General features: G+C 34.7%; 2 protein-coding genes across 6 annotated transcripts; one reads left to right on the top strand and one right to left on the bottom strand.

The window, feature by feature from the left end:
• Positions 1–3,177: 3,177 nt before the first annotated feature.
• LOC145674657 (uncharacterized protein F54H12.2-like) lies at positions 3,178–5,777 on the bottom strand. The gene is made up of 2 exons (XM_081744878.1): positions 4,050–5,777; positions 3,178–3,380 (listed from the first exon to the last, which is right to left on the bottom strand). The coding sequence occupies exon 1, from the start codon at positions 5,360–5,362 to the stop codon at positions 4,052–4,054; it is 1,311 nt and encodes a 436-aa protein (XP_081601004.1). The 5' UTR covers positions 5,363–5,777; the 3' UTR covers positions 3,178–3,380; positions 4,050–4,051.
• A 16,343-nt stretch (positions 5,778–22,120) lies between these two features.
• LOC145674655 (uncharacterized) lies at positions 22,121–63,660 on the top strand. 5 transcript variants are annotated; one of them, XM_081744873.1, is made up of 6 exons: positions 22,121–22,346; positions 33,911–34,045; positions 41,238–41,338; positions 53,701–53,815; positions 54,336–54,418; positions 63,045–63,652. In XM_081744873.1, exons 1-6 carry the CDS (start codon positions 22,224–22,226, stop codon positions 63,184–63,186), a joined length of 699 nt encoding a protein of 232 aa, XP_081600999.1. In that variant the 5' UTR covers positions 22,121–22,223; the 3' UTR covers positions 63,187–63,652. The 5 variants fall into 5 exon arrangements, with proteins under 5 accessions (XP_081600999.1, XP_081601000.1, XP_081601002.1 ...); XM_081744876.1 differs by lacking the exon at positions 22,121–22,346 and adding an exon at positions 22,529–22,655 and having other exon boundaries at positions 63,045–63,655; XM_081744877.1 differs by lacking the exon at positions 22,121–22,346 and adding an exon at positions 22,746–22,835 and having other exon boundaries at positions 63,045–63,655.
• Positions 63,661–72,089: the final 8,429 nt, after the last annotated feature.

Genomic DNA, 72,089 nt, shown 5'->3' with positions numbered 1-72,089 from the left:
GAAAAACCTAGTATTAACCACATTTAAACACTATAAAAATGTATTTTTAAAATATTTCATATATCACAGCCCACATTCATAAGCACTATGAATATTTTTTTTGAATCCCTTGAAATCAATGTGCATATACGTATAATGATTTTACAATATTTTCCAGATGTTGCTTTGATGCTGCTGCTTTACTTTTGACGCACATCTTGCAAGATTTACCGGTAAAATCGAATACTCTAAGACATATTTATAAACAACAAATTTCTGCAAGCTATAATTAAATACGAAGTAATACACTTGTATTTTATGTTTACAAGTGTAGATTACTAGTGTAAAATCATTACAAGTGCTCTACGACGGATAAAATAAGTGAGTGCATATGAAAGATGACTGTATTAGAAACTATTTTCCACAGGCGGTGTATTTCTGCACAGTGTACAGAACCTGTATTTTATGTTTACAAGTGGAGCGCTACTAGTATGAAACCATGATAAGTGCTATTTAAATTCGTATCATTGCCAAACCGCAATCGTTATCAGTACCCTCACTTATGCGTATATCCACCTTCGCTGCTTTTCATGCTCCCTTCGGACGCACACCCTCCCTAACGCTTGGGCCACCCTGCTTCTCCCTGCCCTAACTCGGTTAGGGCAATCGTGCTTCTTAGTGGCCACCTAACATAGGTTGTTTTGTGTCTTTTCCCTCGCAGTTTTTAAGTACACAGTAGATGTCCCCTCCTATAGATGGCCGAGTCAGCAAAAAATTATCTTGTTTTCCTAGAAATCGATATCATTTCCTGGAATTGGTAGGCAAGTTTCGACAAGCCTTTAGTTGCTATGTTCATAGCCTTTTACGGGTAGTACAGAAGCGCGTGGGAAAATTTTGGTTTATTTGAACCCCCGTTACCCCCTACTCCTCTTTAGTTGCTATGTACATACCCTTTTATGGTTACCACAGAAGCCCGTGGGAAAATGTTGGTTTGCTGTTGCTATGCTCATAGTCTTGGACGCCTACCAGATGTAAAAAACAAGATAAAACATGCCTTTTTCGTGTTCTTGTCGTTTATTGGTTAATAATTTGAATCCCCAAACCCCTCACCCCTCCTGCGAAGAGCGTAAGCGGAACGTATGTGCTTGTGTCGATCATTCTGTTAGCAGCTGTTGCAAAGGAAGAAACGTCAAAAATTTTAAAGATGTCATCGTCAATGAGTTTATTAGATAAACTTAATAAGCCATCAATGGTACCCTTTACAAAAATGCGAGATTTGGACATTGGAGTACCATTTCGTATTGTAAACTGTGAGATAATTACAACGGTATATGGTAGGAAGGCCTGTGTGACATTTGAAGGAGGTGAAAAAGTGATTTTACCTGGACGTTGTACTGAAAAATTGGAAGCAGATAATGGTGCATTATTAACGTATTTACAAAGTGGGAATGTCTGTTTAATATATAAAGGAATGAAGATTAATGTATCTGGACGTAACATGCACGATCTTGAATTTACTGAACTGGTTTACTCATCGTAAGTGTATGGTGCCATGTACAAACAAGATGAAACATGAATTTTCCTCTTCGCCCCTCCTCTTCATGCATGCGCAGTCATCTGTATGCATAGTGTCGTTATTCTGTGCTGACCAGCGACTGAAGTAACATGTCTTTGAGTGCTTGTGCATCAACTATGGATACCAAGAAAGAGTACTTGTTAAATGTTGAATATGGACTTAATTCAATGAAAACCAAATTAATTTGCATTGGACTGGATAGTGATACATTTGAACCAGTGATTCGTGTTGGCAAAGGACTTGTGTTTGGAGTGGAGTTAAATTTGGCAGAGTGGGAGAAACTTGTACATTTAACCCCATTTGTTACGGACTATTTAAATTCTCAAGTGGAAATTACATTTATAAAATCTCTTGGTCGAAAAAACGAACTGGTGGTACGAAAACTAATGGGTGAAAAATTAGTGATGTTAGAGAAGAAAGGAACACTTCATGCTCCTCGAAACACTGTGTACTTATCTTCAAGTGATTGGCTTTATTTCTTGGAAATATTACCGTGTATTGAACATGCTGTGAAAAACAGTAAAGTTTGTAGTGTTGTGCTACGTGAATATTTTGACTTGTGTACAGATACTATTCGTAATCATGTACAATTACAGTGTCTTACATGCAGAGGACTTGCCGGAATCCATACCTGTGTAGATGAACAGAGTATTATTAATGGTATGAACATTAGTTTTCCAAGTGTCTCTCTTGATAAGAACAGTGATGTGAACATTGATGGTGAACGATTAAAATTGGAAATGAAAGTATTTTGCAAACAAAAACTCATAGATTCAATTATGGCTGATTTATTTGATAGTGTATCGACACAGCCATGGTGGGGGGAAACCGAAACTCAACCTTCGGAGGGTATCAATGAAGTGAACGACTCTTCATAAAGAAGGAGAAATTGATTTGTTTTTTTCATGTATGCTAAAGAACGTAATATTAAATGTAATAAAAATATATATAGTGGAAAGTGAAATGTTTTATTTGTGTGTGTGTGTTTTGTGTTCGTTTCATACACCTCAATATGTTAGGATTTTAAAGTTTTTTTATAAGAAAAAAATCCTAACATATTTTTTTTCATCGTATATTATAAGTGATACGTATAATAATAATAATAATAATAATAATCATAATGAAATCAAATTCTTGAAATGAATGTTAAAATAGAAATTAGTATTTGAAATTATTATTATTATACAACTTTGTCTTAAGTATGATAGGACTTTTTTTTTAATTTTAAAAAAAGGAATTAAAATAATTAATATTAAAATTTTAAAAAACAAAAGTCCTATCATAATAATAATAATAATAATAATAATAATATTGAATTCACATACTTGATTTAATTTACGAAAGAATAACTGATTAAGTATTTGAATTCATTATTATTATTATTATGTAGTTATATGATTACATCATTGAATTAAAAATCAGTTTTAGAATCTTTTTTTAAATCACTATGAAATTCTTTAATTCAATGACTTAAAAATATGTTTTATGATATGTGTATTTAATTACATAACTGATCATAAAACATATTTATTTATTAGGAAACGGAGAAAATAAGAAATAAAACATTTGTTTTCAAAGAGAAAAAATAATACAAAGTGTTTATTGCTGATGAAACTATTTACACAATTAAAACGACGGTAAGTATAGTACATTTTAAAAGAACGTTAGATTTTGTTTCCATTGTTCCTATGATGATAACTTTACAACTGCCATATACTGTTCACTGATGATACTACTGCTGTTGATGTTGATGATGAAACGTAGATACAAGTCAATCTGAACATTGAAGATGATGTCCATACACACGATGACGATCTTTTACTCTCTGAAATGAAAAAAATTGAAAAACAAACTTAAAATTTATTTTATCTATAATCATGAACAAATAATAATACATACAAACACATTATAATAAAGAAGAAGAAGAAATGGCTACCTGCAATAATATGAAAAGAAAGTAATCAAAACAAACGAAGAAGAAGAATGAAGACATGATTACCTGTAAAAGTAAATACAGCAAACGACGATCATTTTTTTCTGGAGTTGATGAGAAAGTGTAATGAAATTCATTTAAGGACTTTCCTTTAGCTTTGAAGCATAGGAAAAGATATGAATAATGCCCACATAAGGATGATTTTACACTTTGAATTTGTTTATTATTAAATGTATAAGAAGTGGAATTTCTACGTAGAAATTGAATATGATGCATTACATATGGAGGAAATCCAAATGTATCGAAGTAGTGGGCACGGCCATCAGTATGAATATATACGGAAATCCAGTGTGTGCCAAGTTTGTTCGAGGGATCTGTATTTATGATGATAGCTGCAGGTAGTGGAACATGTGCTGGTAATTCATTGGCTGCATATACGCCAACGAAATGATTGTGAAATAAAGAATTTGTTTGCAAAGCATTCAATAAATCTAGTGTAGAGGACATCATGTATAAAAATGCAGACATGTACATATATGATATGATATTTAAATAACGTACCTTTAAAAATCCATGATGATGTTCCTCTGATGATCCACTTCTAAGAGAGATTGGAATTCTCCATACACAATGCAGGAGATAGGTGCTGGTAGAGGCTTCGTAAAATGAACTTCCAGACGAACACACCCATGACGTATAAGATTCCAATGCTGCACAGCGCTGGCTTCTCCATCTTGAGTAATGTCGAAAACAAAGATAGTGTATCCTTGAGGAAAGTCAAGGCGAGGAATATTGTTGCCATGATTGGAAAAGTGAATGCCTGATCCACAGAATAAGGTATGATATGAGGAAACATAGAGGTTGTTTTCGAAAATTGGTTGTAATGGTTTTGAAGGTACAGGTTTTCCATCAATGTATAGAGAGAAGAAATTGATGTCAAAATGTTTGAAATGAAATGGATTTGAAGTTATTGTTCCTGTATAGGCATCATTTTGTGTAAACGCCACAATCACTCGAGTTGGTAATACTCCCATAAATAAATTATCTATTGTTTTTGATTGAAGATCCTTTGGAATGACGAACGACTTCATTTGTACTCTTGTGAGAGGATATTTGGCTGTTGTTGATTGTAGAAGCTTGTTATGTGCTAGTTTTATTGTAGGACTAACATTAATCTTTTTAATATGTAAAGCAGCGTCTAAAATGTTCACTTTAGCCTCAACAGACGCATCACTAGCGATGAGACAAAAGTTTGGCTTTGCAGGAATTAACTTGAGACGTAATTCTACTCCTTGGATTAAAAATTTATCTTGATTAAAAATATCACAATGAAGATGTCCAAGCATGTCGAATTTTGCACTTTTTTTTGTTAATTCATAACGTTGTTGAAATCCTTTATTACCACTAGATGTTGCATCCATATGTCCAGCAGTATCTTGAAACCAGAATGCACATTGAAGATGAGTATTTTTAGCAGAATCATCATAATTTAACAGTTTTTCAATGTATGATCGATATGGGTGATTATGAGATGGAAATGAAATCAGTTTGTTATTTAAATACACTTCCACTTCACTGAACATAGAATTTAAAAAGTCATTAATAGGAGCCACAGCTTTATCACTTTCACCAAATGCTGATCCATCAGGCTTAACGATTTGAGCTTCGATGTAAAGAAGAGTATGTGGTAGATCTATGTATTCATCACTTGTTCCTGGGATGACAAACTCTATAGGAGCATTATCAGCTAGTGAACTGATTGGTTTGTATGTAACGACATGATTATCCAATATACTGGTTTGCGTTGGTTTTGTAGAAAAAATATCTAGTTCACTTTTTACACACTCGCAGGATTGATGATGTAAGAAAGCCATAATGGTGATGATTTAATCAAAGATATCGTGTGATAACTTCCTCTTCTTATAAGACTGATTTTTCTTTGTTTTCTGTGTACGTTTCCTCTTGCCCTTCTTCTTCTTCTTGCGCTTGATGATGTGTAATGGTGAAGGGTTAAAGATGGAATGATGTGTAATTCTTCTTTTCCTTCGTTGATATCCAGATCCTAGCATAGATTTCAGTTTATTTTTTGCTTTGTCTTGCAAGACGGATCTCGCTTCACCCATTCGTTGATGAAAGGATTCGTTAATAGGTTGATTGTCGATGATGACATCAGTAATAACGTTTGCTCCAGATTTTAATAATTCCTTTCCTACTGTTTTAGCTCCTTGTTTTACTAGTGGCATGACAGAACGAAATAATCCTCCAAGGAAACTTCCAATACCATGTCCAACTTGATAAGGGGAGCCAACATAAACGTTTCCAGTTCCAGAAAGAGCTTGTTTTTGATAATATTGTAAATATGGATTATTCATATTTGTCGATGTTGACGCACTGGTCGAAAATGTAGTTTAACGCATACAGTTCCGAAAGTGAATGCCAGTGGAGAGCCTGTACTATCTCTTATATCTATTTTGATGTGTTCAAAATGCATCTTCTCTATAGGCACATAATGTGGAGGATTAAAAATTTCTATAACACTACTTCCAAATGTATGATTCACAGGATTCATATTTATGATACGTAATAATGGTGCTACTGTATCTCCAACAAATACAGATTGAATTATATCACAATACACATACATTGTAGATGGAAGTCCTAAACGTAAATTTGGAATGCTTTGGCCTTGTTGCATATCCTTTAAATCAACGCTTGGATCAAACCCCAACATCGCACTAACACTTGGTGATAATGCAACGTCTACATCTATGTCTTTATGAAGACGTCGTATAAAACAGGTATTACTCTCACGAGTATAAGAAATATGTAAATTTGTGAATCTGTTGTACGTATTTATTATCTTTATCAATTCTGATATGTCAGTGTAATAACGTACAGGAATAGTTATAAATTTCCATTCATCACTTTTTGCAGGTTTGTAAAAAATTTTATTATTTTCGTCATTAATATTTAATATTGAATGAGGATAATGAATTTCAACAATAGCCACTTCCCACTTTTCATGGAATTCCATTCTTTGATGAAGTTTCGTAGTGTATGATGTTAAGGTGTTGTCAGGAAAATATTCCATAGAACTATTACTGGGAAGCGTAACGTAAAAATCTCCATCAGGTTCCATTGTACTTCTCGATCTTCTTTACGGATGATGCAGGTATCCAGGAATCGAAAGAAGAAGGATATCCTTTCCAATGAACAAGATATTCTTTTCTGCTGCCTTTTCTTCTTGTACGTATGATTTTATCTATGTAAAATGTCTTTGATAACGTCACAGGTTGTAATTCCTCTCTGTAAAATAATCCATCCAGTGGTTCCTTGTTTAAATCTTCAATTTCATAAACAGGTGGATCTCTTGGTATTATCTTCTTCACTTTAAATATTTCCCAAGTCCAATTTTGCATATATCCTTTATCAAATGTACGTTTAGTTTTACTAATTCGTACTGTATCACCAATCTTAAGATGTTTTGAGAAATTTGGATTCTTCTTCTTCTTCTTCTTCTTTATTTTATTATCATATTGATTATGCCATACTTGTAATAGGTTATTTTGAGAAACATTTGCAGGTGACATCTTTATGCTTGAATGATAACCTTCATTGTATGATTTCACAAGAAGAGGTAATACATTTAAATAATTATACGTTTGATACTTTGTAAAATACTTCCACATTTTTTCTTTTAAAGTTCTGTTAAAACGTTCTACAATACTAGCTTTTATATCAGGATTTTTAGTTGTAATATGTTTTATTTTGCTGTGCACTAAGTACTTCTGTATTGTTTTATTAGTAAACTCACTTCCTTTATCTGTTCGAAATGTAATTGGTTTTCTGTCTTTGAACACAATTTGCAATGCTTTTAAGACATCATTTGTACTTTTAGATTTTAATGGCACAGCCCATGCATATCGACTGAACACATCTATCACTGTCAGAATATAACGATATCCATCATTAAATTTATGAAGAGATTGAAGATCATTAATATCACTTTCCCACTCATCATCAATGTTATTCACTACATAGAAATCTCTTTTAAAACGACGACGTACAGGTTTGTGTAACGTATATGTTGTTTGTTGCAGTAACCATCTTCTTATACAATGTATAGGAATTTTCTTCTTTGTAGCTATCCACAATTTTTTAACAGTTGAAAACGAGGCAGGATGTGAAGGGTTGTAGTAAATCTTGCTTAACTGTTTGTTTACGGTTTCCACCTTGACCATACTGGACGTTTACAGGCACGTTTCCTTTTCCTTATAGGAGATATTACTTTTTCCTTTTCTTCTTCTTCTTCTTCTGCTTCTTCTTCGTCGTCTTCTGCAAACGATTTCAGAGGTATTTTTTCCCTTGACGATGATGCTGTTGGTGATGCTTTAGTTCGTCGTAAAATATATGACAAACGTTTTGGATTTCCAATAAGTTCTTGAGGTGTGTTATTAGAAGATAAATAATTACAAAATTTCTCCCATCCCGGTGGATTTGTGTGTTTCCGGGGTCGCGACACATCAGAAATTAAATCTACAATGTGAGATCCTTCTAGTTTATCACCTCTGATGTAAACAGTTCCTTTATTATCCCACGTGATATTATCATCATGTTTCATTCTATGTAGTAGTAATTCAGCTCTTTTACGAAACATTTTGGGTATAGATAATAATATTTCTTCTTCTACTTCAGGCTTCTCTGATTTAGTTGACGTAATTGAAAGTGTCACAGGTTCTTCTTGTTTTCGTATTAAGTGTAAATATTTTTGAAGAATATTGTTATACTGATTCCACTTTTCTTCATCACTAAGCGATGATAACTGTAAAATCTCTTGCATTTCTTGATCCAAATTAGATTCACGTTTCTCCAGGGCTGATGATGATGATGATGTTGGTGCTTGTATACGATTCAGAACTTCAGGTGGAACTAAAATCATCTTCTTTGCGTGTTCCATTGTACTAACGGAATAGTAAACTTGATAATGCACCAGTTAAAATAGGAGCTAATAATGCCGGTAGGAATCCACCCTGCTGCTGTACTAATAAATGCTTCTTCTTCTTTTGGATGGAGTTTCCTTTCTTCACAAGATATCGAAGCGTCCTCTTGTATCGCTTTAATCTTGCTTTCTGTGTCTTTGTAAGAGGTACATTCCCTTTTAACACATTATAACAACATTCACAAATACTTCGAATCACTGAAGAGTCTGCATTGGCCAGTATAGCTTTACGTAATTTAGGATTTGCTTTGCTCAGCGTACGAAGAAGATCTCCGTGTTTTACTCTTGGAGACATATTGTCAGAATGAAGAAACACAGTTTAAAACAAACATTATAAACACATCTTCTTCTTCTATTTCGATGGAACATAAACGTAATGATAAATATCATCAGGAAAAATATTTGTTTGAAAACGAAGTTCATCTGGCGTATCCTGTTTTAAATCAATAAAGAAATATCCATATGGTAACTTTGTTGCGTCGTTGAAACTTTCTTGAAGAAATTTTGGATTCTCAGGAGTTAATTGATAACTCAAATGTTTAATTTGTGATTTATCTCTTGGATTTTTAAATAATACGAGATAAGAACAATTCAAACTCATATCTCTGCTTCCTTTTCCCTGATGAAATATGTTTTGTGTAATAAATAGTACACTAAGATTTCTATGATGAGAACCCTTTGTAAAGAAATCAACTATATTGCGGTTCACTTCACACATTTGATCATCAATAATAATAAGGTGTGGTCCAGTTTCAGGTAAAAAGTCTTTTGTTCGAGGTAATCCTTCAATAAATTGTACTTTTGTCGAAATTTCTCTGTATGCATTTTGCCATTCTGCATAGTACCAATAAATATGACGAAACGATGTATTAACCACACGTGGTAAATTGGACAGGAATCGTATTACAAAGGAAGTTTTTCCACATCCACTTGGTCCGGCAACAATACATGAAAAGGGATGTTTCCACGTCGTGTCCATGTTAAAGAATATGATCATTCTTTCTTCATACGTATATTTATAAAGGGCCTTATTACATTTCTCTTCTTCTTTTGTTGGAAGTAGTGTAGCCATATGGAAGAGTATCATATGAATTTGGTATTCTACGTCGTTTAATATAATTTATCTTATAAATTTTTGTTTCGGGCATGCTGACGATAGTATGGTCTTTCCTGCGGCAAATTTTTTTCTCATTGGTAATTTTTACTTCCGTGGGACGAGATTCTTCCTCTTCTTCTGCATCCTCTTCATTATCTACTATCATTTTCTTCATTACATCAAAATTTAGGTGTTTTGAAGATTCATAGTTTAATGAAAAGCCTCGTATCTTGCATACTTGAAACTCCTTCTTCGTGCTGGGATCAAAAATACGTAAGCTGTAATTCTTCGGGCCCGCCGATACATATTCTGAAATATAGGCTTCTTTACCATATTCGAGGACTTCATTTGTTAAATCGCCTAAAAAGTCACCAGTTGGAATTGTACTTTCACCAGGTTTTTGCGTATAAATGACGGAATCAGTATCAAAATATAATACTCTTTCTTGTAGTTGATCTAAATATTTGTACAATTCTAATCTTGCTTGTGCTGTTGTGTATGCTGCTATGACAACATTTACTGTTGGTAGTGAAACAGGAACGTCATCGTTGTATTGCCAATATACATATAACATGTCATCATTTACTGGAAATATTTGATGAACATCTATATCATGAGATGTTAATTTTTCATATAATTCCTTGGGTTCATTAATAATGCTGACATGACCCATGTTCTCACGTTGACCAAATTTTCCCCAAAATGAATTTAGCATTAATTTAGCTAAACTTCTAAGTGCTGGATTATGTTTAATTTTGTTCTCATCTAGACGTATTCCTTCCTTTTCATAAAATTGCTGAATGTACTTCTTCTTTAATTCATCTGTTTCACACCATGCTGGCCATCCACTTGCTTCTGTTTTTGCTTTCAGGAAGGTGTTTATGTATTCTGCAAATAAGCCACCACTTTTTGTTTTTTCATCATATTGAACAACGTCATATGCCCATATTTCATGAATATCTATTATTTTGTATCCTTTTTCTAATGCCTTTCTTACTTCATCTGCTACCCATGTTCCATGTAGCACTCGGTCTTCATCGTTGTGATTACAAGGTGCTTGATTTAATTCATCACAACATGTACGGCAGAGTGGAAACATCAATCTATCATTTGATTTATAAGGGAGTACAGGATGAAACAGTTGTTTTGGAGGCAAAATACTGAGCTTAACTAATCCTTCTACTTCTTCAATGGTGGGAATATTTGAATCTCCAGGCAGATAGATAGTAGGGTGACGAATTGGAAACTTTTTAGTCTTAGAGATAAACGGGTACAAGGAAATAACATCTTTGTAATTTATGGTCTCTCCTTCAGATTCTTGTGCTTTATGATACAAACGTATGGCATTCACACGTCCTCCATAAAAAGCGTCACGAGGTTTTAATGGTGTTTTCTTTGTATACGGATGATTACTAACATACTTCTTCATCTCTTCATTTCCTGCCAATTGTTTTTTAAATTCACAACCCCATATTTCATGCACTTCACAGCCAAAATCTTTTAATTTTTGGATTTTCTTCTTTGTTGCTTCATATCGAAATTCCATGGTATCTGTAGCATTGTTATAGATGGGTTTATCTCTGTCGTTAGGGTAGCAGTAGATACAACCATGTGTGAAATCGCCTTCATACTCCCAGACGTGTATTTTTCCTGTGTTGGGATCTGTCCATACACCATCTACTTTCATTGATGCTATTCGTTTTTCCTTACTACGCGCAGCATTGGTAATTTGGATGTTTCTGGTTTTTTCTTCCCAAGCTATCCATTGTACTGCTTCAACTGATTGTACATCTCTCCATCGATATCCGTTCTTTGGTATGATACCAATTGTATTTTCCTTTAAGAAATTTCTACGATATACCAAATTACATGCACTGGCAATTGTAATACATTCAAGTAAGGGATTGACATTAGTTTCAGATTCAAATGTATTCATAAATGAAATACAGGCTTGACGTAATACCTCGACATCCTGTACACAATACTTGATGAGTTCTTCTTTCATTTTAAAGGTGTCGTTTTGATGTTCGGTATACCATTGGAGAAACTTGCGTCTTTCGTCTACTTTCATAGTATCTGCTCCATAATATTTAATGTCTGGAAGCGGCCCTTCATAGGTTTGGTTCTCACGTCGATTAAAGAAGTGTGGGAAATATCCTTTGCACGATTGAAGCCCAAATGCACCACTTAATTTACTTAAGGGCATAGGAAGAAAGCTTAGTGAATCGATGAAGGTTACGTTTCCTATTTTAAGAGAGAGAATTTTTGCTCCATTCATGATTACTTCTGGAGTCCAATTCATCTTCTCAACCATGGTCTTAATGATGAAATGTGCGTCATATCCCTTTGAGTTATGGGCAACACAGATTACTGATTTAATGTTTGGTCGACGTTGTTGAAGATGTTTTAGAAAATCTTCTATTACATTTTCTTCGTCAAAAATATTTTCTCGCTTTCCACAAATGACACAATCATTCTTGATGTTGTTATCTTCATAACATTGGTAACATACATGTTGACTAACCAAGACATTAGGTATATGTTCATATATGTTTGCGTCCTCGTCTTCTATTTTCGTGTCTTGTGTGCATTCAATATCATAAAACAAAATCATAGATTTCTTCTCCATGATGATTTTTTCATTGGCTTTTTTCGATTTTCTTCTTTCATTCACTTTCATGTAACATTCATGATTGGGTGGTACTATATCATAGCAAATGTTGCAGTAAGTTTCTCCACATACGTGAGAACGTTTTTCTTTCACTACATAAATTTTCAAACACTGGGCACAACATTTCACACTTGAACATAAAGGCTTTCCATTTTGATACGGCGCTGACTTGTGATAGTCATAGCATGACTGACCATAAAATTCTCGATTACAATCATTGCATGTAATATGGGGTTCTTTAAAATCACATGGTGGCTTCTGATGACAACGAAAACATACAGCTGTACAATGTTTCAAATGTTCATGCTTTTTTTTATATTTCTTATGACAGCTTTCGCAATAAAATTTACAGCTAAAACATGATGTCAAGCTTTCAATGACGTTGAAGTGGTTATCTATAAACAGTAAATTTAAAGCAGTTCTCTCGTTATCACTTGGTGGTGCTTCAAACATAACATCACTTCCTGAAAAGCCCCTATACACTGTAATTTTATAATCCTTTAAATATTCCTGAAATTTACGAATTTCAGGAATTCCACCACCATGACTAAGATCTACATCGGCAGCTTCACACAGTTCTTCTGCTTCTTTTTCTATGATATATTTACTTTGATTTTTTACATATCTATTGTATTCAGTTTGATTTCTTCCCTTGTATTTTTTCAGTCCTATGGCAACGACGATTGCATGTGCTAAACATCTTGTGTCTTTATTCTTAATTGTGATAATACCACGTTTTGCCTTTACATATTCTTCAGTATTCATAACATGTTGTTTCAAAGGACCTTGTCCTCTTGGCATACGTACATGATGAAAATTCACGATGCAATCTTCATTTATAAGAAAAGCCGCATTACTTTGCAGTACTTTCTCATAGCTTGTCCATAGAACTTCTGCTGAGAGATTTCTTGCTTCTCTGAATGACAACCAAAAAGGGCGGTGTCCTTCTCTCTCATTTGTAATTGTTATTCCTACGTAATCATGCTGGTCCACATTACGTAGTAAATAATCTATTAGTGCCCGTAGACTTGCTTCAATTGCCGTAAAAGGGTTTTCATCTGCACGCACGGGGGCTAGACGGAATCGTAGCATTCTACCCTCCATATTGTATCTTCTGTATTGTCTTCTTCGTTCTTCTATTATATGAAATCTATTGTGTCCATCATTACGGTTGTTATTTCCGAATCCTACTTGTATATTTGAATTTCGTTGTGCTTGAAATACCGCTAGCAATTCGTCCATTCCTTTTTCTATGTCGTCTAAATCGACTTCCATTTCTTCGTGTTCTGCACTAGTCTCTGCTAATATTTCCATAATTGAGGGATATATTACTTCTTCTTCTTCTTCTTTTCTGGGATCGGGAAACAAATTGTTAATCCAATTTTCTAGTTCATTCGTGTAAAACTTATCATCTTCTTCTTCTATCTTCATCTCTTCCTTATTGTAATCCTCTCCTATTATTTGGGAAAACGTGAGATTTAGCAGCTCTTCTTCATTTCTCCTTTCTTCGACGTCTTCTTCTGTTCCTTCTTGCAACCACTTTATAATTTCTTTAATACGGCCTGATGCTTCTTCTGTTATCGTTCTATTGCTAGCACTGTTCAATATTTGTAATAGTTCTTCTTCATCATATTCTTCTTCTTTTTCTACTGGAATTTGAATTTCAATAGTTTCTCTTTCTTCTTCTTCTTCTTCTGTTGCTGCTTCTTCTATTTTCATTTGTTCTTCTCCGGCTTCTTCTTCTTGCATTTTTTCATGATGATCTATTTCCATTTCTTCTTTTGCGTCTTCTTCTTCTTCTTCTTCTTCTTGCATTTCTTCTTCTTCTTCTTCTTCTATCCCGATTATGGCATTTATTTCACTTAAAAGAACTTGCGTTTCGTTATTTACGCCCACTACCTCTTCTTCTTCTTCTTCTTCAATGTCATTAATGAAGACCGTAATCTCCTTCAGTAAATCTTGCGTACTCTCTTTTGCCATTTTTCTTCCTCAGATGTATATATACGTAATGCAATATATGTAAATGGTATATGAATATGATATATAATAGGATATATAAATCTTATTTAAATGGAATATATATATGTATATAAATATTTTGAAAGGGTATATAAGCGTTAAAAGAATATACGAGTAAGTAAAATGTGATATATATAAGTAATTAAAAAGGAATAATAATAATAATATCAACGGGAATAGGGAAAAGGATTACACTTATCTTTATTTGTATGCAACCTAAAATAAAAAAGAAATGAATTTGTTACTTATAAATCAATATATATTAGATATATAAATATATACTATATAAGACAGAACTTTATGATGGCAATGAAATAATCTCTCATCATACCTTTTAAATATTTTTAACTTTTCTTCCTATTCCACGGAATGAGGAGTGAAACAAATGTATGCTCACAATCTCTTTCAAATGTATTAACTAATGAAGATATGTAGATTACACGTCCTTTTATACTTATTCTGTTTTAGAATTTTATCGTTAATTTTAGTGAACGCGAAATCCATATTTCCTCCTCCTCCTCCTCTCTACACTTCTTTCTTTTATACTGTCATTAATTTTAGCGACCACAAATTCAATGCTATCTTCTTTACAACTTAACGAAAAGATGCTATTGACTTTCCCCGGAAAACCGTTTCTACTTGTGTCTTACTTATCTTATTCATATGCTCCCCTTTTTACGTGTAAGAATACCACCCCCTGGGAGCCCACAACTTTTTACCCCTTAGATGTTATGTTACTGATTTCAAAGTGACTTTATTGAATACAACACCTTCGAAAACTATAGAATCGATACTAATGTTGTTTATTTTACGTGTATGAATATCACCCCCGGGAGCTCAACACTTTTTACCCCCTTAGATGTCACGTTACTGATTTCAAAGTGTCTTTATTGAATACAACACCTTCGAAAACTATGGAATCGTTACTAATACTGATTATTTTAAATTATTTTACGTGTATGAATATCACCCCCGTGAGCTCACCACTTTTTTTACCCCTTAGATGTCATGTTACTATTTTCAAAGTGTCTTTATTGAATACAACACCTTCGAAAACTATGGAATCGGTACTAATATTGTTTATTTTAAAATATTTTATGTGTATGAATATTACCCCCTAGGGAGACCCCGTGAGCTCACCACTTTTTTTACCCCTTAGATGTCATGTTACTATTTTCAAAGTGTCTTTATTGAATACAACACCTTCGAAAACTATGGAATCGGTACTAATATTGTTTATTTTAAAATATTTTATGTGTATGAATATTACCCCCGTGAGCTCACCACTTTTTTTACCCCTTAGATGTCATGTTACTATTTTCAAAGTGTCTTTATTGAATACAACACCTTCGAAAACTATGGAATCGGTACTAATATTGTTTATTTTAAAATATTTTATGTGTATGAATATTACCCCCTAGGGAGACCCCGTGAGCTCACCACTTTTTTACCCCTTAGATGTCATGTTACTATTTTCAAAGTGTCTTTATTGAATACAGCACCTTCGAAAACTATGGAATCGGTACTAATATTGTTTATTTTAAAATATTTTACGTGTATGAATATTACCCCACAGGGAGCCCCTCGACAACTGAACTTTATGTTAGATAATATTATTACATGAGTACTGTACTTTGATCTAAGGGGACTCGGTGAATCAATGGTAAAGCGTTCACTTGTGATGCGATAGGGGACCTTGGTGATTTAGTGTTCACGTCTCATATAGCCTCGCTGCTGAAAGGGACGCTATGACAATATAGATGAAAGTATTTTTACAAGTACTAGGGGACTCTGTGAATCTATGGTAAAGCGTTCACTTGTGATGCGATAGGGGACCTTGGTGATTTAGTGTCCACGTCTCATATAGCCTCGCTGCTGAAAGGGACGCTATGACAATATAGATGACAGTATTTTACAAGTACTTATTGTCTTTTCGAGTGCAAAATAATACGCGTTCAATACTACACAGAGGCTTGTAGTGTTTGAGTCCCGTCGCCCAAAGCTTGGACCTCTCCCAACAAAAAATTTCTTAATGCACGCCTGTGTACATAGTTAGTATACGAATTCTATGACGGGATTCTGAGCATTTTAGAAGAAATTGATGATAATAATAGGGAATATTTTAACTACTTTCGTCCTTTTAAAGTAATATCACATACAGCTTAGACTATAATATGGAGAAAACTGTATAAAGTTCAACTTCCTAGATCAACTTAAAGAAATGGAGAAATGTTCTCTTATTTGAGAATAGACAATTGTTTTAACTTGAAGATTTGTGCCCCATGTTGAAATCGTGGGGGGTGCTGTGGATCAGTGGTAAAGCGTTCACCTTCTGTGATTGGGGTCCCTGGTTCGATCCTAACTCTCGCCGTGTGAACTTTGTGGTGCATATAGCCTCGCTGCTGAACGGAACGTTAAACTCAAAAATCAATCAACATCATGTGTACATAGGTAACATCATCCGAGATGAATAAGCAACACTAGTTTTGTCAAGTTTTAGATCTCAAACACTCTTTTAATATTACCTAAAACACATACACACATACATATCTTCGCTTCGTGTTGTCTGAAACCATGACCTAAGATAATGTTGACGCGACAGCTGGAGAACAACATTGAAATACAAAACATGTTCTGTTATCTTATTTTTCTGCTCTTTGCAAGTAGACATTGCAGATATAGAAACTCTCTCTCAGTTCGTTGACTTATGTATGTGTATTTAACGTTAGATTTCACTCTTATTAACATTAGAAAATTATGAAATTAACTTCAGTGCCTCAGTGGTAGAGTGTTTACCTCTGGTGCATGAGGTCCCGTGTTCAAATCACGTCTTTTTTTTTCTATATACTTGTCATTAATTTTAGCGACCACAAATTCCCTGCTTCCTTTACAACTTAACGAAAAGATGCTATTCACTGTCCCCCGAAAACCGTCCTTATCATTTCATTTTTACGTTCCAGAGGGCACGATGGCTCAGTGGTAGAGCGTTCACCTCAAGTGCTTGGGTCCCTGATTCGATCCCAGTTCGTGCCCTATGAACATTGTGGTGGACAAACATCATATGCGTGGATTTCCCTTCGGAGTTCATCAGTTTCCTTCCACTTTCTTCATTACATCATTTCATTCATTTTTTCATTATCACCTCACCTTCATTAGCCTAGTAGACGTAACCGTAGGACGTAAAACTCGATGGACAAACACCGTGTACGTGAATTTAATGCATCATTTCATTCATTCATTTCTCATTACCATCGTCCCGGCTGGAGCTCATGTGATTCGGATTCCACGTTAATCAGTAGGTCCACGTCTCATATAGCCTCGCTGCTGAAAGGGACGCTAAACTAAAATCAACTCAGCTCATCAACTCAGCTCATCAACTCATCATCACCGCCTGCATTAGCATAGCCGACATAACTGTAAGACGTAAAACTTAGTGGTTCAGATTCCACGTTAATCAGTAGGTCCACGTCTCATATAGCCTCGCTGCTGAAAGGGACGCTGAACTAAAATCAACTCAACTCATCACCATCGCCTCCATTAGCATAGCCGACATAGAAAGACAGACAGACCTTGATGGCTTTATTGTTGGACGTAAATCTCTTCATTGTTTAAAAGATTTCATTTACAAACAGAAAGACAGACGTATACATCATATTATCAAAATTAAAATACCAAGTCTACAGACACTTCTTGCGACAATTGCAATGCGAACCAGAAAACATTCAAGAATTCCATCTTATCATTTTTCTTAGAAGCATCATAGAAGTTCGCTTATGTGTTTTTAACTAGGGCAGTCTTGTTATCTCGTTGTAGTACGTATCATCAAAACATTTGACAATGGCATCTTATCTGTTGTTCTTGAAACTAAACCATTTTAAGATGAAGTTCAATGTACTAACAAAACAGAGGAAGAAAGAGACTAACAAAACAGACATTCACATATGTGTCTGTGTGTTTTTTTTTTAAATGTTAGAACATGAACGGAACTTTGAATAAATACACTTGTTCTTTCAACTGCCTTTATAACTAAATGAAGAAAGAACATATATATTTTACTTACCTATTTTAATAAGAACGAGCGGTATCACAAAACACACATACACTTCAGTTTTAGGTTGAAAACACAATCAATTAATAGGATTTAATCCTAAGAACTTAAAGCACAAAACACTCACTACAGTTTAAGCTGAAAACACAATCAATTGGTAGGTTTCAATCGTGGTAACTGAAAGGACTCTGATGAAGATCCGGTAGACGTTCAAGAGTCTTTGCGGGAGGGGGGCGGGGCTTGGGAATTCAAATTAGCTAACCAATACAAGGCGACTAGATAAGGCGTGTTTTTTCATGAACCTATAGCTGATGGTAACCCTAAAAGGCATGTTTCATCTTGTTTCTAGCAACATGATGTTCTCAAAGGCTATGAACATAACAACTAAACAGGAAGTGATATCGATTTACTTAGCACAGCAGATATCATCCTGTGAATATTCATATAACACACTTCACACCCTACGTTTTAAACAATATGATATGCTATGAGAAGTTTCCATTATTAGAATTTGCTCAATCAATGGAATCCATTCGCAGGAGGTGTGGGGGAAAGGAGTGTATAGGTATATGTTTCGTTATGAGACTTATATCTGGTTTCATGTCTCACGTCTTTAAAAAAATTGTGAAATACAATATTTACCTTAGCAACTAAGCCAATTTCGTGAGAGGCTTTGATCATTTGACTATCACGTCTTCTACAGACACTTTGTGGGAATAGGGCCAAGGGGCTAATCAACATGATTTTGCATGAGTATGTGTTTCGTTATGAGACTCATATAGTGTGTCTCATCTCACGCTTTTAAAAAAATCATGACATATAATCTTTACCTTAGCAACTAAGACCAATTTCATACAATCTCCTGAGAAGCTTCGATCATTTGAATATCATGCTTTCAGTTCATATTCTCCAGACATCTCGTGGGAATAGGACCAAGGGGCTAAATCGCTTATGCTCTTTGAAGACAAAAATCAATCAATCAATCAATTGGGAAGCTTCGATCATGATAACTTCTGTGCTAGCCGTAAAAGGCTATAAACATAGCAACTAAAGGCTTGTCGAAACTTGCCTCCCAATTCCATGGGCTATGAACATAGCAACTAAAGAGGAGTAGGGGGTAACGGGGGTTCAAATAAACCAAAATTTTCCCACGCGCTTCTGTACTACCCGTAAAAGGCTATGAACATAGCAACTAAAGGCTTGTCGAAACTTGCCTACCAATTCCAGGAAATGATATCGATTTCTAGGAAAACAAGATAATTTTTTGCTGACTCGGCCATCTATAGGAGGGGACATCTACTTACACATCCGGACACAGATTGTACAAGAATTGTATTTTTTCAACATTTCCTTATGATGACCCCCTTGAATTTTACGGAACTATACCATGTGAGATATTTTCATGTCGTCTAGAGCAAATCTTTTAGGAAACAGAATGAAGGAAATTAGTGAAAGAAATTTAATTTTTCGAGTGGTGCGCCAAAAGTAAACTTACACGATCGCTTTTAGTGATTTTGGACTGAAAATCACGATTCAGAAGTCTCATTCTGTATCGACCTTAGCATTTATTATAGATAGCGTCGCAAAAATACAACAACCATTACGTTTGATATGCTAATTATCGTAATTCGAAGCGGAAATTTTGATTGCGGAGAGGCAAAACGCTTCGAAATTATTCTTCAGCACCGGTTAAATTGGACCAGTATTACTCAGTACGTACATAAAAATACATTTCACACTGTTTCCAAAGCTAAAATTAAAAATCCACCAGATTGCAGATAGATCACCAAAATTCTATCCAGCCTCATATAAAATTTGGAGTTCCTATTGAATTCCTTCACTATTCCCTATTATTGCTCCAATATATTTAATTTATCCCGATATTGTGCTGGGATCTTTTCATATTTTTGCATGTTTGTCTAAAATGACGCAATATATTTTTTAGGGTCTAATGTTGTATCGATTTTTTTTTCTGTGAAACGCAAAGTTTTCGAAACTTTAGAACCATATAAAATTTGTGATACGACTTTCGCAACGCAAAAATTGCGATTTCCTATATTGCAGCCCCCGAAACTTTTTCTTCACAGACCGAATTCTACATTTAATTTGTCAATAACATGGAATAAAGTCTCTCCTTTTGGGGTTAATTATTCGGAATATCTAGAATGTTTTCTTTCCATCAAACTTCAATTAAGGCTTTTACATTATGTCATACCATTGGTGTGCCAAGATAAGTTGTTATGTAACAAATAAAAGATGAGATAGCTGTATAAGTACATGAATGAAATTCATCCTCCCCTCCCGGGAAAAATATTCATTTTACACACTAGGAATCCCAATAAAAATTTCAAATTATAATTGTGCATTTCCGAGCATTCCAATTAAGCTGCTGATTAAGAATAGAATATCATTTCCTTTCACGCTTGACATGGCTCCCTAAAAGGTTCCGGACTGTTATTACTCTGACGCTTGCCCAAAATAATTGGGGACAGATTTATAGTGAATCTGAAAACTGATGTTTCCTCGAAATGATTAAATTTTATCCTGTTACCTGCCATCCTATTATATGCAATTATTCCATCACGATATTAACTCGTAGTACCTTAGAAACTGTTTCTTACGGTAGTAGTCGTATTCATAGGTGCAGATTAAATTAACGATGACTTTTTTTTACGTATATAAATACATACCCAAACGTATACCATAGGAACGACTGTGAATAAAACACCAAACATCATGTGCTAGGTGGCCTTGTAAGAAAAACGTTACCGAAACGAGTCAGGGCAGAAGTTCAGCATTGGGGCTCGCGCTGCAGCACGGGGCTCGTCAGCAACGAAAGGTAAGCGCATAAATGGGAATAGTGAGAAAAAAACTTGATATCGCGTAAAATCATGTAGATTAGAGGACTTGTAATTATTTTACACTTGTAGCTGTATGCTTGTAAACATAAAATACAGATTTCCTGCGTTGTCCAGAAATACTCTTCGGTGGAAGTTAGTATGTTACATAGTTCTCTTTGATACGCACTCATTCATTTTAACCCTACCATACCTCCTGTACTGATTTCACACTTGTTACACTACACTTGTAAACATGATATACTAGTTCATATATTCTGAAAAATTCCTCTGGTAGTGGAATTTACTATCCTACACAATTCTACCTAAGATGCACTCATTGATTTTAATCTTAAAATTAACACTTTTATGATGGATAGTGGCGTATTTAAGGGGGCCTTCCGGGATTAAGCCTCCAAAATTGTATATACTATATTAAAATAAATGAAATATCTTGCAGAATTTTCACATTTCCAAAACTATATATAGCAAAGACCCCAAAACAAAATCGTAAATACGCCACTGATAATAGACTGTTCTTAATCAGTACCTTAATGTGGTATGTTTTTGGAAAACTCATTGTTTTCTTAATCAGTAGAATTTAAAAACAAATAATTATCTCAAATCAAAACAAATAATTATCTCGAATCAATTTTACGTACGGTTGTAAGCACATTCAATTTTGTATATTGGTATGTGGCCAATTTGATTTGAATAAAAGATTTTATTCTAGCAATGATGGGGAAATGTGACTTTCAAAATCTCTTATTGTAAATAAAATAAGATATTTAGTTTAACTTAAATAACAAATAAGTAAGAATCCTGATTAAAGTAAAATGATTTTAAAAAGTTGACCCATTAACTGAGTCGCAAAATTATATTATATAGTCACTATTGTATATGTGGAAAATCAAACTCAAATAAATTTTGGGTGAACTGTTACCACTGGCCGAAATATCACGAATGAGAACGAAACCGAACGATCAGTTGGAAGACGATACTAACGTATGAGAAAGGATATTTGAATCTGCTCGTAAAATTTGAGTATAATAAACATAAAATAAAATGGCTTCAAGTAAATCATGCCGTTTGTGTTTAAGTGAGACACAAAAATATGTGGATCTATTTAGCTCAGTAGCAACAACATCTATGTTGAGTCTCAAAATTAGAAAATGCTTAGGAGTCGCTGTAAGCAAAAAATTAGTACTAGCAATTATTATATTTTTTTGTTATAAGGTTGTCCAAATTTAATTTCTAAAAAATAATATAAGTAATTAAATATCGTGACGGTTAGCAAAGCATATTAATATTCTTGTCTTAAATTTGTGATTTACCTATTTGATTATTGAACGTAAAGTAGGCCTATTTAAACGTAACTTCAGCCGATATATGAATACTGTGCTCTACTCAAGACTGTACTGTATAAATGTACATCGTGAAATTGCTAAAGATGTAATTTATGAACAAGAGAAAGATCTAAGATAAATAACAGAAAAGGTAAAAAAAAAAAAAAAAAAAAAGCCATGACTGTAGAATGGTCTTATTAAGAGAAAAACGAAGTTAAATTTTGGACTATATGAGTTCGATTATTCCTGCAGTATTATGTAAACAGGCAATAACCTAGGACGTGTATGCTTCAGTAGTGGAGGGAAATACAGAGATGTAGAGCGAAAATGGGTAAACTTTACAATACGTGCTCTAGCTGAGCATTGATAGGTAGGGCCATTTTAAAAGGGTACAGTAAAATAGGATAATATAAACTACAGTGCGGTAGGGATATGCTGGAAAAGGTAGGGGCGGATTAGCTTAGGGTTAGCGAAGTTTCGTCCCATTTTTTAAAATTAATAGAGTGTAATTTCTAGTTTATGAGTAATAATACCCACTGGAGGGAACATTGTAAAGTTTGCCCCGGAAAATAAGGGATATTACATCTTAACCAAATGTGGTGAAAAGGTACCAAATTGTTGGTGCTATCACATTTTATGGGGGAATAAATTTGTAAAATTCACGGAAGAAACATGTTACTTGATTTTGCTATAGGATTGTACGTCATATGTTTGAATTTGTGGAGCGAGAATGTTTTTAATTGAAATTCGTACTTTTTCGCTATATTTTCTGTATTCTTCTTTTGTTCAGGTTAGGTTAGGTTAGTACTTACCTTTACGGTTTGTAGAGATCGGTTTTCTTCCTATATTTTATGTACTTCTTGTCTGTTCAGGTTAGGTTAGGTTACCTTAGTACTTACTTCACTTAGTAATTATATTTTCTTAAGATTAACTTATTTCCCCTGTAGATATTACTTTTTTTTTACCTGATTTTGGTTCCCAAAATCCAAAATTAACCCTATTGTACAAGTAATCAAAATATATCATGATCTCACTTGTAACGTATAACAACGTAGATATACGAATGGAAAGTGTGCCCTTTAGCACGTAATACTCCATTAAAAAAAATACACACGTGATAAAGTTAAAATGCTATGTAAAGGCAATGTACAAAGTCATCATAGAAATGTCGGGAAGCTGTGCCACACACAAGGCATGTGTTTTATGCCATATAAGATGTTTTTCAACTATCTTCGTTTATGTGTATACTCACTATGTTTGACGTACCTGCTCCCTGTGGATGCATCCCCTCTCTTTGTTCCTGCTCTGACTCGATTAGATAGCATTCGTTCTTTTCAGTGGATACCTAGGACATGTTGGCTTCTGGTTTCAAGTTAATTTATTTTATGCGCTCTGTACTCAGCCCTCCTAAACTCAATCTACAAACATTAAGGCAACTCCTCCCTTAATAATTACTCGGTAAGGCAGTACGAGTGCATTTCCTGCTAAGATAAGTTCATATTTCATGATTATAAGTATCTTGTGTGACAACAACAGGATAGAAATATTTTCGTATGCATTTTGTAATTTTTGATGTTTCAGATATATGTATTTGATAGGGTTGCGTCCCTAATCCCTTGTCTAGAAATTTATTTACAGGATATTATTTATAGTGCTGGTTTGAAATATAAGAAGGTAAGGAGTGATTGTTTTGGCAAATTTTGAATTGTGTAGTTTGAATCACTTAACAGTTGGATGGAATTTTGCAAAATAATACAATACATATTACTATGTATCTAGTGAAGAGGAAAGAAAATATTAAAATAAATATATGTTTAACAGTTAAGAGTGAAAGGCAGAACTGAAATAATAGTAATTCTATATAAGGTGTATTAAAATAAAGTGTCTATATAAGGTGTATTAAGTAATACAACGCCGGAAACAGGTTCATGTGAGTCTAATCCGGGGCCATCATCTGCGAAAAATTGGCCACATACGTTGCTGTGTATAATGTAAATGAATATTCGGACTTAGGCTCTAGATACTGGTTATCAGGAGATGAAAATTGGAATTTCAAGCATTCCAAAGAAAATTTCATACAAAAATTCCCAGAAGATTTGACTCCTACCTGAAGATAACATAAATTAAATCGCAATTGTGTATGTCTTAAAAGAGGCCACGTCCTTGAATAAGTAATGTTCCATTAAAGACCTTTACAGTTTAATCTCCCCGCTTACCCTTCTGAGAAAATAATGGAAGAAAGCCTGTTTGGATGGCCACACGATCAGCGTAGATCCAGCCGTAGTAGCGCAGTGGCCTTTGTAGGTGATTGGCTGCTGAGTCAAGTGTCGTCCCGCTTTATCGCGCACTTGCACTATAAAACTTAGATCTAGGAACCTAGTAAGTTAGGCAGGGCATAATTCGTACAAGAAACAAAGTACACTCGCCTCGTGCAAGCTATTCACTAAACGTTAATTACATTTTTCTTTAGGTAGTTTGAGTCGAATTTTACCCAGAAAATATTGAGATAATCGTCATAATGGTTATGGCATTTGAAATAAACCGTCAGCTAGAAATCAAATATTGGTTATAAAATACCATTCTCAAAGACGTTTTAACAGAAAGTCACTATATGAATTGTAGTTTCCACTTGGTACTCCTATTCTTAATCTGAATATATTTAAGAAATTCACTTAACAATAAAGATTTACAGTTGTCATTGAATGTAATAGTACGCATAGGAAGCTCATTCGGAGATGAGACAATCACATTACACAGACAACACTAAGGAGTGAGCTCCTCCGTGGCTAAGCGGTTAGCGTACGCGCCTTTGCCGCAGGAGACTCGGGTTCGATTTCCGGCGGGAGCTCATGTGGTTCGGATTCCACGTTAATCAGTAGGTCCACGTCTTATATAGCCTCGCTGCTGAACAGGGCGTAAAACTCAAAATAAATAAATAAAATAAAACACTAAGGAGCTTCTTCGTGGCTCTATGGTTAGTGTAAGCGACTTCGGTGCTAAAAACCCAGTTTCTATTCCCGGTGCGTTCGAATCTCACTTTAAGCTTCACATCCGCGTCTCAAATAGTTTCAGTGCTGAAAGGGAATGAACTTCAATCCATCCAATTAACAATAGCTGTATACGGCGGGTCAACGTATAAACCAAGACTCTCGGTCCGTTCTAACCAAGCAGAAGAAAACACATCGTTGCGTTGAAACAGTGTTTCCATCATCAGCTTTTCTTACCAGTTTGTTCGATATCATTATAAAGTAGTTTTTCAATGATTGATGAATTGAAAAAAAAAGTGTCCATAGAACTAATAGAAAATGAAGTATCAAATATTGAACCAAAATTATGGCGCTGTAGTATGAAATTAGAAGAAATGACATTTATGTCATATGTATAAGTAATTGACGGGAGAGTTTTTAGTCTTGTTATGTACTTACAATGAATCTTGCAACGAACACACGATCTTCAAGAACGCGTCACTGTCGCTCAATATTAGAGCGCTCACCTTTTGTGTGGTTGGGTCCCTGATTCGCTGCTAGTTCGCGCCAAATGGGTTTTGTCTTGGAAAACCCGGGTGTAGGTATTTTTTCAGAGTTTGCCGTTTCGTCCGGTGTTCCACTTTCTTCATTCCACCATTTAGTTCATTATCATCACCTTCGTCTCGCTTACACTCAGAGCATAGTCATGGGACGATAAACTAAAAATGAACAAACGATCTTGATGGAAAAGGGTGGATGAAGTTTAAATCTTACTGAGGTAACAATTAAACAGATTTCATTATGTATTTATTGCGCTGCTTGTAGTAATGGCATTTAAAACTGTTATTTAAGCAAGCTTTTTCTTCTTTAGTTCAAAGTGTAGCTTAGAAACAGCATATAAATTTCTTTCTGATATAAGCTAGGAATGAAAAAGTAACCATTAATAATAATAATAATAATAATAATAATAATAATAATAATAAGCTTTTAAACTAGTTCACTCGTGACAATACGGTTAGCGTATTCAGTATTAGCGGTAGCGACCCGGTTTCAATTCTCTGTGGAGCTTATCTGGTTCGGATTGCATGTTAAGGTGTAGGTCCACGTATCGTATAGTCTTGCTGTAAGTGACACTAAGCCCAAATCTAACCAAGCAACATCCTGAAAATATTGAAATTAACATTATTGTATTAATAATGAATAATTGATATGAGCACTCCTGTTTTGCAGAAGTAGGGCTCTTAGTTACTTTTTTTTTTTTAAATATATTTGTTTGTTTCAATTTAATGTCCCTTAGCGACACTGAAACTCCGTTAGGTTTAGGTCTACAACTGAATGTGAGATCTCTGGGAACCGAATCTGTACCTCTGATGTCACTGGTATGCTAACCGTGTAGCCATCAGGGAACCTTTTAAACTATGTTTCTGAATTAGATCTAAAACCAAAAATCAAAAGCAGGGTTGGATAGTGGAAAGCACTATCGTATTGAAATGGGAAGACACAATCTTCAGTCTGCTAGAAATTAAAACAGAAAATTACTGTGTCTTAATACTGTGATGCGATTATACATTCTTTCAAAGTAGAAGCTGGAAACACTTAGGCAAGATCTATCTTTTCTACTGCAGCTGATCGTTGCAACATCGCTGGGCTGGTTCCATTTTCTCTACTCATCATTGTGTGCGTTCACGGGTGTCAATCGAGCCATATAAGATATGTGTCATGTTCGCTTGTGCGGGTGAAAGTGAGGTTCGACAACACTGTTAAAAGAGCAAGCTGGTTAGAGGGGAGGGAACAACAAATATTTACGCTGTTTAAAATACTGACTTCTGTAGAGCATACGGAGAGATTAATATACGAGGTTGTTTTAAAACGGGTAGGAGAGAGGAGGGCGCTTTTAGGGAGCATCCTTCTTACGAGGGCTAATTGGGTTGGACACATCTTGCGAAGAAATTCTCTTTTTCATACCACCATAGACGGAAAGATGGAAAGAAAACGAGGAGTAAGAAGATCAGGACTGATCGATGATTTGAAAAATAGACGAAAATATTCGGATTTAATAGAGAAAGTTGAAATCGAGAAATGTGGAAGAAACATTTCTAGTTCAAAACGTAAAAGAACTCATTAGTCCCATCACTTGTCAATAGGCAGAATACTTAGCAATAACAATAATAGTACATTAGCTCCTATTTCTAAATTATATAGAATTCCACCTTTAAAGTGATTCGGAATAGTGCCCTCCGTGACATGAGACATCAATTCATCATGCAAAAGACCTTTAGTGTCAGTTCAAATTGAATATATAACTATCCTAGTTAAAAAAAAAAAAAAAAAAAAAAGGTTAACTAACACATCACTCAATTCTAGCATAACTTCATACATTTCAAAGCTGTCAGACCCATCTATCAATTATAAAGATCCAGCTCGATGCTCAAGATTTAGCCTACTGTAGCAAGGTAAATTTAAGAACATCTCTTTATGATAATCCATAATTATTAAAAGTCACACCACTATGATCCGATTCTTCTGATAATACATCTCTTTGTATAGGTTTTTCACCACCCATAACTCCTAACAAGTGACTAGATAAAGGACGGTCAAAGCCACTAGTTAGCATGATTGATTTATTGCTAATTACACTAAATGGAGGAAATAGTATCCAAATTATCATTCCACTTACAGATTTCTGTAATTCATGTATATTACTTGTACTTCGAGCTTTCGACTCTCACCTGGGGTCTTGCTTACAAGGAATAAAAACATCAAAAAATAAAATTGAACGGACTTACCAAGGGAAGAATGGTGCTGAAATAGATTTTATCAAATTCAACGATCACACGTCAAATGGTACTAATGTAAATTGCAATAGGTTGAGTTGTACGAAAACCGAAATTAAACTTAGACAAGAGTTAGTTAAGTGATGAATGGGAAGAAGTAATTACAAAACTCGCACGCCGTTAACATAAAAATAATAATACCAGCATGAGCTGGGAATCTTCCACTAAAGAACAAAAGAACTTACAAATCGACTTCATCAAAACCATTTGATGTATGAGCATTGAATTTTACAAAGTGTGTTCCAGCACTGCTCTTCGCAAGGTAAGTTCCTTCTATTTTGTTCCCTGAGGTTTTTATTTGTCTTCTTCCGCTTTTATTCTTCGTGACAGAGACTTCAGGAGACAGCCGAAATCTCACAAGTACAAGTAATGTCCAGGAATTACAGAAATTTTTAACAGAATGATAGTTAAAATTCCTGAACTAAACTTTCAATTCGCTGAATATCCAAATTGATCGTAATTCGATTTACTATTAACTTGCCCTTCATGAGATTGTAATCTCCTAACATGTTTACTAGATCATTAGCTTTTGTTGTATTTGCAAGAGAAATTTGTGCTACGTAATTTCTATTAATTTGAAATCACTTTATAAATAATCCCTATTTCCTAATCCAATCAAATCTTGATGATCAATTTGCTAAACTGGTGAAAATGTATTAGCCGGACGAGCGGCACTGACACTAGTGAGTTCTTGTTTGTAATAAGCGCTCCTCATAATTTGTGAAAGTTGACGAAAGCAATTCTCATATAAACTAATGGTGGGGATACCCTAAACTATGAACATTAAATATGAGTGCTCGAAAAGAATTTGTAAGTTTAGGTGCTCTAGACACACCCAAATGAGCAAGTTTTACATTTCGATAAGTCAACAGAGCCTGATTGCTAATTTTCTGTTTAATAATTGAATGTAAATAAGTAGGGTTAACCTGATCTAAAGAGCTGTGTAGAAATTACTAGCTGTAAAATTTTCAAATGATTTTTTTTTTTATTATTATTATTTATTTTTTAAGCTAACAATTGTGCAAGCAAAATTCCTATTGTTGGGTATAAACAGAATCTAAAATTTTCTGTTGTTTGCTATGAACAGAATCTAACAGTTTTTGAGCAAATAAAATGATCAGATATACATAGCTGCATAGTCATCCTTTCTAACGCCTAAGTTGGCTTATCCGCTGTAGAATGAATTCCTCTTGTTAATTGTGCATCGCATGGAATACTCCTTTTAAATTTTGATATTTTTAAGGTAAATTATAGACTTTCAGTCAAGCAGATAAAGCATCATCTCTATTTATCCTAGGATCATGGTTCGTACCTCATTCTCTTTAGAATAGGACAGCCTATTAAACGATACTATTCACATTTCCCTATCATGCCCCTGAGGCGGGAAGTTTTGAGAAGAAATGTTTTTTTTTATTATTATCTTTTTTTTTTAAATAATTATTGCCTCTATAGACCCCCCTATGTTAAAGCACATATCTCAAAATTAACTGAAAAATACTAAGAGGTGTACTAAATGTGCGTACAAAATTTCAAGCTTATATCTTGAATAGTAAGGGTGGAGAAAATATTTACCTATGAATTAAGAACATCCCCATAATGCCCCAGATGACTCCAAAAGACCCGGATGTGATATATATAAACTTCTTGGGACATCTCTTTTTATTCTAAGATCGTATTTTGTACCTCATTCTCTTCAGAATAGAATAGCTTTTCAAACGGGACCACTCACTTGAGCCTATTATGTTTCCAAACAGGGAACTTTTGAGGGAAATAGGGATTTTTGGTGAAAAATCGCTTTTTTCTAAGTGTGCACTCTCTGGACCCCCCGTGTTATCGTACAAATCTCAAAATTAACTAAAAAATACTAAGAAGTATACTGAATGTGTGTGCAAAATTTATTACCTCTATCTTGAAAAGTAAGGGCGGGAAAAATTTACCAATTTGCTAAGAATATCTCCACAATATCCCAGATTCCTGCATAAACAGGATCTTAGTTAAAAATTTCCTGAGACATCCCTAGTTATCCTAGAATCATAATTCATACCTCATTCTCTTTAGAATAGGACCACATTTCAAACGGTACTACTCACATGTCTATCAGGTATCTGAGGCGGGAAAATAGCGAAAAAAGGGATTTTTTTAAAAATATTCCTTTTTTAACTTCTTGCCCCTTCCAACCTCCCTGTGTTAATTCAAAAATATAAAACAAGTCTGAAAAATACTAAGGGGTACACTGAATGTGTGTGTAAAATTTCATTCTTCTAGGTTAAAAAGTAAGTCCGCGAAAAAATTATAAAAGTAGGCCTAACAAAAAATTATTTTTTAAGCTATGACGTCATCACTCCTATATCTCAACGCAGGAAGGCGTGAAACCATACGTAACGTGTTCTACAATGCCTCCAGGCTTGAGAAAACAAAAAAACGAAGTCGAAAGTTATATATATATATATATATATATATATATATATATATATATTTAAATCGAATAGTGAAGGTACTACCCTATCATATAAAAATATAAGATAAAATTTTAGAAAGATGCAAGCTCACCAATTGTTGTTGCACCCCATTCATTTTGCTCATTTGTTCCTAAAATCGTGAGCGGCGATTAGAGGGGGGCAGTTGCCCCCGCACTTTTTTGTAGTAACCCATTAATGTATATAGTTTCATTTAGAAATGTAAAGTTTTTGTATGTATTTCTTCATGGTTCATAGATAAAATGGTGCCATATACTTTCCGTTCCGTGAGTACGTATTGGTTGTCTTCCCGTGGAGTAAAGAAAACAACAGGAATTGCGTTTTAACTGTCACAGAAAATAACCCCAAAATTAACCTATTGGAGCACAACAATTTTCAGCATATTTTCACTTCTTATAAGGGCTCGATATGTTAGTCAGCCGCTTTGAAACTAATTCAGAGAGCATTTCGCAAAAGAAAAAAGAAAAGAAAAAGTTATTTTTTAATTGCAGAAAAATTGGCAGTTCCTAAAATGTCTCTTCTTCTTTCTAAAGTTAGGTAAAACAGCGTAATAAGAAACAACTTATATCTTTTCCATTGTTTTGTAGTTGTAATATATGAGTGAAGTGGTGTGTTAGGAGTGTACGAGTGTATATACAATTACATTTAGTGAATTCAACATAATTCTAGGTTTTAGTGTTATTTTATATAACTGGAGTATGGAATGAATCGAAGTATTGTTGTGTTTTGATGTGCTCCAAGAAAGTGAAAACTGCACCTAATGGCAACGAGTATGTTTCGGGAAGTTGCAAAAGCAAATATTTCTTTAAATATCGTAGCATATGCTTGTAGTATTTACTGTCTTTCATTTTCTAAGAGTAATAACATACATTTAATAGCATGTGTTGAATTAAAAATTAAGTTGTTTCAATATGGCGTTTGTAAAACAAGCATCATTATTTATTACCATGATTAATATTATCCTTTCTATTTATTTGTTTTGCAAATTTGTTATTCAATAATCTGATCACACAGTTTTCCAGACAGAATTTTAAGATGTTCATGAACAAGGAATCAAATCTCTTATTACACTTTTGTTGTTTAAGAGTACAAAGGGTTACTACCTACTAGCGTTGCTCTTGTCAATTTACTTAATAAAATATGAAATACTATATACGGTATTTTAACTGAAAAAGATAGTATCCTATTAGTTATACAACCTTTCGTCAAACAAAATATTAGAAACAAGCAGGAAAACTAACATTTATATGCAAATGTTCAGATCGTCTTCCCCCCCCCCCCCCTTTTAACTTCCAACCACTGCCACTGCCTAAAATCAATCGATCAAAATTAATTCGCAACGAATCGATAGAATATTCATGTTCATCGTTGTGATTGCACCTATTTTCCAGACTATGACATTTAGTACTTGAGTGAGAGGAGAAAACATCTTGAAATTATTTTAAACCAGAAGTATACATAAAATATAATCACAAAATCAGGAAAATACACAACATTTGAAAATTTAGCATGAACAATAAACAATGTACACTAAAAACAATATAATTTACTAAGTAGAAGTACTATAATGTATTTCTACTCCTAAACGCATCACTGACACTTGCACACTTGCACACTTGTACACAAAGTAAAAAGAGCAATAACAATTATAATGATTATTGTTATAAACAGTACTAAAAATATAGCAAACAGATTATATAATTATTTATAACGGAAACAACACAATAAATAGGAACGTCATATGGACAAATCTCTACTCAGGAAGAAGAACTTGAACTTCTGCAGAAGGCCGCGGTGGCTCAGTGGTAGAGCGTTCACCTCTGGTGCATGGGGTCCTGGGTTCGATTAACTATGTGGTGGATAAACACTGTGTGCGTGAGTTTTCCCACTTTCTTCATTCCACAATTTCATTCATTTCTCATCACCTTCTCCTTTAGCCTAGCCGGCATAACATGGGATAACTGTTTCATTTTTGAACCTCTACACTAGATACAGAAGTCAGTAGCAAAGACCTTTACTCAAAAATGTTTCTCTCAAGCACTCAATAGTAACATTTCCAAACTTTTTTTAAAATAAAATTTCAGGTTATGTTACAAAGACTAATGACAACACAAATTCCTTGAAATGTTATTTTCCCACTGTACACAAAATAAATACATGAAAAGGCATGAAATACTTTACTTTGTCATTTACAAATTAACAGTACAAGTTAAGTTTTAAACATTAATCGACTTTTATACGTCCTTATGCAATACCAGTGCCGTATACTGCCATTTTCAAAATTGAAATATTTTTAGACAGTGATAAATTTATTTTATATATATATATATATATATAGTGGCAGATCCAAGGGGGGTTATAGGAGCTATAGCCCCCCCTTGACACTCAGGTATACACTGGATAAAATGGACTTCAATCCTGCTTTACACTGGATAAAACGGCAAAATATGGTTTAGCCCCTCCCTTGATCATATCCTGGATCCGCCCCTGTATATATATATATATATATATATATATATATATATATATATATATATATATATATATATATATGAATCATTATAATGAATGGAGAAAGACAAAAGCAATGTCAATTATCATTATCTGATCAACACAATCGAACTTACAAGGCTAAACTTGAACTTGAGACCTCTAATGATACAAATCAACCGTTGGTTTCCGGTTTGTCAAATTATTTTAATTTCTCTAGTAAAGTTAATTTGTTCTAAATATAGAACTACTGTCAACATGAACTAAACACCACATTTTTAACAACATAACTTTATCGTGAATCGTGGATTAGCCCCAGAAATCTACAAACGTGCCAAATTTCATCATTGTAGTCCTACAAAAGTGTCTAAATTATGGGACGTAGAAGGTGTGTCATTTAAATAACATGGGTCATTGTATTTCAAAGTGTTTATTTCGATTATCTAAAATATCGGATTTTATGTAAAAAAAAATGCCTATTTAAATTACATAGGGATTATCTTCATCCCCCATTTTTACATCCTGACAATCCGTGATTTTATGCCAGTTTATGTAGCTTTATGTATTACTAACAGCATAGGGCATAACAATAAATCACTAACTTTTAGCCATGTTGAATTTTTTTTTTTTTTTTTTCAGATTTCTCAGACCGACCGTCATAGCAAGTGTATCTGCCAAAACTGTATTCAGAAAGTAAACCAGTTCTACAAATTTTGGGCCGAGGTGCAAGGCAACCAGATGGCATTGACCTCCGACGCGGGTGTTGAGAGGGAGGTTAGTCCTTGAAACTGGTACTGCTATAATAGCTTCAATACATGATAAAATAATTTCTTATATAGACATGAGTTTCTGGGAAACATATTGAGCTAGTGCGATTGAAATGTTCAGGTTTACGTGTGCTATTTAGAAAGGTCAAGGGATGAACTACCTGATTAATCAAAGTTATTTCCGGCTGCACCAAAAAGAAAAAATCCATTCTATTCCATGAGAAAAATAAGTTTGGAATCTGTGGCAAGACAAGTTCTCCAGCACCATGTTGCATCACCCTGCCAAGAAACAAGTTCTTCCCTGCCAAGTGATCAAAAAGCCGGAAGAGATGGTAGTCGATAAGAAGGTATTATGAAAATATGCTGGGTGAGGAAGGGTGTTTGCATCGTCTTTTGAGTGGCATGTGGGCCTAAATTATCGTGCAACACTAGAATACTATCTATGTTGATTATTGGTGGATGCTTGCAAACAAGTTGCTTGCTGTGAATTTCCAAATAAAATGAAATGAAATGAAATTTTTGAGTTTTACATCCCACGGATATGCCGGTTAGGCTAAAGGAGACGGTGATGATGAGTAATGAATAAAATGGTGGAATGAAGAAAGTGGGAGAAACGGGAGAACCCCGAGGAAACCCACGCACACGGTGTTTGTCCACCACAAAGTTTACTTGGCGGGGCTGGGATCGAACCCGGGACCCCAAACACCAGAGTTTTTTTTTTTTTTTATCACAAGTTACATTCCAATGCAAGAAACCTTTCCAGTTACTTCGTACACTCTGTAGTAGGTCCTACTCATTGGTAAAAAAAAATTCACCTTACCGATTGCAAATGACAATGGTATGGTGTATGTCTAACTGTCTACAATTGTACAAAAACTTTTTCCACGACCCACTCCATGAGGAGCTATTAGAATATGCTGTTGGTTGGTGGCTGCGGGTCCAATCATTTACTCTTGTTCTAGAAGCACGGAATTTCACAAATTAACAGCGTATGTCACATTCATTCATCACTCCTAGCTCAAATGTGCTATTGGTATTTTTTTTTTCGTTAGATCTGCATAATGTCTAGTTTGAAATCGCAAAGCAAAGTTTCTCGCAATTATATGTTCTTCATTGTGCATTTTCTCTTGACCTTGTTCAACAACACACTTCCTCCTGCCTGGCTAAGTATATCAGTTTGTTATCTGAACATGTACGGAGATTGTAAAGCTTTACGCTTGGTTCCATATATTGGGTGTTTTACAGAACGTGATTTGTCACCATACGAGGAATCAGACATTAAAATTGCACCGACTTAATATTCAATGTCAAATTTTTGCTAGTGTGCTTTCTATATTTATACCTGTTTATTTTTTTTACTTGATGTCTTCGATTATCTTCTTCTCTTAATCACATCTCTTCTTGCGGTTACAGTACGTTTGTTTTATCTTGGCACACTTCCCGCCAGTGCACTTGGTCGGACTTTAAAGTATTTTCTGCTAGCACTCACGTGAACGTTTTAATCCAATAGACGTCTTATTGGCTTTGTCGTGTAGGTGACGTTAGTTGTCACCCAGCCCATCAAATGAGGTCATTGCTATTTGGCGGGTATTTGAAGTGCTTAGCTGCCACACGTGAACAAGTATGTTACAGTGACTTGTGAATGGTGTGGCGTTTTGCTGTTTCCTAGCGTATTGTATCTCGCAACTTAACCGTGACGTGGCGACAACGTGTAGCAGATAGGTCCATCCTTTAGGCGGGAAACGTGCCAAGAACAAACAAACGCACTTTAGTTTGTAAACCATTAAAAATGTATCACTCAAGGTGCTCTATTTTAATAATTTAAAAAATCTTATATTTATAGAAGTACAGTCATTGTCAAAACTTTGAGCAGACTATTGAATTTTCAGTATTTTCCAAATAAAACAAACTGTCTCCATGTTTATTATCATATATTTGGAAATAAACAACGTTGCTCATATAAGGATACAAAAGTCCATGGTCTTCTTGTCATCGAGACAAGTTTATTGAGGAAAATTGCCTGGCAATAAACAGATAACTAATGAACAGAGAACTAATGTCACCATTTGTTTAGTGATGCAGTGTTTCGTCACCTGTTGGTGTGTGTATGAACTCTTGTCAGAAGTTCTCTCTTTAGATCAACGAACAGTTGGGTATACGCTATTCAATCGTGTCGAAATATGGGCAAAATTGGATGCAAATCTGTGACATGCGAATCTTACTGTTTTCAACCAGCTGAACAGGTGTTGAAGAAAAACTGTTAACTAATAGTGGGTCGTGTTCAAGTGATTACACTGAGAGAAGACAGTTATTCTCTGCGAATAATCTCTCAGTGGTCGGGCGGAACAGTGTCTGACTCTTGAAAGATAGTCACAAAATGGTGTAAATATTACACGGAAAGACATCAATTGTCCAAAAAATAACAACTTTTCTTAACAACAAGTTTACTGGAGAAGCAACCAATTGGAATAGACGTTAACCGCTCCAGGAGAACCAATAGAACTATGGAAGAGCCAAGTCCATTCTGCATGAAATAGGACATTGGCCAGCAACTTCAGATCTATGATCTTGAGAATAGAATTACTGTGAAGAAACTATTTTTTCAAGCAGAAAACATTACAAAAGATACTCTTGCCCTCTCCCTCCAATAAAAAGAAGGAAAATAAAATAAAAACTGGAACGATAAACAATAGAAAAGGACACTCTAGACCGACAAATCTAAATTCCAACTATTCACCTTCTAATGCTAGAATTTTGTGCGTCGTCTTTCCGAAGAGGTCTTTCATCCCGATCATGTAATACTAACGGAAAGGTACGTGGAAAGTAGCGTCATTGTTTGGGTACGCTTTATCAAGTTTATGCTTTAGTTCAAATTGACAAACTAATGGACAAAAACGTGTTTCACAATGTTAAATGAGGCATAGAATTCCATCAGGAACGCAAATTTGAGGCAGCAACTTTGTGCTACAACAAGATTACCATCCAAAACATTCTTCCAACGGTATCCAGAAATTATCTGCAATAGAAAGAACACACTCACATCACTAACAAATGGAATAGTCGCCACAATCACCGGATTTGTTTCCCATCGAGCCCTTGTAAGATGAGCTTGACAGGACAAGAGAAACAAACGAATACTGAGGATCATTGGAAGGCTCTTCACAGCTATAGAAGTTGCATAGATTCACAAATGTTGGATAAATTAATCAAACAAATGCCTGGAAATTATAAAGCTCTTATCAAGGTCAAGAGTCGGTATTTCATTGGACGCAAACATATTCAATAAATCTGCTTCAGTGAAAAGAGGACTATACGCATGTTTTAATATCCTATACGAGCAATCATGTTTATTTTACAGAACAAGTCTAACAAATTGGATTTTGTGTCGATCCTGATATATATATATATATATATATATATATATATATATATATATAATTATGAAACTTTCAACAATCACTGTATGCATAATTATTGCCACTTGAACTATCACTATTTATAGAATAGGAAACTGTTTATAAAGGTAACCAAGTAAGTTCTGCCGCTTTTTGTGGAGGTCTGTGTTCAATTGGCCTTCACACCGTGAGGTGAATGCAAATGGAGATAAGACGAAGGTCAGTTTTTGGTGTGGGTATATCCAACATATTACCTGGTTTTGGCAGTTCAGTTACATCGTGAACTTGTGTAACAACATAGTGAACATGGGACCTCCACGCAGCGTCATAAGGGTGTGTATGCTCTACGAGTTCAAACTGGAGTCAAACACTGCTGCAGTGGAGCGAAACATATGCAAGGTCTTTGGTGAAGGTGTTGTGACTACCAGGACAGTGCAGAGGTGGTTTAACAAGTTTAAGGACGGTGACAAAACACCAGAAGACGCACCACGTGCCGGAAGAACAACGCATGTATAAAATGAAAATCTTCAGGCAGCAATTGAGGCGAACAGTGGCCAGACATGTGAGGAACTGGGACTACAATTCAGTGTGAATGGACAAATCATTCTGCAGCACCTCCATCAACTTGGGAAGCACTATAAGTTGGGTCGATGGGTCTCACAGGATTTGACTCCGGGCCAGGAGGCAACGCGAGCAAACATCTGTGTTCTTTTGCTGTCTCGTCTGAGGAAGGAGCCATTTCTGGAAAGGATGTTAACATGTGATGAGAAGTGGGTTCTACGTGAAGCTCCACGACGCTTTCACCATTGGTTAGCATCCCATGAACCAGTTTCAAAACAGCCGAAACCAGTACTGAATCAGAAAAAGGTCCTCTTGTGTGTTTGGTTGACTGCTCGCGGCATTGTGCATCGGGAATCGCTACCAGCTGGTCAGAACATCAATGCGACTGTGTACTGTCAGCAGTTGAGCCGTGTTTAAGAAAAACTCAAATCTCTGGAGCAAAGATGTCCTCCTGTTACAGGACAACGGTAAGCCCCACGTGGCTAGGATGACCCGGGACAGCCTTGGGTTTGAAACACTGTTGAATCCGCCATGCTTCCCGGACATTTCACCGTCCGATTATCACCTGTTCCATTCCTTGGACAATCACCTTAGAGGACGCCAATTTAAATCCCTAATAGAGGAACAAAATGCACTTGATACCTTCTTCGCTTCACGGCGCAACAAGTTCTACTGCCATGGAATCCATGGCCTTCCAAAACGTTGGCAGAAGATTGTCGATGCTGATGGGGAATATTTTTGATGTTCCGGTTACATCTTAAGTGAGATATCAATGTTCGAAGGTGATAGGTGAAAAAGCGACAGATTTTTCTTTGTTACATTTATATATAATGTTGTCAAGTTTCTAAAGATGGGCTATTATTCGATTAATAATGTGTTTTCACATGATAATAATTTAATATCTTCTATAAACTTTAGTAATTGGTTAGAATGGAATGAAACAGATAAGATTAGGAATGGGGAATTGAAACGAATTTAAAAGGTTTGGTGATTTCGTCCTCTTATTGACTAAACAGCATACTTTTAAGAAAAAAAAATAAAGAAAATTATACATGTCACATTCAAGGTAGTTTATTAACGGATTTTATGTTTGTGTTATTACATTCTTAACATAGATAATAGGGATTAGACTGTATAAGCATATAGCGCTACGATGACTAGTAACATATAACTAGTAAATCCTTTAGGCTGAAGAACTCGTCTCCAATTGGCCAACGTATGACATCATTGCATTTCCTCTGTCTCTCTCTCTCTCTCTCTCTCTCTCTCTCTCTCTCTCTCTCTCTCGAAGAGAGAACCTAAAGAAGCAGTGAGAACAAAGGGTGAAAAGAGGGTGAGTCAGGTCGAGTTTGTACAGCAGTGTTATCTTCTAATAGTCATGGCTTCCACGAGGATTACACCGGAACGACTTCGACTCCGCAATGATGTTTTGTTTATCTCCCAACACTGCTTTAACCCTATAAACTACGGGATATTTTGTTTCGAAATGGTACTACAATAACTTTTGTAACACTGGCAATCCTGTTTTAGTCGTGCGTCAGAGATCTCTGAATGCTGCTAACACGACGTAGAAGGAGTTCTTTGTAAACCCTTACGAAAAAAAGGGGGCTGCGACATTTAAATCCCTCCGTAGTTTAAAGGTTGAAAGAGGCACTTTTCTTTCTTTCTTTCTTTTTTTTTTTTTTTAACTTTCTATTCTTGCATAGCATACTGAAAATAGGAGAAACAAGTAGTAATGTCTCTAGCTCCAAGGTAGAAATAACCTGACACGTTATTTTTAATTATTTTCAAATATTTTATCCGAATGTTAGCCCCAAAATTGGTCACTTATCGTTGAAATTTCGAATGCTGAATTTTGATACGGTATTTTGATAGTAATCGGATATTTTAGTTTGTGTGTATTTGTGTGCGTGTAGGTGACACAGGTAGAAAAGAGTCATATTGGCCCTGTGGTAGAACGCTCAATTCTAGATTTAGGGGTCTCTGGTTCGATCCCAAACCAAGTGAGTTTGTAGTGGACAACATCGTCACCATGATCTTTCTCGAGTATATTTCATTTCCATCCACTTTCTCATTTTACCTACTATTTCGTCATCATTTACCTGAATCAAATATCCGTCTTATTTGCTCTGAAGGATTGGGACGTAGAACAAGAAATTTCGTTTTATTTCTCATTCCATAAGTGAAAATATTAAATTTAATTTCTGTCATGTAAATAATCAGATCGTAAACTATAGTCCGCTTCACTCGAATTGGCGTATGGTGTCAACCAATAAGCTTGCGTTGCGCTGTTGCCAAACCTTCAGTGAGGTATCTAATCATTCAAAAATGACTATAAATATGAACAAAATCAATAACAAAAGATTTAATTCCTCACTGAAGGTTTGGAATCATTGCACCTCGAGCTTATTGGCTGATGCCATACGCCAATTCAGGTGACGCGAACTTTAATAAGAAAATATCAAAATATGCACTTCTGAAAATGAGTAACTGATTAACAATCATGGAACATTTGAAAGATATATTTTAAAGTGTACGTGGCCTTACTATCAGAAATGTAGTTAAGATTACATGAGTAGGATTATTATCCATTATTTTTTTATTTTTTTTATTAAATTACGACATCTTTTCATGCTTTTGTCATTATAGTCACAAAAACTTACATAGCTTTTCCACGCATGTAATAACAAATCCAATTTTACTTGTATTTACAATAAATGTTATAATGTTATTCCTTTCCTAAACTTTACCTTTAAAAGATTATTATATAGAATCAATTTTCATACTATCTTAAAAACATTTATAGAAGAAACCTAAATATTCGGCGGTGTCTATATATATCTGGATTTTTTAAAAGAAGTAAATTTGCTCATAACTAATGATCTTGTAACTCCCCATTTGACACTTTTTTTTTTTCGCGTGCTATTCTCAAAATGGGATAACACACCAGGCAAAGTAGAAACAAAATAAATCTTTATAATAGGTCTCATCGAAAAAAAAAAAGAAACAGATGATCAATGAAAAAGCTAATTGATTATATCGACCCAATCGAAAGCTAATCGATTATAAAAGAATTGAGAAAATGAAGAGCCCTATTGTAAAACTGTGAACAATTTGTTGTCTGCTATAAACTCATCAAACTTTGGTTTACAACTAAGGACCCTTCCCAACAGAAACATCTTTTAGTATTTATAATAAGTAAACAAAATGCATATAAGTGACTATTCTTTTTTATTTCATCAGACATGTGTACAGAGACCACGCGTGGATGATGATGATACCTCTGTCATCGAAGAGGCACCAAGTGTCGTTGAGGAAGCCCCGAGTGTAATAGAAGTAGACAGGTAATTTTAAATTTTAGGACGAAAATTTTAATTTATTTTATTTATATTTTGTTTATTCGTCATTTAATACTTCTTTCTTCATCATATCGTAAAAGTGAGCAACTTTTAAACATAAATGGCATCACCATAACAAGTGGTAAAAGTAAACTCTTGGTCTGAAAATTTCATTTCAATGTCATCAATACATTTATGACATAATATGACAAACAGTCAATGAAAATAAGCAGAAACGAATGAATTGTCACTGTTCAATGTTAAACTTAAAACAAGGCAGTTTTAGACGTTTATTAAGTTTTAGTAAATAACTACTGTGTTTGATAATCGTTTTAATGATTTGCATTTAATGTTTTCTACTTTATTTTATTGCGTTATTATCTTCTTTTGTTTCTACCTACGTCATAGCAAAATTTTTGTTTGTCCAATAGATGGCAGTGTAGTTGGTCATGTCGTACACTAACTACCTGAATGTAGTTCTTTCCGTGTGTTATATATATATATATATATATATATATATATATATATATATATAGTATGGCGCTAAATTCGTTGTACAAAAGCAGAGGAGTGATTCCTGACAGTAAAACAAACAAAAACAGTTCCAATAAACATAGGGTGAAAACCCATCGTTTACGTGTTATAGGCTGCCGAAATCATGAAAAAAATGAATTTCAAGATTCATAGCTCTAAAACTATGGGACCTACCTTGGTCGGGTCAAGACTTCACTTAGGAACTAGTATGTGCCCTATCCAAAAACACATGTTTTAGAATCCTAAAGTACTCACGCAACAATTTTATGGAGGTAGTTGGAAAGTACTTTATATCATAGGCTCGTAGTCAAACTCCCTCTATAAAAGTTGTTGTGGGAGCACCTCAGGATTCTGAAACACGCATTTTTGGATAGGGCACATACTAGTTCCTAAGTGAAGTCTTGACCCGACCAAGGTAGGTCCCATAGTTTTGGAGCTATGAACCTTGAAATTCATTTTTTCATGATTTCGGCAGCTTATAACACGTAAACGATGGGGTTTTCACCCTATGTTTATTGGAACTTTTTTTTGATTGTTTTACTCTCAGGAATCACTCCTCTGCTTTTGTACAACGAATTTAGCGCCATACTATATATATATATATATATATATATATATATATATATATATATATATATATACTTAAAGAGCAGTGTTTAGTATATATTTCTGGATACATTGAACTATAGCAATCAAGTTAACACGCCAGTGTTTTGGTGTATTCATCTTGTGAATATTTCAGAAGCAGAAGTTAGTTTTATGTGCATTTGTAGAAGTGGTGAAAATACTTGTAATTTAGTGGTTGAAATAAAAATTTCAACATAGCTTTATTCACTTACTAACTTATCAGCATTAATGATAAATAAAATATTTTCTGTACATGCAACAGATGGTTCTCCAACAAAATGAATTGACCAATTTTAGCCATAGAAATGGTAATTCTAAATACTTACATTCAAATGACAACTCTGTCTCTTTTCTCCCAATTGTGATCGGTCTATCTAGTATTTATCAACATCCAGAGGAGACGGAAAATTATATTTGCATCTGATTTTAGTGTCAACCACTTTTGGAACTTGTAAAACAATAATTATTTCATCCATTGACACTTCACAGATTTCTTTCTCATTCTTCACAAATATATTTTCCTCCCTACTGGCACACTTGAGTCCTACTACACACAATATAGAGATATTAGAAATTTGTCTTCACTAAGGTGTGCTCTAACCTGGCAGGAATAATTGTAAACTTTCTTCTTTCCATGAAATTTGGCAAGTATGAAAGTTCTAACTTCATCTGGAACATCATTCTCTTAAACAATTCTTCTTCGATATCATCAGAATTACCTTCTTCAATCTCTTGTTCTGAATTATCTTGAGCTATCAAAAGTGGCCAAATATGCTTCGGTGACACTTCTTCCTGATTAAATCATTATTCTTTTGCGCCTTAGCAACTTAGAAGCTTTCTCCAAATTTTCAGGCACATAAATCTTGTAATTTCGGGTACCAGGTACTTTTGCTCTGTTTTTGGCTATGTCCATAGTTATCCCACTTTTGTCTAAGAATAATAAAAGCTTTTTCATTTCTTCATCACCATAACACCAATCTGAAACTTTCCACATGTAATTACAATATATTCTTCTTGAATAATAAGGAAGAAACAAGTTTAGTGTGTAGATTGTGATAGAAATATTGTATCTTTAATAATCCTTTTGTAAAAAATAATGGAGTAATACAGTCATGACTCAACAATGTTAATGCTTAATACAGTATCCAACAAGAACTTAACACGCTCTGTGGTTGTATATTTGCCCACAAATAGAAGAAACTATGCAGGCTAATACAAGGGTGAAAGACAGGGAAATTTGAATATGTCATGTAATGTCCAAAGTTTATCTGTTTTACAGTGTGCATTCTTATTTCATCCAAATTCTATCAAATGGTCTGTAGTTCTGTTTATTCATCTCTTTGTAGCTAAATCACTTTGTGTATCTCCCTGAGATAAATGAAATTTGACCCAAGTGTTAACTATTGTTAAGAATTACTGATGCTAGAGTTTCGGCGATTTCGCATTGCCTTTGTCAGAAAATAATAAATTTCAGAGACTCAGCCTCAAGATATTCTTAATATATAGTTAGTACTTTGGCCCAGGGCGCGGCGGCTCAGTGGTAGAGCGTTCACCTCTGGTGCTTGGGGTCCCGGGTTCGATCCCAGCCCCCGCCAAGTGAACTTTGTGGTGGACAAACACCGTGCTCGTGGGTTTTCTCGGGGTTCTCCCGTTTCCTCCCACTTTCTTCATTCCACCATTTCACTCATCTCTCATAATCCCCGTCTCCTTTAGCCTAACCGGCATAACCGTGGGACGTAAAACTCAAAGATTTAATTTCATTTATTTTACTTTGGCCCAATTTACATACATTCTCAGGTATGTGATGAACATGATTTTTGACGAACTTTTACGATTTTTTTATTATTTTTTTAATGGGAGTGCATACCCCTTAACACTTTGCATGTTGATTTCGTTACTTCAAAACTGAAAGACAGCAAAACATAAAACTGATCAGACGAAGAACATAGTTAGAATCAGGTGTAGTTGCAACAAATAGGATCGAAATTAGCAAGAATGTGTTAGAAAAGGTAGGTAACTCGCAAGCAAATACATGCTACTACTGCTGTCACACTAGCTTTCAGTGCTACCAATATCAGAATTCAGGATAGAATACTATAAAATAATATTTTGTTTGGTTGTGCTGTATAAATGCAAAAAAGAATCATTAAGTCCTTCGAATAAGCACACAAACTGGCTTTCGAGTATGAAGTGTTCGAGAAAATATTTATTGAAAATAAATAAGTGGAGAATGACCAACCTGAATGTAGAGCAAATAATAAAATTGAGATGTGGTAAAGTAAGATATATATAATCGTATAATTTTGCTATACAATGCATTTAGGTACTAAAAGTTAAAATCTAAGCAAAAATCAAGACTACATATAAATAGTGCTTCATAGATTTGATACGAATCTTAAAAAGTGCACTTTTAGTGATCTGTATAAAGTGAGAGTATAAAATCCAATAATATGCAAGTAATTTTGTGAAAGATAGTCTAAGTTGGACGTAGTAGGTTGATATATTAGTGATAATTAGAGAACGAATTTTTATGAAGAAAATTTGAGAAATATTTGAAATTAAAAATGCCAAAATATTAAGAAATTTGAAAATTTATTTCCAAGTTTTTTTTCATGTTTTTAATGCAAATGGAATAAACTACTTTCGTCACAAAATTACTTTCTTAGTATATACGTAGAACTCCTGTTTGTGGCAGTAAATAACGCCAAGTGTGTCCGTGTTGCCCGAATACTGTTGAAACGTTCTGTCTGTCAAGGTAGTTTTGCATGAAAGGAGGTTTCGCTCCACATTATATGGAGTTATAGCTGAGTGTGCTTATATCTTGCTACATTCTTGATATTAATATCTGCTGGCATATATGATTTTGTTCTTTGAGCGTTCTTGACATACAACGCAGATTTAGTATGCTGATGCACCTGGAATTTTGTACTTGTCGACAGCTGCATAAAAATAACTGAAAGTGTAAACTGCTACAACAGTGTTCGAAAAATAATCTATATCTAATTTGAGATTAACCACTTTAAACAGGCAACTGACTCAGTTTAAGAAGGCAATTTGTGCAATTAGTTATTATGTCAGATGCCAATGAGACAATGGCTGTTGACTAAGCTCATCGTATAAAAAGATTAGCCATCCTCTGAAGAAGTCTCAGTAATACCGAATAATACCAACTGTAGCTCTAATAACCACCTCGATTCGACCAAAAAGGGAGTCCACAAAATTCTGCAGGTGCGACTGCAATGAAATCTATGCAGCATTAGAAAATAACCTAGCGTTTATGCAAAGGTGACTAAATTGTGCTGGCGAGCTTCTTTCAATTCATCATAACCATAAAATTTTTAAAAGAATGAAATTAATTTGTAGAAAGTATTAAAATCTAGAAATCCAAATATCAATATCGCCTCTTTCTAGTAGTGAGGCAGGAAGCGGTACCCAGTCCCGTGAAGTAAAGGTTGAGTTGCAGATTCTAACCGGAATTGGTTTAAGGCACAGTCACCAATATAATCCAGAAATACAAATTAATATTAACGTAGTAAACAGCTTTTTTTTTTTTTTTTTTTTTTTCTTGAAGTAATTCACATTTTGAAATATTCCTGTTCAAAATATCTACAATCGCGTTCTGAGTTGGATCTGTAGTTGCAAAAATAAATAAGTGAAATTCCCAATTAAGATATTCAGCACTTTAGAATTTTTACGCAAGTACTAAAATTAGTGTCCAAGTGATCTATTAGAACACAATTTCCAATTTGTACGGTAACTTTTAAATTCAGAGTACCAATATCGAATTCCCGTTTTCAGCTTCTTCGTATCACTTATTTCTAGCCCACAGTTCTCCACGTCCTGCTCACAACAGTCACACATCACAACAAAAAATGACGCACAGCAACTGATAGAGAAATTCCATTCGCTATCCCCTCCCTCCCAAACTTTCTCAAGAGTTTCAGAACTAGTCATTCTCGACAATCGCTGAAGATAAAGATAAATTTATAGACTATGGCAACATGCTTTCTCAGCATTTTGCTCCAGAAATACACAGAGAAATAAATAATAAAAAAAAAATGTTGGTTTCCATGAATATTTTTATATTTAAGACAATATCACCATAAAGCATTAAAATACAAACAACATATGAAGAGCTTGGTAAGTATGAAGCTTTTTTCAAATAGGAAATATGAAAAGTTTTCTCATGCTCAATAGTGTCTATCTTTATCGCAACGTATAAATCTCAAGTTTTATCGCTGTCCGGTAAAAAATAAAGAATATGAAATTTCGTAAAAAATTCCATTCTCTAATGATAACACTGTAATTGTTTAAGAAGAATATAATAACTGCAGCTTTGAAGCGTCTGGTACGTGAAATAAGTTGAATCTAATAGGCCTAGTATACTAACCTTGAACTGCATCTAAACACTAGTATTGTTACTTTATTTGTATACGTTTCAATGACTATTGGACGTCTTCATCAGTACGTGATAATTAAGGAATATTTACAGTGATTCGTGGATTTATATAATGGTAAAGTTTCGACTCTTAGAAGAAACCACTAATAGTATTCGTTAACAGCAAAACATACTGAAATTAATACTCCAGTAAATCACTTGAAGGGTTAGTGAAATTTCTTGTCACAATCGTGACCTGCTTTGTTACGTCTTTAGTTAACTGATTCGTGGTTGAGAACTCAGTATATTAATTCTGTTCTCATACCATCAGAGCTTACTTAAACTCAAATTATTAAAAAAAAGAAAATAAAATAAAAAATAAGGAGATACTACACCTTTTAATAAACTCATTGAATTTCTGTATGCTTTATGCGATAAAATTAAAAACGTTTTTGCACTGTTTTTATCGAAGAAATGAGGTAATAAACCAGACTGTTGAATTTAAATTAGCTGCATTCTCTGTGATCTTAAGGAGTTCCTTTGCCTTCTATTTATTTATTTATTTATTTATTTATTTATTTATTTATTAACCAACGGAGTGAAGATCATTCTGATGCTTGCTGGTTTTGAAGCATAAAAGGAAAAGATAAACAAATTCCGTAAATTCTCAGGGAATGGAGAAGCTATTTTAAATTCAACAGTCTGGATTGCCACCTTACTTCCACGTTTAAAATAATGCAAAAACGTTTTTAATTTCATTGCACAACAGACACTGAAGTTCAAATATTTTGCAAGCTCCATGTTTTGTAAGCAACAATATTCTTTCTCTAATGCCTCTTGTTTGTGTAATTTTTAGCTTTAAGTTACGGAACATTGATTTTAAATTTAACCAACAGAGCCTTCTGGAGTGGGCGTATTAAAACTGTGACATATAACTACATGATTTTGATGTGTGGGCATATTATCTATTGTATAATATCCTTGAACGAAACAGCATTTAGCATAATATACACAATACATCTTTTTCTTAACTTTTTATTTTCCTCGAAACCTACCACCACACTTGGCACTAACAAAGAAAGCTGAAAGAAATCTTCGTCTTTTGGCAATCTAAATCTGAAGAGAATGAGTTTAATTATGTAAAAATTAGTTTTACAATAATTATATCTATAATATCATACATGTATAATCTACAATATGTTGTCTAGTTGCACAATGAGCTATAACGTAAATAGTTGAGGATGCATATAGGCTACATTATTATATTTTTCTGTTCATGTCCTTTTTATGTGAAAAATCAAGGATTATATATGTCTTACGAGTTCAGTAGAACACATTTCATCGGAATCAAAACTGGCGTAGACCTTGACCTACTATATAAATGTTTGACATATTATATTGTGCAGGATTTGGGTTCAAGAGTTACAGGCGGCCAAATTTTGCGTCATATTTTCGAGAACAAAATCTCATGTGTATGTAAATGATCCGATCGGGATCAAATTTGGCATGATGAAAGAACTTGACCTGCAGTATGAGTCTGTGAAGTACTATGTGCCTTAATAGAATTTCTAGGCTTAATAGAATTTCTAAATTATTGGATGGCAAACATAACAAATACTGTTTTAATAGCAATTAAAGGTCAATCTTAGACAAAAATAAATAAATAAATATAAAAAGTATAACAAGGAACCAATTTTACGATTAGGAGTATTTTACTCGTTATTTCATTACTTGATTTATATGTAAACTGCTACATGTACATACGAGGAGCGTCCAAGGAAGGAATGCAGATAGGTTCACCTTGTCATCACTGTTTTTTTATGTAGTCCCCATGGAGGTCTATGTACCGTCGCCACTTTGTGGGCAGCGAAGAAATCCCAGATCAAAAATAGTCTTTGTCATGACCAGCAAACCACTGGGAAATATTCTGTTGGACCTCGTTGTCCGACGAAAAACGTCCCCGCAGTGTTTCCACCTCATGGACTCCTGCTTGTTCTCAGGATCTCAATGGTGGGTCGAGGTTTCGTTCCCTGTCACCAGTTGAGCCAGGAATTTGTCCATTGTTCGAAGCGTCACACAAACATTCGCTATTCGGCATAACACAAACACACTGTTTACAATCACTGCGTTGCCCCGACTGAAGTCAAATAAAGCAGCGAGGTTCCCCACATTGGCCTTGGCGTGAGTATCAGACGTCACCCTCCGTTCCTGTTTAGTTAGATTACATACTGGATGCTTTCGTATCTGCAATAGATCGTTTAAATCTGCATATTTTTATTATTGCTAGTATTGTTGTTGTTGTTGTTGATATTCGCAGAGATTTATTGTCCCTTCAAGCACCGAAGGCTGTATGAGACGTAAGCCTACAGTGTAAAATGAAATACGAACCATCATAATGCGTTCAAATTTCCATGCTCTACCACTGACAACTATTGCACCAAATGCACGTGCAAGCTATAAGGTCAGCAAAGATGGCCATATTGCAAGTATTACAGAAAGTTCTATTAGTTAATAAAAAGTCGTGCAAAAGTAGTAGAGTGCTCACTCTCGATATAACGAGTCCTTGTTTTTATCCCAAGCCATGTGATGTGGTGGCCAATAATATCATGTCCACGAGTTTTCTGTGGGTTCTCTCGTTTTCTCAGTCATTCTCATTCCAGAAAATCTTCCATAACCATTCACTTTCGTTAATCACGCGTCTCCTTTAGCTTCAAGGACATAATCATGGCGACATTAAGTTAAAGACTTTAAGGGCCTTATGCAGAGTTGTTTTGAGGCGTGATTAGTGCCATACTAAAGAGTTTGACTAACATGTTTCCTGCAGTAGTCGGGCCTTTAGTATGACACTAAACATTCGTCAAAACGACTCTGCATAAGGCCCTGAGAGTTTAGAAAAGAATGATGCATAGAAATATCTTTATTGAAAAATTAAGTTTAAATTCTTAGCAGCTGAATGTTTAGCAAGTATTGTAGTCATCGTTTTACAGGTAAAACCAGTATGCCAGCAATTGTATTTAATTAGGACCAAATGCTCTACATAAATTGAACTCAACACTCTGTATAATTAAATTCAAGGCTGTTCATTAGTAAGACCACTCAAAATTAATAAGACAAAGTTGATTATTTTGAAATAGTGAGATGTATTTTGTCGTTGATTTTAGTAAAGATGAATAGTCTTCCAATACAGCAGGATTGCAATGGCTTGACTGCTATTTGTAGTAATTAAGCAAATATCGAAAATAAAGCAAGAGATTTGTGTGTCGTATGAGTTACATCCGTCACCTTGAACTGCCAATTTTAAAGAAATATACTATACTTATCTCTATTCAAGAAAGTGAAAAGTTCATCTCCGGAAAAAAGAGACAAATGCTTGCCAGTGAATTTTATTGTGCGACAAGCCAATCCACAAACAAACAAACAAACAAGCAAAAACAATTAGAATTACGAGCGTCTTTTCAAAGCTCAATAAAGCACGAAACATCTTTTTTACAGGAATTGCATTTTTGTTATTATTATTGTACAAAACCTTTCATTACTGAAACGTAATTTCAGGTAACACTAATTATTATTCTGCGACAAGTTCAAATAGCATGAACCTCCAAGAGGATATACATATTTATCACAGAATTCGCCACTTTAAAAAATGTAGTTTTTTTTTTTTTTTTTTTTCAAAACTCGATAGAGAAATGGACGGGAAACAAAGGAATGTGACTGAACTTGAATTTGCTGCTAGTATTATCGTTTTTGTTATTTTTGTGACTATTTTTATTTCGTCATGATGTATTCTTTATTTAGTTTTTAACAGTATTTTGTTTTACTGACTCAGTTTTGTATACAGTGTAATGGGTTATATCGTCATTGTTACATGAATGAAAAAATAATAGTCATAAAAGTAGATAATATACACGAATCTCAAAAAGTAACACCAAAATGTAAGAATACAAAGTAATTACAATAGTACGTAATGAAGCATACATTGTAGTTAGCAGTATCTGAGAACATCTTCATAAAATACTTTTGCTTCTTCTGGCGTTTCGAAAAAGTGCATGAGTTTCTTTAGGTCCTTCTTGTTCTCACTGGATACCATGTTCATTTTCTGTAGGCATGAGAATCGCAGCATTTCTTTGTGGCATGTATTAATTCCAGATTTGTAACAGAAACCTTGGCAAGTAACCTAGTGTAAGTGTTCTGCACACTTACAGAAACACTATATACTTCTGTAGAGGAGTTCCTGTACGATATGATACTTGCATCCCTATGTGAACTGGCAACTTTGTTTTCAAAATCTTCTTCAGTGTTTTGATTTGCCAGTTCCTGTTGAGAACTTTGACAACTCCATGGGGTTACAGGATTCGGTAGTATTCATTGGGTGACAAAATAACTTCCTTTCTTCTGTCCTTCCTTCTCAACTCTACCAAACACATGATCAGGAGCCATGTAGCTGTGTCCTCTGATCGGAAAGAAATGACGTATAGATGTAAATTTTGTACTTCTTTCCAAAAAGGCAATGTACTACGTTGTTCTTATTTTGATCTGGACATGAATTTGAGAAAAGATGAATAGTGGATGAACATATTTCCATTTTTCTTTCAAGCTCTAACAGAAATTGCAACAAAACAGATGCCACTTGATTGCATCCCTTAGATTATTCGGTTTCCAACCAGGTGTAGAAATGTATATTCTCTTTCATTTGAGGTTTAGAGTGAATCATAATGCAGAAGTTATAAGGAGTGTATCGAAAAGTAGTTAGCAACATTGCGTATGTCAGGAAAGTCATAAGAAAAGATAAAAAGTGAAGCAAACCCACATTTTTATTAATAGAGAACCTCTATGTATCTACATGACAAAGAAAATACAACTTACATGTCCCGTCGTACATATGAACGCAGTTTCTGTTTAATTCCAGCCATTAACCGTTGCACAGTCTCGACGGTGCATTTCCTCGATGCTGCGGCCCAGTTTCTCTTGAAGTTCGCCATGTTGCGCACTGGTTTATCATTCTTTCGGAAGTTGCGTTTGACAATTGCCCAATATCTTTTGATTGGACGGAGTTGTGGGCAGTTTGGTGGATTCATGTGTTTCCCTACAAACTCGATGCTCTGTCCATTGAGCCACCGTACTGTCGTCTTAGCATAGTGTGCTGTTGCTAAGTCGGGCCAAAACAAGGGGGAATTGTATGCCTTTTATGCAATGGCAGCAGTCTTTTTTTGTAGACATTCCTTTCGATACACCTCTGCGTTTATGGTGGACTCTGCATAAAAAAATACCGGAGCGCAAACCACAGGAGCAGATTGCCTGCCATACCAGTACTTTTTTTCCAATTTTTCCACGTCGACGTACCTCTGAGCAGCACATACATCCCCAGCATTGCGTGCAGTATAATATTGGGGTCCCGGAAGTGTTTTTGAGTCCTCTTTTACGTACGTTTCATCGTGCAACAACACACATGGCTATGGTGACTTTACGATGTTGTCATACAGCTTGCGGGCTCTTGTTTGTGCCGTTTGTCTCTGCTTTGGTGTTTGTTTCGCACGTTTTTGCTTCTTATAGGTCTCCAAATTATGTCTGGCCTTGACACGCTGCATCATTCCTATGGACGTTCTCGCTTTGGTAGCCAAATCCCTCACAGACATTGATGGATGTTGGTGTATCAACCGCAGAACTTTACGGTCGAGTCCAGGGTTTCTGTGATCCTTTTTTCGCCCGGATCTCGGCATATCTTCAAAGCAGTAATGTTCACCGAATTTCTCAATGACCGATTTCACAGTTGTATGATGAACCCCACACTTTTTTCCTATCTGATTGTATGTTATGCCTTTGATGGTGCACCGATTGTGCAGGATTTCCCACTTCACTTTCCGTTTCACACGCGACATTTCCCATTCAACTCTGAACACAGCAACAAGCACGCAGCTATCCGTTTATAAGACTTCAACTGACCAGCTGCTTCCAGGTTTTGCCGTCTGTGTAGCCTCACAAGTGCACACCGACACCCCCAATGTTGCTAACTACTTTTCGATACACTCCTTAGAACCAAACTTGCCTGGAATACTACACCTCACCTACGGATAATTTAGGTAGTGGCTGATTTTGCTGCATATCGAAACGGATTTTAATTACGTCAGGAATTTCTTCTTTCATTATAAAACTTTTTTGCACGACGTTTATGCAGTCTGTAGTTAGCCCTATATACATTCTTCTTCTTCAAATCAATCTCTTGCTTTATGTTCTATCTTGCATCAAAGTGTGTACATTCATCTATGACTTTGGTTGTGCTTGGGAGAGACTGGTTCATTCTATGTAACACAAGTGACACAGACGTAGACGTGGAGCGAGACCTTGTTATCGTGTCGGTGTTTCTGCCATGTGTTGTATCGAGTTCTGAGAAATCGCTGTGCATGCGCTCTATCGAGTTCTGACAACACGCTCACGCTTCACCATGCTATACACACGGCACGTATCGAGATTCGCCAATTTTGATTTCACAACTCGGTTATTTGCATAAAAAGCACACATATCCTACATATACCTCTGTTTCTCAAAAATTATGCTCTATCGAGTTTTGAAAGAACGCTCCTCAATTCTATGCCCTTTGCATTACTTCCTATACGAGTGGTGTGTTTGCCCATCTTAAACTTATTTCTACGTTATGAGTTGATATGTGTATCATGAACAATGTGAAACTTTCTTCACTCACTATTTATTCCTTTTTACTTACGACAAATATTTTACTTCAAGTGTTGTTTCATTTTTTTTTTAATTTCTTGTTCTCTGTGGAATTAGAAATTACAATTGTAAATTCTACTAATGTAAGATATACTATTTTCAGTGACACAGAGATTATGGAAGAGCCATCAGTGTCATTACCACAATTAGTAATGAATCAGGAATTAGCTTACCATGAGCCTACAATGGCAATTTGGAATGAATCAGCTGGCCATGAGGTAATACTATGTGTAAAATTGCGAACATTATTGTCATGTTAATTGGTTCGGGTATCATTTTCTTTTCTTATTTTTGGTAGGAGTTTTGTCTATTAGTCAACAGAAAAGTAAAAAACTCTTCCAAATAGAATTTTTATCGAACCAAATTTTTATTTTGAAAAAATCTACATTGTACTAATTTTCATAAAGTTTAAATTTGATCAATGGGTATTCTGATTGAACCAAAATTTCACTGGAATTGGACAGAATTCCACAGTAAATAATTTCGTAGAAACGTTATTACTTGATTCAAACTTGAAAAATTTTTCCACATTTAGTGTGCAAATTCTATTTTTACTTGATATTGCTTTATTAATCAGTTTTATGCATGTATGCGTGTCTGAAGGGTTTCATACTAAATGTATGTCTATTTGTTTACTTATTTTTCTAACATTGCTCTTTAACAATTTTGTTTTAGATACTACACCACATTATTATTATTATTATTATTATTATTATTATTATTATTATTATCTTTCAGCCGGTGTATTTTCGTGATTTACTGATGATGAACTCGTATGGGGTACAAGAAGACCAAAGATCCATTGTCTCCATCACATCTAGGTATTATAATCATTCCTTTCTGCAATTGTCTTTTCCCTTAATTTAGAGTTCTATTTTAATATTAGTAGTATGTGAAAAGGTCAAGTGCATGTCAAGTGGCATTAGCTTCACGCATAGTGAAAAGGTAGCAGCACTGTTAGTCAAAATAAACTCAACTAATGATTTCCTTAAACCTTGAAGGCACGGCTTTTAGTCAGGGCTGGCCCGGAAGTAATTTACCGCCCCGTTCAATGGTATCATTTGCCGCCGCCTTTCTCCAGAAAGAACAAATCTTAAAAGCCGCGATTTTAAGTATGCTACATCATTATGAACAACACCTGGGGATTGTTTGACCATTTGCTTTAGCGCTGTCCATGTGACCGTAAACTAATACAACCTAAACATGATTTATAAATGTAGTATTCAAGTAGAAGGTCAGCTTAGTAAATTTAAGTACCATCATCATGAAGTCTGTTTCCAACAAGAAATATTTATTTTAAACAATATAGTTATGACAGATTTTGCCTCCCCCTCGAAACTTGCCACACCGTACAAATGCACGTGTTGCACACATGGTAGAGCCGGAGCTGCTTTTGATTTCCGTGTAGATTAGTAACTAAAGAATAAGATCATAAAAAGTTTTCTCAATTGTAGACTATAACAAAACACTTTGTTCCAAATGATGCTAATAATAATAACGGTACTATCAGTAGTAAAAGGTTTAAAATATACAATTTCACATTTGTATTCGTACTTATTAAAAGAATAGTATTTCAGATGCTAAACTAAAAGCAAGAAGCAAGCATCCTCCATGTTCGGCATCTTCTTACCGTCTTTCCTTCACTATATTGTGTAGAGTGAGTTTGTTAATAATAAACTTTACAATTTAGCTTTTCACCTTATATAATATAATTAGATTTCTTTACACGTAAAAACTTGCAAAATATATTAACAAAGATGGAACATATCGATAAATAGGACACTTAATACCTTTTCAGGACGGACAGGGATTTCAAGAGAATCGTAGACTTTTACCTTGTCGGCCCTAGTAGCCTACCCCTTCTAATTGTTACAGAAATAAGAACGATATTTCTTTGTAAACCTTATGGAACGCAGATTCTAACAAACTAACGTTCGTGCCCCTCGTGCCAGACCCGTACAAGAAGAAAAAGAAGATTTTTCTTTTTGAAAATTTCTAAAAGCCTACCAACACTGTTACTTGTAGAACGCAGAAAAACTATTTTCACATGTTTTCCAAACACTGAGCACAATCATGTAAAAAAATGAAAGGCGAAAGTGCAGTACCAAGTTTCGAACGTGTTTCCTATGAGAATCAACCTGTACATACTTTTCGAAATATATTTTGGTTTATCCTGACGTTGGCAGCCCTTGCGACGGCCCTACTTGTCACAGAGATACAATCCACACTCGTTGGATATCTTATGACACAGATTCCAACGAAGTAAATTTTGTGCTCCCGTACTCAAGTTGTGCCCAATCCATAAAAGAAGAATAAGAAGAAAATTTAAAAAATTCAAAAGCACATTTTTTCGAAGTTTGTGGGACTATGGCAACACTGTTATTTGTCTTACACAAGGAGAAAAGTTCTCACATACACGCCAGACGTTGGTGGCCTTTGTACAAAAACTAAAGGACGTATAGCAACGAAGTAAAAAATTCGGAACATCTTACCTACGTGAACCATCCTGTATATTTTTCGATGGACTGTAGTCTACTCTGACGTTGGCAGCCCTTGCGAAGAATAAGAAGAAAATTTAAAAAATTCAAAAGCACATTTTTTCGAAGTTTGTGGGACTATGGCAACACTGTTATTTGTCTTACACAAGGAGAAAAGTTCTCACATACACGCCAGACGTTGGTGGCCTTTGTACAAAAACTAAAGGACGTATAGCAACGAAGTAAAAAATTCGGAACATCTTACCTACGTGAACCATCCTGTATATTTTTCGATGGACTGTAGTCTACTCTGACGTTGGCAGCCCTTGCGACGCCCCTAATTGTCACATAGATATGAGCCATACCTGATTAAAAAGCTCATGAGAGAGAGATTCCAACAAGGTAACTGTTTGCGACCCTCTCGCCTACGACAAATAACAGTGTTGCCATAGCCCTACAAACTTCGAAAAATGTATTTTTTCGACTTTTTGATTTCCTTCTTCTTCTTTTAGGGGTTGAGCATGGGAGGCGGAAAAGATACCTTGTTGGAATCTGTGTTCCATACGCTTTCCAATGAAATATGGCTCATATCTCTGTGGCAATTTGGGACAAGTTTTTCCCCTCCAAATGCTGAGGGGTGGGTTAACTAACAGCATCCAAGTATTGTCCCTACCTTTCCGCTGCGGGACCCCTGATATGGATTAAATGTACACCTTTCAAAAGTGTTATTCTTCATAAAAAGATAGACACCCAAATCATTTCTCTAGGTTAATTAGGAGCCGACCTACGGAGGTTTAAACCGTTGGTCCTGAAAAGGTATTCTTATAATTCGTGATTATGGAGTTGAATGTTTACTTTGACAGCACAACCTCAAAGACTGATATTTGGAATTAGTAATTTCCAACATAGATAAATGTAGCATTATTAAGCCTTATGAATGTTACATGTACACTAACCCACATAGTGCATGGCATTCAAAGTAATTTATCTTTTGAACACATTCAGCAAAAGCGGAGTAGATATTATTAGTAGATTCGTATAAATAAAATAGAATATGATTTTCTTTAAGAGAGGAAAACATATTTATATTGACTAGTAAGCTCAAAGAAATGATAAGTGTTATATGTGTTTTGGATGAGCCGCAATTTCGTAGTTTATAAGTCGACAATTTACTAACTGGCCAACCCGGGTTCGATCTCTGATAGGAACAAAATATTTTTATCGTATTGCTCTCGTTTCAATGTAGCTCAGAGGTTCAAACAGCCTCTGTAAGAAATGAGAATATCATGAAATCTGGGGAATAAAGTTTCTGGTGCTGATTACACCACTCCTATATGTGTCGAATTCTAGAAAGTGCCTGATACAGGCAGATCCAATTCAGTTGCTTCGAGCTTCGAGTTCCAGTTAGAGCTGTAAAAGTTAGATTACAATGAAGCACGTGAAAAGAGTTTGGAAAGGAACTAACCAGAGACTACATATAAAACATACCATTCAATCATCCCTGCCAAGTAAGTTCCTGGTGGACAACATCCGCATCCGTGAGTTTGTTCAGGGCACTCCCGTTTCCTCACACTTTGCCATTTCACCAATTCTTCCATCATCATTCAGTTGCTTTAATCATCGCCTCCCTTAGTCTAAAGAGCATAACGTGAGACGTTGAACTGAAAGATTTCATTTTCATTTAATCATTCGCTATGTGCGATCGGGAAATAACTCAGTAAAATATCAATCAGAATAGCTAATAATAAGGTTTGAACAAGTGAACTTATAATTTGTGGAGCATGAACGGCAACCGTCTGGCCATATTCGCTCGGAGAAACAACCTTAGGGAAGAAAGATTAAATCAGTTGAGAATACTGCAAGGGCATTGCTAGAACGAACTTAAAAAAAAAAAAAAATACAGTAATTTTTCTTATTAACTTCTACAGGCTTTATACCAATATATTTTATTATTATCTATGCACTTTATTATTATACTCATTAAACAATTCTTGTGATATATCTATCTATTTATATTTTCCTTGAGTACTAAATTTTATTCACATGTTTTGTTTAAGATCTCAATTAAAACGTTGTACGATGTGTTGTTTTGCGAAGACACATGCTCAAAATGGAGGGCACAAAATTGAAAAATTCGTAAAATATCATATCTCTATGACGTACGGTTCCCGAGATATGGCTTCTTATATCTCCCGAAAACAGAAGTTTTTGGGCCAATATCTTGGGAACGGTGGCCAGTTGGCCGGTGACCACCGATTACTATTTTATATCAAAATGTTCAGCATCGTCTTAGGTATTGATCAACACCAATATGAACTCTCTATGACTTACGGTTCCTGAGATATGGCCCCTTCAATCTCCCAAAATCGGCAAATTTTGTCCTATATCTCGGGAACGGTAAGAGTGACGCGAAAATTCCATCACTTCTTTCAGATAGTTTTGATGCTTGATACATTAGAGGGCTAAAAATAAAAAAAAGTCGCAAATAACAGACCCCTCCCACACACACACACATATATATACATATATATGTATGTATATACAGACATAGAGAATTCAGTAACGATCTTTTTAAGTTCGTTGAAAATAATGTGCGGGGAAGGTATAGGGTTACCAGATCGTCAAAGTGAAAAAAGAGTACACTTAGCAATGACTCCTGAAAAAGAAAACAATATAAATGAATAAAGTGTAACTGAAATTTCACTATAATAATAATAATAATAATAGATAAATATTATACAAGTTTCCCATAATTTATTAATAAAAATAATCGTAATAATGAGTTTGATAACCAACAAATGTTCAACATTCTTTCCACTAAAATGCAGTAAAGCCACGATTATACGCGGAATTGGGTGGCAAAGGACTACCCGAAAAGAGAGACTAAAAATAAGGTGCAAACACGAAAAAAAAATATTTCAGCATAAAAACTATTTTCTATTGTACAAAAAAAAAAAAAACATACTAAAACTTTTAATATACTGTACAATACAACAGAAACCTTTGCTCTACGTCTAAATCACTAAAATAAAGAACAATAAACAAAGGACAATACTATTCTGTAAAAAAAAAAAAAAAAAAAGTTTTCAGTTACGCCTTTTTAAAACAAATCAGTCACTCATCTTTGCTTCTTGCTTTCGAAGCACCTTTTCGCAGCACTCGCGGATAATCGCGGCTTTACCGTAAATTTTTTTAAACATTGTAACTTTGAATTGACTGTAATAATTACTATATCAAGATTAAAATGAAGGAAATGAGGGCTATTTGTTTGTTAGCATGTTGAAATTCACATCAATTATTAGTCCAGGTAAAAATAGTACAAAAGAATACTTCACTGAAAAAAGAGAGAGTACAAAAGTACATGCCTTGAAAAAGAGTACATGTACTCTTAAAAGACTACGTCTGGTAACCCTAGGAAGGTATGCATTTTCCACGGCCAGTTCTAGTACGTTATGATGGTGAAAGAGAGCGTAATGCTATTTCTAGTTTCAGGTCCCACGTTTTGCCCTTTAGGCTAAAAGACACAAATAGCTCACTAAAGTAAATGATTGTGGAAAAAAATTGGCGGAATGAAAATGCGAAGGAAAACAAGAGAACCCTGATAAATCTAACGAACATTAATGTTGCTCACCCCAAACTCATATGGGGTCGGATCGAAGCATAGAACCCTTGTACACTTCTGTTCACAAAACCCTAGATTGCCTTTCAAAAACTACGCCCAAAAAATGACTCTAGATCCTTACAAACTTCCTTTAGATCAAGAACATTTTACCAAAGGCAAGGGTAGATTGAACGATAATATTTCTGTATGCATACTCTAATTTCGTTGTAAATCAAAACATTATCACACAGGAAAGTACGGTAATTTTAAGCCGCAAAAATACATGATTTATATTTTTGATTTACAATGATTTAAAGAAAGAAAAAGAGATGGAATAGACCTAGAGCAATAACATATTTACAAATAGATTACAATTAGTAAGCATCTGTTTTACGCATTTTTTAAATTATCTCACTACCAATTCAAGTGTATCCACTACATTAACCTGTCCAGTTAACTTCCTTAAAATCAAAACCAAGGAGAAATTTATCAAAAGAGTACCGAAACGAGCAGAATAAAAGCAAAATTATTTGAAAGCACGCCACTATTTTATAGTAACATGTGTTTCATCCTATGCATTTTTTGCATAGAAGACTAACTAGTAAGAGGAAAATCAATCATCGTTTCTAAAAGGGTTGATATCTGAAGAACAAAGTAAAATTACATTTATCTGCAGTATCAGTACTACAATCTTCATAATACAGTAAAGATAGAACAGAAGGTAAAATAAAACTCGAAATACTGATATATGTTAGTATAATTTGCTGCACATACTCGATTTTTTTTTTTTTTTTTTTTTTTTTTTTTTTTTTTTGTTCACTGGGACTCTTGAAACAACAATTCTTTCAGCAAATCACCTAAAGACTTTTGTAACTCATTTTCTGTTGTACTGCACTTTTGTAAGTAGTATCAAGTAATTCGTGAGAAGTCCTACCACAAATAACTCTGTAATTAGTATTCAAAATAAACCAGTTGAGAATGCTTCAAGAGCATTGCTAAAACGAACTTTAAAAGAATGGAACAGGAAGGATAACTGTCATTGTTCCTAGATGTAAAAGTAAATATTTTTATCCGCACTTTCTCACAAAAATTAGCAAAATATCATTTCTCTATCACTTACAGTTCTCGAGATATGGCTGCTTAAATATCTAGAAATTCGAACTTTTTTGGTCAATATCTGGGGAACGGTGGCCAGTTTGCCAGTAGACAGTTAATAAGTGGCCACCGGTTAATATTTGGTACCAAAATGTTCACCATCCTCTGAAGTATTGATCAACACCAATATGATCTCTGTGTGACTTATGGTCCCCGAGATTTGGTTCCTTAAATCTCCCGAAATCGGAACTATCTTTTGGCCAATATCACGGAAACGGAAAGTCATAGAGAGATGATATTGGTGTTAATGAATCCCTAATACAATGATAAACATTTTGGTACCGATATAAATTGATGACCACTATGCAACTGGCCACTGGGCAAACAAGTGGCCAGTTGGACAGTGGACACCGGTTATTATTTGGTACCAAAATTTTACCATCCTCTTAGCTAGGTATTGATCAACATCAATATAATCTCTCTACAACTTATGGTTCCCGAGTTATGGCTCGTTAAATATCTAGAAATCGGCCATTTTTGGTCAATATCACGGGAACGGTAAACCATAGAGAGATGATTTGGTGTTAGTCAACACCTAAGAGTATAGTAAATATTTTGGTCCCGATAATAATTGGTGGCCACTGGCCAACTGGCCATTGGATAAACAGTAGCCAGTTGGGCAGTGGCCACCGGTTACCATTAGGTATCAAAATATTTACCATCCATTTAGATATTGATCAACACCAATATGATGTCTCTATGTCTTACGGTTAACGAGATATGGCCCTTAAATCTCTCGAAATCGGCCATTTTTTGGCCAATATCTCAGAAACGGTAAGAGTGACGCGAAAAATTTAATCACTTTCTCTGATAGTTTTTGATGCTCTATCGAATGCAGAGTTCAAAATTTAAAAAAATCACAAATAACAGACAGACGAACATACAGACAGACAGACAAAGACATAGAGAATTCAGTAACGTACTCTTTAAGTTCGTTGATATGCGACAACTGATGTGAAGAAATTATTAAAATTCCGAATCTATAAAAAATATTGTGATACGTTCGTTACCTCTGTTTTTAAATAAGGACTCAAGAAACCATTTGAAGCCAAATTTCGTAGGGATACTCCTTTTCCCCAGAAGATCAGTTTTATTTCTTTAAATAAGTGAGATAGAAAGTACTTTACTGTCTAATACCAACAAGGAACGGACATGAACCTTTCATCCGGACATCCGAATCAAACCTAGTCCATTTGATAAACATAAAGATATGTTCATGCACAAAAAAATTTGGTGCCATAACACTGCAGTAAGTCCCTGAGGCCCATTAACTCTGTTAGTTTGAAGAAAATCGTAGACTCGCAGTGAAATATTTGCATCAACACTGTTCATTGGAAAGTCGTGGTTTATAGTTCATTCACTCCAACATGAAACAAGCTTTCCACAGATGCTATTTATTGGGGACCGTAGCGTACAGGGAAAATTGGGAGAATGTCGGGTAAATTCCCTCCAAAAATCCCTCCCACCAAATTTGACCCCCTCTGGAGTGACCCCGGGTAAAAGCACACAATCCAAATTTATCTCGAAAAATACTATAGGGGATAAGAAATGTGTGTACCAAGGTTTATATTGATAGACAGAATAGGTATGTGGGGAAAGTGCGTATTTTTTCCGCATATCTATTCTGACTATCAAAATAAAACTTGGTACACTCATTTCTTATCCTCTATAGTATTTTTGAGATAAATTTCCTGTTTGCTGTGTTACGCGAGTTGCTCACATAAAACACTTGTGATATGTTTGAAGAAAACTTGACAGTTAATCTTTCTTAGCATATGTCTTACAATAATATATGGTTATTAGATTTGACAGAATAAACTTCTGAAATCGGGTCCATCATTTTGATCTGTCCCCTATTTTCCTGTACGGTAGCAACATTTTGATCGTACACCGTATAAGAAGCAAAATTACGATATACATATGGGAGTAATTCTCGTACAGTTCTAAAACTCTATCAGTGGCAAAAATGGGGGGGGAGTAGAAGTCAGACCTAAGGGAATTCGTAATGATCTAGTGTAATTTTTTCGTACTTAATCTTGTAAATTTAGTCTAGGTTTTTGTGACCAGAAGGGTACCAGTATTTTACCGTGCCTCCTAATATTTAGGTGCTAAAAGTGTTGTAATTATTATTGTAGTTTTAAAAGTATTACTCTAATATGTATCTGAAGAATATTGTTAGTATTGTTTATTAATGAGATAATGTATTTTTTAAAGCCCTAGGAGCCTCACCAGAGAAGACAACGAGATGAATTTTATTCACTTGCGCAATGGAAGAACCATAGAAAGGCTGTACACAAGTGCAAGCCAATCAGATGCTGAGTCTAGACCGTCTACATCCTACGACTGTTTGTATTAATTAAAAGCCACTTCAAGCAATCTTGCAACTGTCTTCCAACTTTATGAACATTTTTCTTTGGCAAAAAAGTATAGACTTTTGAATCAAGATTTTGGATTTTTATGGAATTTTGTCTAGTTATTGCAATAATTTTGCTTTTGATCTTTTGACGTAAATATCTTTTGACAGTTGAAATTCGGTTAATTAATGAATACTCAGTTTTTGAAAAAATCTATTTAAGTCAGTTTTTTACATTAAAAAATTTTTGTGGAGATATTTTTGAGTCATGAATTTGTTTATTGTCACCTGTATACAAATTTTAAATATAAAATGTCAAGTTAGTTTTTTACCGTGAACAGTGTGTTATGGAACTTTTAAATTTTTATTTCGGACTTTTTATCTAAATATTAGAGTAATAAAATGAGACTATTTAGAGTATATAAAATGTAGATAATAGAAATGAATTAAAATTGTTAAAGTTAATAATAAAAATTAATAAAAATCCATGTTTGTTTAATTTACTTATTCTATATTTACTTTCAGTATCTATTTTTCGACATTTTTTAAAAATCTATACATAGACCCTTATTGCATTTTTGTCAGGCGTTCAAAATACTTAACCAAGTAATATATTCTTACAAGTTGTGAGCCTGTACATGTCAACCGAAGTTTTCTATCTATTATCTGTTTAGCAATGAAAGTGTGCATTATTATTTGACAATACCATTGATGTGAATGGACTAACTTGATAGTAGCTCTCACTGAAATATTTCTCAGTAAATAATAAAAACGTTCTGAAATTGATTAAGTTATTAAGAATTTACTAGTGGAAAAATATGTATGAAGATGTCTATACACATTAATACTATAGTGGCGTAAAAGGACACTGATTTTGTAATCTGAGAAAACGATAATTTTTATTTTTGGTACTCAATTCAAACCTTCATTTTTTTTTTGTTAATTACATTAGAAAGTACTTCAAGTACTATTAATAGAAAATTTAGTTGTAAATTTGTTTCTGGTTTGACCATTCCTCAACAAATGGAGCTTATTCACTTTGGTTTCTTTATTGATAACTTTAAAAAGGTACATTTCACCACTTGAATATGTGACTTGACTTAATGAAGTGTGTGGATTTCAGACGTATCGACCAATAAATAAAATTAGTTCATACTTTGCTCCATGGAGTCGTAAAAGAATTACCTTAGCTGTCAACCTATTAATTATAACTATAGACTGGATGTTTAGGCATTGAAATCCTGGAGAACAGAAAGGCAAGTAGGCACTTAAAATTTAAAATTTATCCACTAAATTAAATACTGACGGAATTTATTCACTATTTATTCACTAATTCAAAATAATGGAGATAAATACTGAATACAACTAAAAAATAAATTCAAATAATAGATAATGTTCAAAGAATATACCTATAGAAACATACCTGTTTGTTAATATCTTATTTTACTGAAAAAGAGGCTTGGCATGTATTCCATTTGGTAAGTACATTCTGTACATCAGTGTGGAAATTGAAGCACTTCAAGGTGGGGCGGAAGTTAATGTGGGCCAAAAATATACTTGTACTAAGAAAGTACTCTTGCAGCAGTGGCGTATATTGGTTTGATGGCTTGGGCTACCACTAAATTTTATAATACCTGTAGATTTTTATTATTATTATTATTATATTATTATTATTATATTATTATTATTATTATTATTATTATTATACTTTTTTCCACTTTATTATACAATCTTCAAAATAAGAAAAAAAAACTTTACACCATCCTTTTATCAAGTAGATAAATATCGTTTTCTCTTCACTAGCAAGACTTATATTATCTTATTAGTATTACGGAAAAACGATCGTACATTTCTACCTTTATTTGTTGCATGAAGTATCACTACATTTCGCATTGGATAGAAGGTAACCCTACTCACCAGAGCAAATGGAAGCTGTCCGAGTAATAATGAACGCTGAATTAGGCGATTAGGAAAGAAGGAGCCTCAGTCTGTGAGAGCTACGCAAACTACTGTAAAACACAAAATTTTCGTTGCGCTAACGCAAATCGCTACGGAACGAGGCTCGTAATGTAAAAAACAATTCACAGAGACTCCCAAATCCCACTGTCATTACTCGTCTAATTTCCTATCACTCTTCAGTCACGCCCAAGAAACCGATTTCTCTACACTGAGAGAAAAAATGTAGGTGGCATACTTAAAAACGTAGGTTACATTCGTAATTCCTGTAGTTTCTGGACTTAACGTACAACCGTATATAACATCCTTCAGCAAACGTATAGCTGAAAAAGTATGTATTATACGTACTGTCTGCATAAGTGCAATGACGTCATTCGTGTGACGTCATCTGCAGTAACAAGTATATACGGAGATGATATCTAGCTTTGTGACGTCAGGATCGTATGTAGCATGTGCGTTAATAATGACGACACACACTGACTATCAGGACGGAGCATAATTTCAAGAAGTATGCAATATACGTTCTGTACGTATGTTTCTTGCGTTCAACCCCGAGACAGCATCTATATCGTACTTGTGCCCCGTACGTACGACTAGATACAATATACGTATTGTACGTATATATTACACAGATTTTCCTTATGTCGCACACAGCTTGTCCAGATACAGCATACAGAATATCCGTATGCACCATACAGAGTGCACATATGTAGCTTACAGACTGTCTGCATGCAGCATATAGATTATACGTATGTCGCGTACAGGTTGGCCATATGTAATGTATGGATTGGATGTATATAGCTAATAGGTTGTCCATATGAAATATACGGATTTTACCTGTATCGCATACGTATTGCCTTCTTGTTAAATATGGATTGGACATATGCAGGATCGAGATTGTACGTATAGTGCACCATTATGAAAGTGCTGCAACATACTGCAAAGTGCATGATACATTCTTATTGTAATGTTGTCAAATATTGTTTTACTCTGTATGAAAACAAAAATAGCTTAAAATATGGTTGATCTCCTTTGTGCCAATAATAATAAAATTAACAATACTACACTTTTCAAATCTTAGTTTGGAGCAGTGAAACTGTCCAAAGGAATGTATTTACCTGCAGGGTGTCCTATAAGTTTGGGCTTCCTGCTAATTCGTTGGAAAGCTACTGCAAAACCAAGTGTTGAAAAGTGACACAAGCGTTAATTTTAAAATTATGGGCACAAAGGAGATTAACCATATGTTAAACTATTTTCGTTTTCATACAGAGTAAATCAATATGTGATATATTACTGTAAGAATTTATCATATTGTTTGCAGTTAGTTAGTTGCAGCACTTCAATAATAATGCCAAATGCACAGCCGTATACAATCCTATATTCAAACTCAAACAAGATTTACGTACAATCATTTATTAAGCTGTTATCATCCATTGCTTGTACGATATAAAAATTATTTTACCTCATTCTTTTCCTTAATAGTATCTTCTACTAAAGTGCAGTTGTTACCACAAGAGGCCTGAATAGAATTTTCCAGAAATAACTTCTCTGTACATTTTAATTAACAGGTATGTTTTTTTTTAATGTCGTAATAATTAAAAGTATGGTGTCAGCCGAAAACGTATTCGCTCACAAGATGATTCCTACTCAGTACTCGCCATTAAAAATGCAACACCAAGAAGGAGACATGGTAGCTGCGCCAAAGTTCCAAGGCCGATACCTAATAGTAAGTGCAGAACACTCTTAAACGTCCGCTGTATTCGCTGTGTGACAACTTGGTGACAGCGGAGGCGTTGTGCAGCCACCGACTAAACATATTTATCCTTCCCTGCTCTAGACATTCTGCAAATTTGGACTTTCCTGGATGCATCCTTCTTAGTTTTAAGCAACGAGCAGTTTAACAGTCTCATACATTGCTTAAAGAAAGAGCAATGATTATCAGAATTACTCGGAAGATATATATACAATAATTTAAAACTGTTATCTCAAACTTTGCAATTCAGAGCACGAAAAGAACTATAGCTAAAGGAACACTGATTTTAGGCAGATAGTAACTAGTAAACTCAATCACACTCAGTACCATTAGTTGCTTGGTGTTATCCGTAAGTCAGAGATCATGGTATCTTATTTCGTGTAGATTTTTGCATTTATTTAATGCTAAAAATGTATTTTATCGCTAATTGAACCCAGTACCATATATATACCGACAGGACGTACCTTAGTCACAAGGTGACATGAGTGAAACACTAAACTATTCGATTCACACCTGCGACCTTGTCAACACTAGAGAAAGTTACAAAGTGATTAAGTAAATACGGAACATAGTTCATACAAAGTATAGCGATGTATGAAGTATCCGTTTCACACGACTTGGATAAAGGATACATCTGAAATAGCAACAAAGAAATATATAATGATTTCTCTGGATAATTTGGATTAGTCCAGAATTCGAACACATATACGTTGGTAAGTCCAACTTTTTTTTTAAACTTTTTTCTTTGGATTCCCAATAAAGTTGACTACTGAAAAGCTGAGTTATAGATTCTGTATTAAAACAACACCTTCGCTAGACATGTTCAGTATACACATTGTCTTACATATAGAACAATACATTAGTTATTAATTCATGTCTGAAATAATAGTACTTCGTATAAAATTTTACTTCATCCAATCGTAATAGCACAAAGATAAAAAATATTGCGAGGGATAATGTTCTTATTACAGAGAAAAAGAGTTGAAATGACTTAACATTAACAAACATCTTCTTTAAACAGAGATAATATTTTATTCTAATTTATGGAAGAAAGAAATAATTTGTAGTACAGTATCTTTATTAGGGTTATACAGTATATTCGTACAAAAGAATGTAAGTACAATTGGGTCTGTCTTCAGAAAGGACGTACTTTTAGCCACAACCTACACTGCTTCTTTTGACTGTCTTTCAAGCAGAATCCTGGTTTGATGCACGAAATACCTGCAACAAAAATCACAAAATATTTAAAATGTTACATTCAGTGTGCTTAATTTGGTTGTACTTAACAATACAAAGTATCTTAACATTTTTGAGATTAAATGGACAAAATCTGTTTGGTCAGGTATGGACTTTTGGGTTGCACGTAGAAAAACTATGAAGTGTTTATTGATGCTGAACAACAACTCAAAATGTATTACTATTCAAAAGTAAGTGGGTACCCCAACGGTGTTTGGGGGACCATGGGGCACCTAATGTCTCTATTTTTTTAGATATATGGAAATGTATGTCTCTAAAATGTAAAGAACTGACATCTGTTTACCGAAAACCTCAACTCGGTAAGCCTTATGGATATCGAGATATGGGAAAATAAAGAATGACACCATAGAAGTGTGGGGTTTGCGTACTAGATGGTGCAGTTTCGGAAACGTAATTACGAGGGCTTACAACAACCTCAAAAGTACTTTCAATTAAACACACTACACACACGCCCTGATGGGGGTTTTCGGGTACCATGATATTCGCAGAACTCTCATTTCTAAACATTCTAAAATATGTCTTAATAACGTTTTAAAGAACGTTAGAGGTGTGTGTTTACCGAAACCGCAAGTCGGTACGCCTAATAGTTACCGAAATATGGTGAAATAAAAAGCGACACCGTAGGTACGTGGAGCTTGCATATTAGACAGTACAATTTAGAAAATTAATTAAAATTTGACTATCAAGATATTGTCAAATAAAGGGAGGATCCATACAGTTATGGGGTTTTCGTGTTAGGTGGTAAAATTTCCGAAACCGGTTATGGAAAATTAATAAGCATCAGTAGCAATTTCATCTTAAAGTAATTAGGTATTTCCATGGAGTTTAAGAACATCATGGGATCTACCAAGATTAAATTTTAAAAGCTTTGGAAAAAATATTTTGACATTTGTAAAAAGTATTAGAAATATGTATTTACCTAAAAGTTCCAGCTAGTACATTTAGCAGCTAGAGATACACCACACCATACAATAAAAGCGTATTAGATCTTGAAATTTCAGAAAACAATTATTGATCCTAACAAAAGTTAAATAAGATGGTACTTCTATGGGTTAAGTGAGCACCTCAGACTCGTCAGTACAATTTCGATCGAAAGGTTAATTCAGCTCTAAATTTTCTTTGGACAATTCCAAGCGTTTATCGGGCTCTGAAATAAAGTGAACATTTTTTGTCAATATCTAATTTAGCAAGCGAGATATAAGGAATTGTGTATTTTATGACGTCGTAAAAATAGAGACCCACATGGATTTGTACTTTTGAGTGTTTGCTGTAAGAAGAAGAAATTTCAGAAAACAACCGTATATACCTTAATAGGCAATTAAATGGGCGGGGGCACGGTGGCTTAGTGGTAGAGTGCTTACCTCTGGTGTATTTGGTTTTTGGTTCGATCCGCAGCCAAGTCAGTTTGTAGTGGATATCGTATTCCTGGGTTTTCTCGGGGTACTCTCTTTCCTCCCACCTTTGCATTCCATCAATTCTGTCAACAACATTCACTTGCTTTAATCAAAATCTCCCTGAGACTAAAACGCATAATCGTGGGTCGCTACACTGAAATATTTCCTTTTATTTAATTAAATGGGGAGTTAAGTATGATCGTATCTCTATGGGTTAAGTGAATACTCCAATAGTCTGCAAAAAAAGATTAGTTAAACACCCTACCACTAAGCTACTGTATCCCCGCCCATTGAATTGTCTATTAAGGTATATACAGTAGTTTTCTGAATTTTTTTCTTATAGGAAAGACCCAAAAGTACAAATATATAAAGATCTCTATTTTTACGTCATAAAATATATAATTCCTTATATCTTGGTTACTATCTTAGATATTGACAGCGAATTTTCATTCTTTTGCACAGCTCGATGAACCCTTGGAATTGCCTGAAAAAACCCAGGGCTGAACTAATCTTTCGATCGAAATTGTACTGAGGTACTCATTTAACCCATAGAAGTACCATCTTATTTAATTTTGTTGCGACCAATAATTGTTTCCGAAATTTCAAGATCTCATACGCTTTTATTTCACAGTGTTTCTCCAGATGTTAGATGTACTAGCTGGAAGTTTTGGGTAAACACATATTTCAAATACTGTTTACAAATGTCAGATTATATTTTCAATAGCTTTTAAAATTTAATTTTGGTAGACTCCATGATGTTCTAACACCCCATGAAGATATCTAATTACTTTAAGATGAAATTGCTACTGGTATTTATTAACTTTCCATGACTGATTTCGGAAATTTTAGCATCTAACACGAAAACCCCTTAACTGTGTTGGTCCTCCCTTTATTTGACAGCATCTTGATAGCCGTAAGTCATATTTTAATTCATTTTCCGAATTGTAGCGTCAAGTATGCAAGCCCCACATATTTATAGTATCGCTCATTATTTTCCCATATCTCGGTATCCATAAGGCTTACCGAGTTGCAGTTTTCAGTAAAAAAAAAAAAAAATCAGTTCTTTACATTTTGGAGACATGTATTTCCATTAATCTAAAATGCAGAAATTAGGTACCGCATTGGAACCCCATTGGAGTACTCACTTACTTTTGCATAGCAGGGTAAAAACGCCAGTGGTTCTCACTTTAAGGTTGAAAACATACTATTTTGTCTTTTCTGTGAGCATTGTGAATCTGTCGGAGCTATACCGTAGTTGGAAAGACTCACTGATCCTTCCTATAATGACCATGTAGTCAGAATTCAAAAAGGAGTAGCCGTTGGAGGAAAAACAATATTTTAAAATCCTTGCACCAGTAGTCCTCACCTTAAAATATCACACAGCCCTAGGCTCCACCTGTTGTCACCTTTAAAATTAATGTGAAAATTGCTGACTAATCTTCTGTAAGTACCGTAAGACGGGATTATTTTGCACTTCAGGATTAACTTTGCACAAAATACGGCAAAAGTTTCACAGTCCTCTGTCGGTAAAATTATGGACTAAAGAGAAAGTTTCAACTGCCACCGTATGATAGAACATCTAACTGGATTTTGACTATAATGTTGGCGGTTAACATCAGTTCTAATTAAGTGAAGGGTTTGTTGTTATAGAGGTATGGAAAGCAGTAACTGTAAAGGCCGACAAAATTTGAAAGATATCACCTACAAGAATTTTTGTCAAAGTCAAGTCAGTTTCGTAGAATACTCTGTGTATAATGGGACTTTGAGACAATAGTTGAAATTGAAGTGTGAAACGTTTGAAAGTCATACAAAAATAAAACTGGGAGAAGGCTGTTTCAGCCTCTAATCGGGGCTACTTTGCACTGATCAAACGTAACCCCTCAGATAGGAAATTATTACTACTGGTACCTCCTGCCGTCTAACTTTAGAAAAATTTCCTATTCAGGTAGATGTGGGAATGGATTTCTTGTTGGGAAATAAATTACGAACAGCGGCGGATTCAGAAAAATAGTTTGAGAGGGACTTCACACAGAAAGATTTCCTTTATTTAGAAATGACTAGACTTTTTGAAGGGCTTGAAGCGTAGACGTATAGGAATGACTAACATTAGATTTTTTAAAAAGAAATTCTGCAATTTGGGTGGGCTTCAGCCTGAAAGCTCCAAATCCCGTAAATCTTCCACTGATTATGGTTGGGATGATATTCTTGGATATAAAGAGCAACCAAGGCAATCAGATCTCGGAGATTTTTGCTGTTCTTGAGTTGCCATTTTTGTGGGACATACTAAACTATCAGAATGTGGTTCCTATGTCCGTACCAGAAAATACATAATTTTCTTTACAAATATCGATAATTCGTACTAAGTACTGACACCGGTACCGTAAGTCCAACCTCAATATTTCTAGACTGCATGCAGTATTGTGTAGGAAGTGAAATGTATAAATAGAGGAGAGAAAACATTGCACAGAAACATTATGTTCATATGTTGAAAATACTTCTTTTTTGTATGTGTTGCAAAGTATCTTCAGCTATCAGGTTACTTTGCA

Source organism: Thermobia domestica, chromosome 17, assembly GCF_964235325.1.
Source record: "Thermobia domestica chromosome 17, izTheDome1.hap1.1, whole genome shotgun sequence".
In the NCBI taxonomy this organism is placed as follows: domain Eukaryota; kingdom Metazoa; phylum Arthropoda; class Insecta; order Zygentoma; family Lepismatidae; genus Thermobia; species Thermobia domestica.
This window is presented reverse-complemented; position numbering and strand designations above follow the sequence as displayed.

Excerpts from the sequence above, each read along its gene's own strand:
- LOC145674655 (XM_081744873.1), top strand. The coding sequence starts at position 22,224 with ATGGCTTCAAGTAAATCATGCCGTTTGTGTTTAAGTGAGACACAAAAA. Across the intron at positions 34,046-41,237 it reads ACGCGGGTGTTGAGAGGGAG|ACATGTGTACAGAGACCACG; the intron begins GTTAGTCCTTGA and ends TTATTTCATCAG. Across the intron at positions 41,339-53,700 it reads AGTGTAATAGAAGTAGACAG|TGACACAGAGATTATGGAAG; the intron begins GTAATTTTAAAT and ends TACTATTTTCAG.
- LOC145674657 (XM_081744878.1), bottom strand. The coding sequence starts at position 5,362 with ATGGCTTTCTTACATCATCAATCCTGCGAGTGTGTAAAAAGTGAACTA.